We start from the raw sequence: 60,948 nt of genomic DNA on the forward strand, positions 1-60,948 counted from the left end.
GAAATAAGACTATTATGGTTGTTGTTAGGAGAAAAATGTTCTTTAAAATGGTGAATACGAATATCAACTATTTTCATTACTGAATTGGAAAAAAAATGGATTATTTGTCAGGTTTTTCTTATTTTATCCATTGTATGCAGTAAATACGGAATGAGTGATGGATGATTTTACGATACTCATTCCGCTTAATGATTTACCAGGAACGATATTTAGGTCGTTTTCTGAGAAATGATATTTATATTGGGAATAAAATATAATAGCTATGTTATATTTTGATCCAACATTTCAGAAACTTTTAGTCTCTAATATGAATATGAATACCAAATTTGCAGAAATAACCTGGTTTATTGTCTGCTCATAAGTTATCGTTCTTGTGCTGTTTGTAAAAAAATCAAGTTAAGACAGAGGTGCATAACATGTTCCATTTGAGAAAATATTCACATAGACTGGCACAGGGTCAGCCAAAAGTAATAATTCCTTATGTTTTAACGTGAAGGCATATTTGCTTACACCAACCACAAATGAAAGATAGGATATCTTTACTTTCAATTTGATAAGTTACGGATCAATATAAAATGTAATAACTCATTCGATTTTGTGCAAGTCGAAACAAAGAGCAGTTAAAAGATTTTGTAAATTGACGGTTTCAACGTAGGAATTTTATAATATCCCTCAAAAAGATCCAAATAAACACGATTAAACAAATCTAAAGAGGTTTCGATTTAAATTAGATCTTACTTTGTTTATTCCCATAAATCCTACCCTCATGACTTTTTCCAACTGATTTACTGTTTTATGGAGGTTATTAAACTTCTCTAGAACGTTTTTGATCCTCATAGAATTATGATCTGTTTCATCTGCTACCAGTTTTGTATATTTAGATAAAACCTGTGTTTGTTGACGAATATCATTGACTAATTCAAGACCAATAGTTTTACCACTCAAAAAGTAAATAAAAACGAGCTTGGTAATTGATTAAATATTATGATATACTTACGACTGAAAGACTACATAAACGTCAAACATGTTTCATCAGTTCCCAATTTAATTCAGTTCATCATATTAAATACAATTTTCATTTACTATACCACAATTTGTTGACCTCAACAAAAAGAGAGTAAACGAGCCATCATAACTTTAAAGCATTTGAATGGTATAGGAAACTATGCAGCTAATAGCTAGTGCTTGTGTATTGGACTAAGAAGTATCCGGGTTATAAAGTTTGTCTATCAAATCTATAGGTTTTCAATTGTCATAAAACATGTTCAAATGTTATTTTTATCAGTTGATCCTAAGTGTACCATTTATATAATACAGCTCTCCATTTTTACATTTTTTTCACTTAACAAATGATAAATATATTGATTGATTGCTTGCTATTGGCTATACGCTGCCTCAACACAAAATGTCTATATCGCAAATATAATAGATTTATGACGATATCATTTGAGTGAAGTTTCAGAGAGTGCTATTTCTTACAAGTATGTAACATTCAGCAAACTAAATTCTTTTTCCATCAAAAACTAATAAATATTTTTCATTACCATTTATTTCCCATTTTTTATTTCCCCTTTGATTTGAAGTTCTTCAGTTGAACTCAGACAGAGGTCATTAACTAGCTTCTCCATCAGCTGGAATGAATCGGAATACTTTACTGCGTCCTACTCAGTTCAATTACAATGAGCCCATGGATTCCTTATAATTTGTCGTACCTGACATGATAGAAAGTTCAAACTACATGTATTAATGGTATTCAAATACTTAAACAAGGAGGAAGTTGTTTACAAGTAAAAGAGCAATGCAACAATTTGTTTCACAGTGACCAATCACTACCCATCCCCTTCCCCCATGAACAAATGTGACAGCGACTTTCTCAAACACATCTTGAAAAACATAGTCTATCTTTTTTTAAATACTGACTGATCATTGAGAGTTAAAAGGTTTGACAGCATAACCAGGTAACAATTAGATTCAAAGTAAATGATTGTTTTAAAACTGAAGTGCCTGTTCACATTATGCAATGAATCCGCTGTCTGGTTTTTTGTTTTTAATTTTCTATAGTCGTTTTTAAAAGTAATGAACAAATGTTTCGCATATCTTTGGTAACGTAGGTTCTCTCGTAATAGAAAATAGATATTGATAGTCATTTGAACATCTGAACCAGTGTTTCACATTACTTTGTAAATGTAGGTTCTCTCGTTATAACAAATAGAGATTTATAGTCATTTGAGCAAAGCAACTACTGTTTGACTTAACTTTGAAGTTAAGCAGGTCCTCTAGACTACTAATGTGAAAAATAGTGATTCAGAATTTAGAACATTATTTTTACAAAGGAGTATCATTACCATGAATCACAGGTTGCTTTGTTGTTGTTAACAGCTTCATAATTCAGGTAGGCGTTTGTTGGAAGATATTGCTTTAAATGTGTTGAAAATGTTTGCGTATCAATCTTCTGTTTTAAAATTAATTCATTATAAAGTGCTGTTAAGATTGGAATGACATATCTCCTCAGTGCTGGTAATATTACGCTGTGCAGACATATTCCAACAACCAGCCATCTTTTCTGATTATCGTCTAAATCTGCTGGGTTTGCTATAAAAAAGGATTAAAATAGTAATGTTTTAAATAACCGTCAATTGCAGAAAGCATATGCTTATGAAGTGTTATCAACGATTTTCAACAGTTATCATAAATATCAGTTAATGAATTGTTTATGATTGTTTCAATCATCACCAGTACATCAATTCAGTTTATCTTAAACGTATCATATAAATACCACTGCCATTTAGCATATATCTAGAAATCACAGATACGACACAAAAAATATTAACTGTACCAATTTTTCTGCACTAGATGCGCATTTAGACAATAATTGTCTCATCAGTGACGCTCGTCGCCAAAATATTTGAAAATCCAAAGCTTAATAAAACGATGAAGAGCTATAATTCAAAAAAGTATAGCCAAAGCCGGGAAAGGAATCAGAGCTTTGCATGAGATTGATACATTCCTTGATCTAAAATAATCTCTAACATTTTGTAACACCAACTTTAATTACAAAAAATCCGTATTTTCATGCCAATACCGAAGTACTTGCTTCTGAGCTGGTGATACCCTCGGGAACTAACAGTCCACCATCTTAGGCATCGACCCAGTAGTAGTAATAACATTAACTGTACTAATTGTCTGCACCAGATGCGCAAATCGACAATACATGTCTCTTCAGTGATGCCTGAGGCCAAAATATTTGAAAATCCAAAGCTTATTAAAAAAATGAAGAGCTATAATCCAAAATGGTACAAAAAGTATAGCTAAAGCCGGGCAAGGATCTAGAGCTATGCATGATGGAGATACATTCCTGAATTTAAAATAATTTCTAACATTTTGTAACAGCAAATTTTAATAACAAAACATAACATGCGTATTGCATACCTTTCCGATTGAATCATACATTTATTTCTTAAACAATGGGTTACAGATAGATTAAAACTCTACATGGTGTGTGATGGTGAACATTGAAGGAATTAAATCGTTCAATCAAATGAAATCAAGTTTATTTAAATGGACAATCCTTCTTTTTTAAATGGAATGTAATTTAGGTGTATGTTCGGTCAGAAGGATTAATTGAATCGAAAAATGTCTGTTTGATTTGCTCACCCTATCTAGTTTATAGAAGGGAACTATGCACAACTGTCATAAAAGGCCAAGCTTATTATATACAACACAAGAGTTTACCCACCAATTATTTCTGGAAATGCCCGAACCAAGTCAAGAATATGACTATTATGTTTCACTCGTTCCGTTGGTTTATTTTTTCAGTTTTTATGGACTTCCTCCGTTTAGAATTAACCATGTAGTCCGGTATTTTCGTTATTCTTTTTTCGTTGCATTCTGTCAATATTTATTTTTTGTTTATTGGTGTTTTATGTTACATTTCGTTGGTTTTTCTTTTTTAACAGTTTCGCGTTTTGGCTTGCCTGGCTCTTTAAAGATTTCTAAACGGTATGCGTTTGCTCATTTTTTAAGTCCGTACGGTGACCTGTAGTTGTTTATATCAACGTTATTTTGGTCTCTGTTGGCTAAATGTCTCATTAGTAAACGCCATCTCCGTATTTAATTCAATCTGTATAATATACCAGAAACATTAACCTTCCTTTAAACATGAATTAAAAAAAGCAATGTATTATGGCTTGAACTGAGATATAATGCCTACACCTTCGTGAACTGAATGTTTTCAACTAACCCTGATTGTCAAGTAATAAATGGAAATCAAGATATGACGCAGACGTCTCTGTGTCTGTAGTGTATGTGTACCACTCAGAAACGTGCCCATTCCCCCAAATGATCCAATCCCCAAACGTTTCCATATGACGTTGCTGGTTTTTTTTTTTATTGTAAAGAGGAAGCAGTTGAACAGAAACTTTTCAAAGGATCAGGGTTCCTCGATTTTAAAGCAAAAAGCGCACAGAATAAAAAGTACGTGCGCTGCAAAATCTAAAATCGTCAAAACTAAACACTTAACAGATAGTTCACACGAATGTTTTTTTATCTCATCTCCGTTATACCATGTACGTTTCCAACAGCTCGTCTTTCACTTTATTATTTTGTTTTGTTTATCAGATTTTTAAAAGTTGCATATTTAAAAAAAAATCAATATATATTTTGCACCGCTGACCATCTCTTCACAGTTTACAAAGTTGCTTTCTGTTGACTCAGTATCTATGATGAGTTTATTTTCAATCTTTGGGAACTGTGCCAAACATACATCTGCATTTAACTAGGCTAGTATTATTTCCCCCTTTTGAACTCTAGCAAATCAATAGTATCCATGGTTTGAATTTGACACAGACATACCTGACGTCACAGAGGAAATGTAAACGATACGAGTTTTGAGAAGTTATGGCGTCTTAAAGTGGATAAGTTTGGGCGAATAGCAATTGTCGGACACGTTTGAGTGAAGTAATTTATTGAACACATTTTGAGGAAAAGAAGTCGGACATGATTAGGCGAGATGCAAGTTTATGCACTCGATTAGTCGAAATGGACACGTTTGAGGGTTTGTGCACGTGTTAGGGGATGGACTCATTAGAGTCATTTAAGAAGATGCTATCAATATAGTAACCAGTCTTTGAAATATTCAGCAAAAGGACACTATTTACTTAGTGTATCGTGAAGTTAAAAGCTAAAACCGGCTTCTTTTCATTTTTTTTAAAGCTTCTGTATTATTTTGCAATATAAAAATCCAGGAACACATCGACAATCAAAGGAACACAACTGATTTCCATTGGCATGCATATGGTAATTGTCTACTTAAAAAGGATTCTTCAAACTTAAAAATTCTGTTGTCGATGAAAAAAAATAGATCGTGATAATGTCAGTGAATTGTGCTTATTGAATGAGCTACATATACCTGTTACTTGTGGTAAATTTGCAGCTATCTCATCAATTTCCTGTTGTAATTCTTGGTGTATTGAACATTTCAGGCCTCCTGATGTTGAAGGTTGTTCTTCCATGTTGTGGGAGTAGTTACACTGCTGTTAAGTATGTCACAGCATGAGAATCTTTCATATCGTCTTCCATTTCTCCTTTTGTGTTATTACAGCTATATTTATATTTTCAATGTCATTTCCGTATGGAGTAAAAAAAGAACAGAATACATTTCGTCATTTAACATATAGAAGGCTCTGATGTTTTACAATAGTAAACCTTATCTTAATGTACACAATTAATGTTATTATTGATAAAAATAGTCGCAGGGAGTAACTAAACGATTTCTGAATTTGAAATAGTAAACTGATGTAAAAACTATAGATTCTTACACATTGTGGACAATGAGATGTTTCTAAAGATATGTTATTTTTTTACTGCAAAATTTACATATGGAATAGATTTTGAATAGCATAAATGTACATCAATTTGTGTGGCAAGCCTAACAAGGAAAGATGTTTTTTTCAAAATTTTTGATTTTTCAACCAATTTTGACAGCCACGGTTCAACCAAAAATTCTTTTCAAATGCAGAAAATGACTTTTGATACTGAGATCTATTTCAAATAGGTATTGTACTTACATGTCAATGTTCGGTGAAATCCTAGTACAAATTGACGTTTCGTTTGAATTACTGGTGTTTTTACACAATGTCAGTTTTTACTGCTAATTTTACATTGATGTCAGTTTTGGATAACTCACTATGTTTATTTTTCAATTTATGTTTAAATCCTAGCAGAAAAAAACTGTTTCTCAAATTTTGCGACGAAAAACAAATTATTAAAAGAGCTTTTGTCTCATTTACAATTATATTACATCTCCTGTTTTATATTTTACCACATATTGTTTCCTTATTTCAGAAAAAAAGAAATATTTGCCACTGAGAATTTATGCAATATAGGTACGAGTACAATACATGTAATATATACATCGAGATCAACTTAAAATAATGTACATAATACATTTCAATTTTAGTTGAAATCCTCGAACAAAATTTTTTTTTTCTCAAAATAGTGATTTTTTTACCAAAACTTCTTTTTCATAAATCATTATTGATCAAATTAATAATAATTTGCCTTCTACCCATAATAGCATTCTTTTTCATTGACAAAAAGTGTCTCTCAATCTTTATATATTTATCATGTTTATATAAAACTGTTTTTTTTTCCAAAATTAATTTTCACAAAATATAATGAGCTTATATACATTATATGCATACCAACTGTACAAACGTAAATTGGCCTATCAATGTTATTTGGAGTTTTTGCGTTTACAACTAATGTTAACGGACAAGTGACCGTCAAAAGTAAAAACTATAGAACTTCCGGATCTTCGATACAAGGCCTCAAAGTATATGTTATGCACACAAATTTGTCCAGAGGGATTATATTTAAATCTCTTTATGGACCACGAATAAATCCTTGAAATCTAAAAGTTCTTTTAATAGTAATCACAGTTTTGTTGACTGAGCAAGAAGCCTTTCATTAAGTCAGTTTTAGTCAGTTGGTGTTACCTTTCGTAAATCTCTTTAAAAAAAAGATGCAGCAAAAACAGTGTAATGACATCTTAATTTTGACGATGATGTTGTTTATAAAGCCCTATATTTAGATACGATCCATATAATTTAATCTATTCTTTTAATAGAATCCTTCAAAAAAGTTATCAATTTTACACTTTAATACGATCTTTGAATATTGTTATCGGTACAAACATTGATTTTGTTATCAGTAAAGTTAATAAATAATGTATGTAATATGTTTACGTTGTCTTTACACTAAATCCATGGGATATGTAATAAATCATTTATTTGTCCTGGGTACAGGAATTGTTAAGTAATTGTTTAGCAAGTTTAAGATAACTCTCAGATCGGTATTGTTATTTAAATGAATAAACAACCAAAATATATGATAGATATAATCACTCATGATAACGTCATTATACCATGTATACCGTGAACATGGTGAAAAGTTGGTTCAATTCTTTGCGTTTTTGGATTACACCATTTTGTTTTGCTTAACGACATTTTAAAGATCAATCCAGAAAATCGCCTTGGACGCACTAAATTTATAAAGTGTTAAAATAATTGGCATGACCCTCAAATACTGAAAAAAATTACCACTATTGCATATAACTTAATATTGATGAAAACGTGATGTCATTGCTATGTCATGGCCTAGATCACGTTCGAGATGGTTAAGTCGTGCAACTCAAATAGCATACAATTAAGATACATTTAGAATGAAAATGAAGAAACTTGATACCATTATTCATACAATTTTAAGTTAATAGCGTTATTGTTCGTTAATGTATAAGACAACTACATAGATATTATTTAATGTAGATTGTTTAATAACATTGTTTTTTAAGTATTATTTGACTTAGAACAGGTGAAAGGTCTTATGGAATGTATACGGGGGTTTAAAACATTTTTATCTACGAATTGAATGCTTATCTTATTGAGGAGTAATAGAAATGACCGAATAACAGGAATAAATGTACACACAATTATCGCTTTAACAATCATTTAACATAATGTATAGGTATGCTACAACCATGAAATTCCAAAGTGAAAGCACGGTCTTTGTCTGTTTTTCTGTTCAGTGCATAACGTCGTCACGGATTACACGTGAAATGTTAGATGCTGCATTTTATATGGAAATGAAATATAACTTTTGGAATGCATCATCCACTAAAAATTACGGAATCGTCTGAACATTCTATATTATCTAATCATTTCAGAAAAGATTTCTGTTGTCGATATTGTGAACTGAAAAAATTTAGATTTATTTTCAAGTCTGCGACACATTCATGGAGATCAGTTTTATTCTTTCGACTAAACACATAGAAATAAAGATGACAATATGAAAAAAATTTGGTACGATTGCCAAAAAAGCATATATTCACCTGATACTAGATGACGTGAAAATAAGCATTTGTAGGACACCAAACGGCTTTATCAATAGTCAAACCTAATACAGTAAGGTAGTTGGAAAAAATAATGGTTAGTAATAAGAAGCAAGCGTCTCAGCTTTGCGTTATACATGTTATATTTACTGACGTTAACTATTTTGGAAAATAGTATTCCGGTGTTTACGTACAGAAGAAAACAAAATTTCTAGAATTTAACTCTTCCTCAGTTAATTAATTGAAAGCCAATGCCAGAAAGCACCGAACCAGTTTTTAATGAAACAAAAATGCATATGGTAAAACATGGTCTTTGTGTGACCTCAACCTTTGACATCACGGTAAAAAGATATTTATTTATATGTTAGTGTTTGAAACACACCCTGCTTACACTTTGGGATAAGCTTTTTATATTTGACACATGGGTGGAGCACCTCAGGAATGTGTTTCGTTCCACGCTCCACTGAAAGACTATCTACTGTAGATTGGAGAATTATTGTGGTTTACAATTACGATTGTAGGACAATCCACACACTACAAGCGTGTGGTATTATAATAAAAAACCATACAAAACCTGCATGTGTGCATAGCATTAAATAAAAGAAACAACATTTGATTTAAATGAGAGAGAGAAAACACCCGAACCGTAAGGATAGGCTTGGGCATTTTGTAACAATTTATTCAAAGCATTTGATCCAAGAAAAATTTGGGACATTAACCTGTCAAAACCTCTACTTGTTTTACCGAATACTTCCCGAAATGTACAATGACAAAAGCAAAACTTGACCTGTGTCTTGGGGAAACAAAAACAAAACTGCAGAAGCTTTGAAACACAATTTCTATTTTTTAAAGGTTTTCAAGGATTGCTATGGAAGTTCTATAATATTAAATTCTTGGTGATACAAAACAAGGTTATCATTTTTTAAATTAATTAAGTTGCTTTATATACAAAAAGGGTTAACTGTGTTATAAACTAAACTGGACTGACACCATAAATACAAAAATTTACAGACACAAAATCATAGGACAAAAGGTCACAATTCTGTTCGAAATTATTTTTCTTTAGATAAGAAAACGCTAATTTTTAAAAACATTTTTGCGTTTATCTTGAACTATAATATATACAGCAATTTTGTCAACAAAACTGTATTCTAAAAAATATAATAATGATCAAATAATTGTTAAGAAAACAATTAGTCAAAGTTGTTTGGTACTTTGAATATGGCTTCGTGGTGCCAAGAAATATATTATTAGCGTGATTTTAATTTGATAAATCTTCATTTATCAAAGCTTATGAACAATTTCTTTAACTGTAACATTAATAAATGTAATAAAAAGTAATTATTTCAAGGACTTTCTCTTGTGAATAAAAACAATTATAAACAAATTATTTGTGACTTTTGTCCTGTTACTTTTTTTCCTATCAAATTTGTGACTTTCTCTCCGTTTACCTAAATATTTACCATTCTCTAGTTAGTGTTAAAAATTTTCCAGTTACCATAGATTATATCTGAAACATTCAGAACGTTTTGAATAACATTTAAGATATTTGAATAATGGTAGGAATTTCTAGTATTTTTGATGTTATATTAAACAGGTTAAATACATTTTGGATTTCAAATTGTTGTTCAAATTTCTAAGCCATGGGAAATAACTAAAAAATAGTTCCTAAATTGATGAAATACAATACATATATACATTTATATGTCTAGTTTGGTTAAGACTTGGTCGAGTATGGTTCAGACTAGTTCGAGTATGTTTCAGACTTGGTCGAGCATGGTTCAGACACTTATAAAATGGTTAAGTACTCGTCGAGTAAAGGTCGAGATCAAGTTCAGTCTGTTAAGTATGGTTCAGACTAGAATCGAGTATAATCAAGTAATTTTCAGACCAATTCAGACTGATCGAGTAAAAATCAATACAGTCGAGTACAGATATAGACCATTTCCAATTTAGCTGGTTTGTTGTGATATGGTTTTTGATTGGATGTGCTGTTTACTATTATTTATACAAGTAAGCCTTTTTAATTGAATGCAGTTTCGGTATGACTGTAGAGGTTAAATGGTATTGTCCTTTCTACATTTTGTATCAAAAGATCAATTAAAATAATTATTTACCATTTCTGGATTTTTGCACTTTTTGTTAATTTATAAGGTCCCATCAAAACAGTTATCTTATAAGATAGGATGATAAGACCTTCATCTGTTTAATTTGATAAAAGTAAAGAGTGTTAAATGACGTTCTCTCTTATTACAGAGGGATATTGAGGGTTTATATATATATATTTAGGATTTATATATGTTACTGTATTTAGAATGCAATATTTTACGATTTACATCTTTCTTTATTACTAGAATGTAATGTCCAGTTATTTTGAGAGGACTGTAACATGCACTTTTCAAATAATTAATCTCTTTCAGTTGTAATTATTTTCTAAAAGAAGTGTATAACCTTAAGGAAACCCTGATGAAATTGAAGTGAATCAACCGGTTTACAAAAGATCATGTTTTTTAAATGTTGATTCATTCATCCGTGTATTTAATGTAAAATAGTTTGTACGATGGGACATTTTAGACTTTTCTCATCTTTTTTAAAGGGTTTATAGAAGTTACCAAGTTACAGACGTTGTTGGTATTTAAAAACCATATTTAAGCTGTTATTTTGTTATTCAACCTATATAATTTTTTTTTTAACTACTCGTCTCGAATTGCCTACCAGCTACTGGTCCTCAAGAATCACATTTTAAATGTTTTTCCCTATTACCTGTGTACTGCGTATTATGTGAATCATTATTCATATCTTTACTAATTGTAAATATTACAATCTGAGTGGAGTCAGCCACGAAGATAAGAGACGACTACATCTGATATACAAGAAAGTAATGAATAAGTATTTTATCTTGACTTGCTCTTCAAAGAGCAAGTAATTTTGATAAAAAAAAAGAATAGTGTTATTATCTCAAATTTCCAAGATGCCGAGTGACTTTCCGAATAGTAATAATGGATTTGTATGGATCAACTTAACTGTCTTACAGTGTAAATATTTAAATTGTTTTGTCGCTTTGTTTTAACTTTCTGTCGTTTCTTCTTTGTGTTATGTGTAAGTGTCTTTATTCCTGACACTGTATACCTGTGCTATGTTAAACGAATTATTTGTTTAGTCAAACAACTGTATGATATGTCATTGCTATTCTTTGTTATGTGCAATATGCATTACATTATGTTGTATGTACTGTGTATTCTGTGAATACCTCTATACTATAGGTTGCAATTCTGTAAATATAGACAATGCAATTTCTCATAGGAACTCCCTTTGCGGCTAAGACTGTGACACTTTTACTATGAAGTTTCGTGAAAAATAATATCCTAGAACGGAAAGTTTATATGCACTACTATTTTATTCAAAGGTCAAAATATAGGGCTGTGCGGCATATTTTCAACATTTATATGCCCGGAACTTCTAAGAGTTTAAACTTATACTAAAATTCTATACTACCCTTACCTCCATTTTTGGACCTCCTAAGAATTAAAATTTAGGCGCTACCATGTTTTTCTATACTGGTTACATTCCCAAGTGATGTCTCTATGAAATGAAACACAGAGATCATAAATGGGAACCAGTACGTTAACAAATTAACATATCTATGAATATTATATATCTCCCCAAAAGAGGCGTGGTTTGAGAAAAAGCTGTATTTACAAAGTGCAACCTATACAAACATTTATTCAAATAGAAAACTCTCTAAAAACACTTTTTCTCACAACAATACTTATTTATCAGAATTATAGCCTTAAAGAAATCACTGCATATACTCTAAGTTTCCTTTTACAGTACATTTTATACCCCTACCCCTGTTTCAATTTTTTTAAGAATTTGAAAACAAGACTTTAATTATTGCCAGCTTACCCTATGTGCATGTTTTCTGACATGAACTGTCTAAAACCTGTTTGAAACTATTCTGAATACAAATTGAAAGCATTTTGAAATACTATAAATGTAATGTTTAGTAGTTAATCATTCCAACATTCAAGATTATACAAAGTATCCAATCCTGCCTGTGTCTCCAGTCCACATCTTACTGTATGCCTATTTGTCAATGAAAGTTCACAATTTCTGCCTCAAATGGTCAGTTTATAATTCATGTTACAACAGTATCATCCTTAACCATATATCTAACATAAGTTAGTTAATACATGAACTAGAAGTGTTTAAACAAAGCCATATTTGCAAAAGTTGTATTTATGAAGATATCAGTCTGGTGCATAAATTCACTAAAAGTTTGATAGAAATGACTGCTCACATCTGATTTTGCATAACTTCCTAGCACAGTTATTGTTTTCTTTACAAAAGACCTTTAAAATAATAAAATCATAGCATTTAGAAGTTAAATTATCTGTTTTATGACCCAGGGGGAGGCATTTTTCTCTGTTTTTTGCCCCTGGGGCCTCACATTTCCTAAATTGTTTCCCTGTTTCTAGCAATGTGGAATATTTGGTACATATTTAGGATAGAACACACTATTGTAAGTTTTATAAAGGTCTTTTTGTAATTCTAGCTTGTACTTTTTATGCCGCAGTCACAAAAAAGCACATTTAAGTGTTACGGCTTACTTTTGGGTTATCGACAGGACAAAAACACCCCATCTAAAATATTTAAGAAGGATCAATGAGTTGCAATGACTGCGAAGAGTAAATATAAGCACTTCTAAACAATTTAAATTACAAATAGGCATATATTATGAATTTATTTTTAATTCAGGGCTTTAAGTAAACAATGCATACTGTAAACTGTGAATTTATGCTGACTCATCATAGTTTAGGCCCAGGATTTTCTCAATCTTCATGAAATATTTATAAAACTTCACATTTGAGTTAAATTCTTCAAAATCTCTGAGATAAACAAGATTTTGTGAAATTCAGTATGTTCTAATTTTTAACCCTATATAGGTTGCAATTCTGTAAATATAGACAATGCAATTTCTTCTAGGAACTCCCTTTGCGGCTAAGACTGTGACACTTTTACTATGAAGTTTCGTGAAAAATAATATCCTAGAACGGAAAGTTTATATGCACTACTATTTTATTCAAAGGTCAAAATATAGGGCTGTGCGGCATATTTTCAACATTTATATGCCCGGAACTTCTAAGAGTTTAAACTTATACTAAAATTCTATACTACCCTTACCTCCATTTTTGGACCTCCTAAGAATTAAAATTTAGGCGCTACCATGTTTTTCCATTCTGGTTACATTCCCAAGTGATGTCTCTATGAAATGAAACACAGAGATCATAAATGGGAACCAGTACGTTAACAAATTAACATATCTATGAATATTATATATCTCCCCAAAAGAGGCGTGGTTTGAGAAACAGCTGTATTTACAAAGTGCAACCTTTATGATCTATCACATTTAAGTTCTTTCACATAAACTCTATATTGTGTCTATTCTTCATTTACGTATGTCAACTAATAATTGCATCCTGTCTCGAATTGGATTGTTTTGTTAAATGTTCTAAACGTAATGTTTTGATACATATTTGTTCTATGAAAACCTCATGATATTATATTGTAACGGCTTTATTTTGTGTATATACATATGCATCCTTTGTGTAAAAATATAATATATCATGATATAGCTAATATGCGTTTTGCCAAACAATTGATACTCTCTGTTAACATTCAAAATGTTATGTGAATTGCCTGGTACGTTATGTGCAAATTCGTGTTAAAATCAGGTTCAACTCACCATTTCTTCTTAAATGACCTATGCCAAGTCAGGAATATGTCAGTTGTTATCAAATAGTCCGTTTCTATGTATGTTAGCGTTTAGTTTTGAAGCAGTTCAGTGTTTCTGTTGTTCCTTTGTTTTCCTCTTATAGTCGGATTTATTTTCGCTTAATCGATATCTGAATTGAACAGCGGTATACTACTGTTGCCTTTATTTACATAATGTGCAAATACCTATGACACAGTCGACCTGTCCTTCATAGTTCATATAATTACTCGCCAAAATGTTTACTTGAGAGTCTCTTCTTATATGAAAGTATATACACATGTGACGCTGGAATGGGGCACTTTTTTATACGTCAAACATATCAATGGGTTGTGATTTTACCAACATGACCAAGGTAATATGTAAATGGGTCAGTCATTTTTGTCTCTCTATTAGATTTTTGTATAAATCTTGATATTTCGTCTAAAATCAAGTTAAAATCTAAAAAAAATAATATGTAATATCTAAGGAATATATGGGTAATGATTTTGCCATGAAATATGTGTTTGGGTCGTGATTTCACAAGAATTCAATATATGAATGGGAGGATTGTTACCCCGCTGCACACATGCACCCAAAAACTCATGTTGAGACCCACCTGTGAAAATGTTTCTTAGTTATACTAAAACCATATTGAGGAATAAAGATATATTGGCTTCACATTATATGTATACACACGCATATGTACATGTTATTATTTAAGGCGTTAACATTATATATTTATATATATATAAGTAAGCCGCCTTCCAACACCATTCGTATTTAGTATGTATGCAAACTAATGCGACATATATAATGACCCGGCTGGCGGTACTCAGCGATGTTAAGGCAATTTCGATAAGATTTTGTCAGGGGCAGATAACCCCGTAAGGACCTTATTATGTATTCATATATTCATTAATGTCGGAGAGTCCGTAGGCTGCGTCTATCGATGAAACTGTATGAAATCAAATTACATACATGCCTGTTAACTCACAACGGGTATTCATATGATGTAATTTGTTTATCGAAACACGAATATTTTATGTGTGTGCCTTAATTATATTTTATGTGTGGCAAACAGTTGCAATAGTTGTTTTTCTTCACGAGATTGTCGGCTTGTGGACCCCGCCTCCTTTTGCAAATTAACCAATCAGTAGACGATCGCCGTCAAATAGATGTCTGTAGTTTGCAGAATGGAGAAAACCTTGCGGCGAAAATTATTTTCACTTCTACGTGAAATCCAACCAGAAAAGTAAGTGTTAGTCACCAAATATGTATTAATAATGAAAGATACTTACTTGTTTTGTCAATCATTCGCTTCAGAAGGCGAAAAATTGTATACTATTAGATAAAAACGAGTTCAGTGTTGACAAGCATGATATATACGTGGTCTAAACGAAACTAGACTGCAACAAATATCTGAAATTTGAATAATAAATGAACAGAATATCGAATGAAACAAGTTCCCTGCATTATGCCAAGAGCCCAATCTCAACATTCACCCTGAATTCGTTTCTAATTTTCGTTTCACAGGTATCCTGCCATATCTTTATAAATCAGTGTGAAGTCCATATTATATTATTTTCTGCTAAGTGCTGTTGGTATTTGTCAATATTGAATTGTATAGGGTGGTAAAGGGTTAATTATATGCAACTTTTTTTATTTCACTTGTTTTCGTGTTTTGACGTTCTACCTCTCAATGTCTCGTGTTTGGTTCGATGTGAATGCTTCTTGTTTCCGCTTTATATTTATTTTCCATGTTTCCTGTCGTACTATTTATTTCTCGTGCTTGTCAAAAAAGTTTTGCAATTCTATTGAATATTTATTGCTCATGTATGTAATAAAGACCTTCAAATTACTATAAATAATAATTTTTGAAATAGGATGCAACTCAAGGACGTTTAAAGGTGACAGCAACGTCTTTATGTCTATTATAGGGACTGCAGACGGCTGAGTATGCTGAGTAACAATGTATAGTACTTTTCCATAATATTTGAGATGTTGTTTCTCATGTTTTGTTTTTCCTTATTTTTATTTTCCTTGCAATATTTTTGCCATTTTTTTTTCTAGTATTTCTGTGGTCCCCCCTCCTCATCCTTTTCCATTCTCCTTAAAGTTTATGGCCTTAAAGCAAAAATTAAAATCTGGGTTATTATTCGGACATATCCTGGACCATGCGTCTTTCCCTGGAAAATGCCTGCACCTTGAATAAATTATCTTGGGACCAGAATTTTTTAAATCATTACCAAGTCAGAAATATGACCAATTGCAAGGTTATATACTATGACCGTCTTTATTGGAAAGGAATCGCAGCAAAAAATTAAAGAAGCCTTTCATGACGCAAATTTAAAAATTAGACTAATTAATATGTAGTTTGCTCATCACGACTGCCCACTTTGACATATTCTTTGTATATACATAATAATTATCAGTATTTAAGTAGATAGAACACTGCATGCACTTTCGTTCTAAAAATAGAATATTTCATCAAATATCTGAACTGTTGGCAGGAATAAAATCCATTACTCAAAGCTATATCCCCAGTAAACAGAAGGGACCCATTTATAAAATTTTCTTTGGGAGACCACTAGTCCAAGAGGCAGGAAAAAGCACTGCTTGTAATAAAGCGTTTATTCTGCGACTGGTTTTTGAGTATAGGGACTTTATTCATAATAAAGGGTTGAAATTGTCACGTTTTTCGGAAATGACTCAAAAATGCTTAAACAAATTTTCATGAAACTTTGCTAGAAATGTAACGTAAGCCCCCTTACGATTTTTTATATATTTTATTCGAGTAATGGGATTTTATTCATAAAAAATATTCATGAATTGTGGCACTGTGTGCAAGTTTTATTTTTTTATTTTTAGCTCACCGTTCCGAAGGAACTGTGAGCTTTTGCCATCACTTGGCGTCCGTTGTCGTCTGTCGTCGTCCGTCGTTCATCCGTCATCGTCCGTCTGGTGTAAACTATTTCAAACATCTTCTAATCTGAAACTACTGAACCAATTCCAACCAAACTTAAGCTGAATGAGTTTCAGAGTATCTTGTATAAATTTTGTATTTTACTTTCTTGTACGGCAAGAAACATAGCCACTATGGCTAAAATGAAACATAGGGATAAAATGCATTTCTTTGATTTTGAAGAAAATATGACAGATACAAAGAATATTTCAATGGAAGTTTTAAGCCATTCATTAATATATATATTGAAAAGCAAAAATAATCATTGATGAAAGATTTAAGCAAAAAATTACAGGTGAGCGAATCAGGCTCTTGAGAGCCTCTTGTTAAGAAAGTGGGGATATACTGTTTTACTTCTGTCTATACATCCCTAAGACAGTCCGTCCGTCTGTCCTGTGAATATTTTTCGTGGCATCTTTCTCAGAACCATTACAAGGATTTCTGAAATTTGGTTGAATGGTTTATATGAGTAAGTTATACCGTGTGATGCTTTTTCAGATTCATCACTCAACAACTTCCTGTTTACTTTATACTTTAAGGGTATGGAGGAATCATTAGTGAGCAGTAGCTCACAGTTTGTTTTTGTTTTTGTTTTTTAAGTTTTTTGTTTTTTTTTTGGGGGGGGGGGGGGGGGGGGGGCTTGCTATTTTGAGCAGTGCTCTAAGCATTTCTAGTTAATCTTAAAAATTAATTTAAGAAACAAAGACGAGCTAAAATGACAACACGCATATCATGTGTTCATGTCACAGCTCTTTGTTTTGCATAGGATGAAGCAATTCTAGAAATCCAAGAAAAAAGAGACATTACATCTATGAAGGAAATCCTGATATCAAATTAGAGTTGTGTGGCAGACGTAATTTCTCTATTTTAAAAATTATATGAATCATTATACACATGTTTATACTCCTTATTTCAAATAAAAAATCTATTTGTAATTAAATAATTACTTTCTCTTATTTTTAGCCCACCTGTCAATTACAAGATACAGTATGCCATTCGAGCTTTGATGAAATATAAAGTAATGGTTTAAATTTAAAGAGTTTTATTATTATAGACATGTAAATTGTTTTATCCTGCAATCAGCTAACTATTTTACAATGAGACAACTCTCCTCAATAGTCCAAATGACACAGAAATTAACATCTATAGGTCACCGTATGGCGGCATTGGTCTTCAACAATGAGCACGGCTCATTCCGCATAGACCACTATTAAAGGCCCCAAAATCACAAATGTTAAACAATTCAAAGGATAAAACTAACTGTTTAATTTATGTAAAAAGAAAAATGAATGAAAAAACAAATATGTAACGTTAACACAGCAACAAACGACAACCACTGAATTACAGGCACATACATACAGAATGTGGCGGGTTAAACATGTTAGCAAGCCTGGCTTTTCTTCCTGTTTTATAATTTGTGCAAACAAATTTCTGTTTTCTTACATCATTTGTACATTGTAAGAATATTGTATGATGTAAATTCAGAAATTATTGAAATGTTTTTATAAGACAACTTTGAATATCGCAATAATAGAAACTCACATTCTGATATCTATACATATATAACTGTACAAGTACATGTATGCAGATTTTTCTGAAATCGCAATTATAAATCTCACATTCTTGTCCATTCTTAAAAAAATGCAATAACATGAATAATAAATGTACCCAATAATCATGAAAATTTCTTATTTAATGAAGTATCTGTACCAGCAATAACATTAATTTACACAGACATGACAGATATTAATACAATAATATACCGAACTTGCTTGCTAAAATTTCTTAGCTGTGGATTACTGATATTGAAATTGAAGTATTCCTGTCATAGTTTACATTTGTACTTAAACATAATACATAAGTTTAAATATTAATAACATAATACATCTTATAGGCACATCTGGGTTTTTCATTTAATTTTAAAGTTTTATAAAAGTAGTGCACCTTATTAAAATGTGTGTGGGAAATATCAAAATCAATCGGGTCCAGGACCAATCCAGTATATCTTATTATAATCCTTCGTAATTAATTCCATTTTCTATGTGCATTTAAGGTGGCACGGTAGTATTTCCTGGCCCATAAGGGATAATTTTAGCCTTTTTAGAATTTTCACCACTTTCTAACACTGCTAAAAGTTCTACATTCACAGTTAACTGAAGTACTTTCATTTTACTATTCAGAAATGAATTTGAATATGTATCATGACCGTTTACTTTTTTTGCTATCTTTAAGAACCTAAGGCCACTAGTGCTTTTAGGTCTTTTATCGTGCAGTGAATACAAAATTTAAAAAAATTCTCAAAAATTCATTTTCATCTGTATGTAAAATGATTTCATTTTTTTCTACACCTGATTCATCCCTCAGTTTGGGAAAGTATATTCAGTTGATACTGTATTTGATCAGATACATTGACTTAAGTAGGGTACACAAAAGAGCAACCTAAATTCTGGAATGCAAATACTACCGTGCTACCTTAACCAAGACATTTCAAACTTGAAATCAGTCATGACACCTATGATGCATAGCCTTCTTACTATGTAACATATTACAATAAAGAATACTAGTCTGCACTTATTTCTTACCAAAAAAAAAGAAAGATTACACCCCTACCCCAGCTGGCAGATTTTCATTTTTTTATCATCTTACCATTTTTACTTAAGGAGTGAACAAAATCCAAATATATTATGTTTCAAATCAACACAGAAGTCAAACATGGTGATTTAGGAGGAATTATTGGATTGCCAACTCTAGTTATAGTTATCTGACTGAAAGAAACAGTTTTAGCACCAAATCATGAAAAATGATATTAAAGTCCATTCCACATTTTACAGCATGCTTTACATTTAAGCATTTCCAGATTATGAAGGCAACACAACAAGATTCTTTAGATGGCAGTTAACTATCATTCTAAAATCTTTTTCACAATATATGTACTAGAATATATCTCTAAGTTGACTGTTTGTCTATTTCTCATGTATGCATTAAGTTAAATTATGTCCCCTTACATAATCATTTTACCTTTATTGTGCTTTTCATTGTCAGAAAATCAAAACAATTAATGACATTTGCATGGAAAATGAATAAACTATTTAATCTTGCTGATAAACAGTCATAATTACATTCTTTATCAAAAAAATGTCTTGTCAGTGTAAAGAAACCCCTATTGCTATCTCTATTTCAGCCAAATATGAGGGCTAAATGAATAAGTAAGGACCCCTTAACAACTTGCTGGTTCCAAAAAAGCTCATACTTGTGTCATGTTACCACAGAACTACAAATTAAACCTAAGGAAAACTAGTAAAGCTGTACTTGTTTGGAAAAAAATAAGAAATTATGCAATTTATTTATTTCGGTGAAAATAATAGGATGTACAGGCAAATAAAATATGTCGCGTCTCAAATTCCAGTGGTTGCACATGTGTCAGACACTGCGAAAAGTTAAAGCGAGCATTTATAATTAAAAATGTATTGCAAGTTACATAAAAATTATGAAGTTCTACTTTCTAGGTAAATTTTTACTTTATTACCCACAGATCAGTCAAAATTTGCTGAATCAGCAATTTTCACTCTCAGGGTGGAATTTAAGTGCTGTTTTTATCATAGTTGCCCTTAATCAACTTTTTATTGATAAGCTTACAAATTGCATAGGTAAAAAAAATCCTTCATTGATTTAGTGTAAACATGTATATCCCCCTTAAGGTGGCACGGTAGTATTTCCTGGCCCATAAGGGATAATGATAGCCTTTTTAGAATTTTCACCACTTTCTTACACTGCTAAAAATTCTACATTCACAGTTAACTGAAGTACTTTCATTTTACTATTCAGAAATGAATTTGAATATGTATCATGACCGTTTACTTTTTTTGCTATCTTTAAGAACCTAAGGCCACTAGTGCTTTTTCTACACCTGATTCATCCCTCAGTTTGGGAAAGTATGTTCAGTTGATACTGTATTTTTTGTCCAATCATAATGTTCAGATACATCGACTTAAGTAGGGTACACAAAAGAGCAACCTAAATTCTGGAATGCAAGTACTACCGTGCTACCTAGAGTAATTTAGAGCTGGTAAACTCAGTGTATGATAAATATTTCTGGTTATGGAATACATTATCTTGCATTTATTTTCATATTTTTCTAGAAATTCACACTTGTTTGTTTGTAGTATAATTATTGTGTGTGTATTTTTAGAATAGGAAACCAGATCAGATCTGGGGTTCTAATACTAAAAAAGGTGTTTCGGTTATGGTCATGTAGACCTAGGCCTATCCTCATCAGGTATCCCTAGCCTATATGTTTCCTTTCTTGTAATATGAAGAATAGTTTCAATTTGATTTCTCTTATGGGGATGACTGATAAAATACACATACTTATCTATCACACAGTGCAGGATCTATTTTAACGCTATAACATAGGAAGTAAAGACTGTTTTGTCTTGTTTTTGTAAAGAAACAGTAATAATCATCTCTCAAATAGAGATTGATAATACAAGTTATTCTCAAATAGAATAACAACATATAATAATCTCTCAAATAGAGACTGCTATTAATAGAATAGCAAAAATAAAGTAATCTCTCAAATAGAGACTGCTATAATAGAATAGCAAAAATAAAGTAATCTCTAAAATAGAGACTACTTTAATAGAATAGCAAAAATAAAGTAATCTCTCAAATAGAGACTGCTTTAATAACTAATTTGTTCTCACATAGAATAGCAAAAAAAGATATTTAATTTCTCAAACAGAGTATTAAAAGCAATGAACAAACGTTTTACATACAAAAGACATAAAAAATATTAAATAAAGACAGGGGAAATATTTTGTTAGCATTTTAACAGTAACTTCTTGAAGAAATATGTTTGCACTAACTTTTGATTACTTTTCGCATGTTGAAAATTTCATTTAATATATATTATATTTGCATTTTCATATTTTAGAGATGGTGACCTGCAGTGAGACAGCAGTAGACAGTTACTTATAACACATCATGGCCATTACGGAAGACCTGATTAAATTTGTTTAGAAAGCCACCAAATATGTCCATGAAAAGTAGAAAAAGCCAGCAATTCTATATAATGTACTAAGCAAAAGAATTGACTATTTCAAGACCAAATGAATTGGCATTTAGTGTTTTGGTGCTGACAGACAGAGGAATATTAACTGGACAATTTAGCTTCTTTTTCATCATCATGTATCATTGAAGTTGATGTTTACAATCTTAAAGAGCTTTTACCTCATGATCAGTTAAAATGAATTTTAAATACAGGCAGTTAAGAGATTTATGAGTTTTCATACAATTGGAGTTTCAAAAAAGGATTTCATTTTAAAAAAATGTATTTCACGGATGTAATTTGTTGTCTCTTTCATGAAATATTTAAAAAATCTGCAAAAAATAACTAAGAGAGAGAGATCTACATATAGACATATGATATTGAACTGTAAGGAAGGAAATATTCATTTATAAGACTTATATGAGTAAAATTGAGAATGGAAATGGGGAATTTGTCAAAGAGACAACAACCCGACCATAGAGCAGACAACAGCCGAAGGCCACTAATGGGTCTTCAATGCAGCGAGAAACTCCCGCACCCGGAGGCGTCCTTCAGCTGGCCCCTAAACAAATATGTATACTAGTTCAGTGATAATGGACGTCATACTAAACTCCAAATTATACACAAGAAACTAAAATTAAAAATGATACATGACTAACAAAGGCAAGAGGCTCCTGACTTGGGACAGGCGCAAAAATGCAGCGGGGTTAAACATGTTTTTTGAGATCTCAACCCTCCCCCTATACCTCTAGCCAATGTAGAAAAAACAAACGTACAACAGTACGCACAGTAAAACTCAGTTTAAGAGATGTCCGAGTCCGATGTCAGAATAGGAAACAAAAGAAAATAAACAAAATGACAATAATGCATAAATAACAACAGACTACTAGCAGTTACTGACATGCCAGCTCCAGACCTCAATTAAACTGATTGAAAGATTATGTCTTCATCATATGAATATCAGGCACAATCCCTCCTGTTAGGGGTTTAGTATTATACCGTCATAAAATATATGAGAAGAACAAAACCCGTGTCATGCCAACAACTGGTTTTAGAATAAATATGTTTAATTCCGATGCAAAGACCCTATAAGTGAATCCATATTAAAGCCAAAATATGCAATTTTTAATGACCTGACAACAGTATCGTAACTATATCCCTTCTTAATAAGTCTGTTTAAAGGTTTTGTTTTGTTATTTTATGGCAATTACAGGGAAAAGATAAGTAATTTGATTTAAACATTCATGACATTAATCCTACCCACAGATATACATGAGATACACATGTACATGTAGGCATACAATTCACTAATGCACCACTAACGGAGTTACATGTAATTAAAAAACTAAGAATATGACATATGATTGCCAATGATACTACTATCAATCAGAGAACAAATAGTCATATACATGTATATATTGTCCACCAGAGAACAAGAAAATCATATTTTATCATGATTTATATTTCAAATTCATTTCATAACACAGAATACAGGTATACAAAAAGTTCAGAAGCATAAAAAAGTGTTTTAATTGCAGATTTTGTTCATCTTAAAGTCCTATTGATGTTGGCCTTCAATACTGAGCAAGACTTCTGTAACAGCCACAGAATGTTTCAACAAAAAAAATATGGGTATTTTTTGTGCTTGTATTTATATCATCGATCATGTAACTGTCATTTTTTACATATGTACATGTACATATGTATCTAGTTTGTCTGTATCAGAAAATTCTGCAATGTTTTCATTTCTTGTCTAAATTAAAATTGGTTATACGTTTGGCAAAAAAAAAAATATAAATATATATAAATGATGGTATTATTTGTATCCAGCATTTTCTTTAACTGCAATAATTAATCTTACATTTTTTGTCCTGGCATTGTTCAATAATTATAATTATCTTAGGAATAAATTTACTCAAAACAAGGATTTGTATAGTAAGACTATACAAATCCTTGCTAAATTTTTTTTGATTTTACAACATTGTACAATAGTTATATCTTTTTGAAGAATATATAAACTTGGAATCTTTTGATGGAATATTTTCACAGTATAAGAGATTCTTATAAATAGCATGCTTAGCAAAAGATGTTAGATATACATGTATGGCAATGAGACAGCATCCCCAACACAGACAGAAATTGCTTTCTTCTTATTTTGAAATTGCATAAATGTACATATTTTTGTAATACAGCTAGAATTTGATATAAAAATAAGAGGATGTGGTTTAATTGCCAATGAAGATTTGATTAACAATTAAGTCATTTTACTGTGATTGGGTCAGGTAAATTTTAACCACTGATTGTACCCTTGTCAACGATATTTGGTAGGAAGTACTAGTATGTAGTTTTATAAGCATTTACCCATCATTTTTAATTTCCATGCTGACTGTTTTGCCCTGTCCCTTATGACACGATTCATTTACCTGAAACTTTTGGATTGTTTAATGTGTAAAAATTGTGATTAAGTTAGTCTTTTCTGTATATATATATATATACTGGTACATGGAATTTCTTTTATTCTGACAGAAAAGAAATACCATTCAGTTGCCTCCAATTTCAGCAGATGATGGGAAATACGTTTTCTGATTTTAACATGTTTAAGATAAACCTAAAAAATATTATGGCACTTAATAATGAAAAAAACAATTGATTGATTGTGCTGAATGTCACGTAAGCACTTATGGCTATTTCATGGCTCTCCATTTTTATAGGTGGGCAGAAAATACTAGGTCACTATTTCCAACTTCATGGTACAATTGTATACTATAAGGTTGAGAAATAAAGATAATTATATATATGACACTTAGGTTGCTGATTGAATCAAAGGTAAATGTATCTGAAACTAATCGGATGTAGATTTTGTCACAGATGCGATTAAAATTAGTGGTATATGCATCAGATATTTGTCGAATTGGTTTTCGCTTTATTATATAGTATAAGCATCAATCGTGAGAGCTCAAGGTTCATTTTTTTTAAGTATGGGGTACTCAATGCCACAGCTTCTAATCCTTTCCCCAAAAAGGTAGTTTGTGCAAATATTAAAACTTACTCATTCTAGGAAACGGGAATTTCATCCCCCATGTTAATGCTGGTGTGTGTTTTTGAATATTCCAAACAAAATTAAATAAGTAAAAAGAGGGCAGAATAATTTTACCAAGTAATTGTAAGAATGTTGGAATAAATAAAATATTGCTCCAGATGGGATGAAAAGGAATATTCTTTCCAACAAAATGCAGGAAATCACTAGGAACACAATTAAAAAAAAGCAAGCCATACAAAATACTAAGCTGGCAACTGGTGAAAATTCATATTCATTTAGAGGCAAAAAATCATCCTGCCCTCACCAGAATAAATTCAAAAAGACCTCCCAATCATGATTTACAAACTTATACCAGTCGCACTTGAGAAACAGGAGATATTCAACTGGTAAAATCTGAATATTTATATGCAGGTAGGAGTTAAACATTATCAATGACACACTGAGCAAACAAAAAATCATTAATTTTGGTATAAACTAAAGTTCTTTGTGAAAATGCTACTTGTTTCATTAAAATGTTAATGGTTCACAATATACAAGCACTAGAAGAGACCAAGTATGCTATTAATTTATATAATGAACTTGCACTTACAAGATGAGAACTATACTAGGACACCAGATGCGGATTCCGAATTTGGACAAAAAAAGGGGGGGGGACTGCGTGTAACAACACTAATCGACGTTTAGAGTGTGACATATAAACATATAATAATAACCATATAATGGTTGATACACAAGGGGTCAGAGCCCACCTGAATCCGCCTCTGCCATTTGCGAAATACACAAGAGGTGGAATGCAAATTAATGACAGAAGATGTAAATATTCTATTCTATGAAAATCCGGCCTGTCAAAAAACAATTCTGAATTGGAACCTTCAATAAATTAAGCAAGCAATAAGAGAATGTTTGTTGTCATTATTATATGAAACGCTTCACGGTGAGTACAAAATATACACTTAGTTTTTCCGTCAGCCGATCTAACTACTACAGGGTCTTTCAAACGTTTTTATCTCGCCATTTCAAGGCGACAATTCTACTACATGTAAAATTACCTGAAAAGGGCAGATGCAAGAGCTATACCAACCCACTTCATTCTGGTATTGGTAGAAAGGCCACATTTCAAATTTTTCAAAAAGTGCTGTGACTAGTTATATATATAGCGTTCGTGTAAATGAAATTTCACAACCCGAAGTGCCAAAAATCAATAAATCGATAAAATTCTCCAGGTTTTATTGTTTTTTATTTACAAAACCTCTAATAAAAAACTAGTGGCAGCACTTTTCCAGTAAAATAAGTTATCCTGATTACAAGGGTACCAAAACCAGGGCGATCCGATTTCATCTTGTACCTGCCCTTTTGATTTTTGAGGAAATGTCCTTACTTTCAGTTTGAAGTCACGTGACACTAGTGTATTTATATTTTTCTATAGATAAAAGTTTGGAATGTAAATCAGAATAGACCGTTTTCCCTCTGTTTACTCTTATGACGTGCATTTTGGCCTTCGGGCAGAGAACACTAACTTTGAGTTCAATATGATCATGATGATTTTTCCTGTGTATAAAAAAGGGAAATTTCTTGAAACGCCCTTAACGTCCCTGCGTAGTGTAAAAGAGATCATAAATTCATTCTCCGTTTATACTCTCCGTAAAAAATTGCGGTTGTATTTTGTTTTTAATATATTACATTCTTTTGATTGTCTTAGTTTTCGATAACTGTAAATATATCATTGATGCATTATCAATAAGCAGAGAACGTGTGTGTGTGTGGGTAAGGGGGAGTTGTATGATTGGTCACTCCATTTCAGAGTTCTTGTCAAATGTTATAGTCGTCCCGCGAATCTAACAGATAATATAAAACTTTCCATGTATATATGTATATGAACATGTACAAAATTGCGAGTATTTGTTGAGGATGTTGATCTTATCGGACGTTGCTTTTATATGTCGTCCGATCTGCAATAATTTTGTGCCCTAGTGAATTTAGCTTATTGTCAGTAACGCAATCCAACAATTGAATATTGTTTTTTTTTATCTACAAAACTATGAGCTAAGGCTCCCAAACCCATATTTTGGAGTTATTCTATTATTTGCTTTTTTTAACGTTGCTAATATTTCTATGTCACGACAGCTTTTTTTTTAATCTGTGTTAAAAAGGCGTTTACCATAATGTAATAGGTCTTTGCACATAGCGTAATAGGCGTTTGCCATTATCATAATATGTGTTTGCACGTAACGTAATAAGTGTTCACTTATAATGTTATAGGTGTTACACATAACTTAATAGGTGTTTGCACATAATGTAAAAGGTATTTTCACATAACGTTATAGCTGTTTGGTCGATGCCACTGCTGGTGGACGTTTCGTCTCCGATGTTATCAACAGCTCAGTATTTAGCACTTCGGTGTTGACATGAATATCAATTATATGGTCATTTTTATAAATTAACTATTTGCAAAAGTATGAGTCATTCGAAATACTGAGGATTTTCTTATCCCAGGCATATATTAACTAAGCTGTATTTGGCACAATTTTTTGGATTTTTGGGTCCTCAATGCTCTCTAATTTTATACTTGTTTGGCTTTTCTAACTATTTCGATCTGAGCGTCACTGATGAGTCTTATGTAGACGAAAAGCGCGTCTGGCATATCAAATCATAAGCTTGGTACCTTTGATAAATATTTACAAATAACGTAATAGGTGTTTGCACATAACGTAATAGGTGTTTGCAAATAATTTCATAGGTTTTTGCACATAAAGCAATAGGTGTTTACACATACTGTCATGGGTATTTGCACATAAGTAAAAGGTATTTGTACAACAAACAAAGCATAAAAATGACATATTATACCATTGCTTGACAAAAAAAAATCATTTGACATAACAAAGAAATAAGAAGTGTCAGGAAATAAAGCAATAAACAACTCATCGTTTCATGTTAGGTGACGCATGTGACAGTAGCAAAAACATGTCTACGCAGTGGTCATTCTTGTATAAAATTATCGTGATCAGATTAATACCAAGTATATTGCCCTCTAAATGTCATTTAGGAGTACATGTGTGTTTGAGTAACTAAAACATAAGGGTATACCCAACTCCTTTCCCTTTATAGTTAGTTTAGGTGGGATGACTTTTCAACCATCAAAATGTTGATTTCAAGTATAGGAGAGACTATATTCTGTTTCTTATTTTATTTATTTTACATAAAGTTGATATCCTAAACAGTAATAATGTTAATTAAATCATTAATAGATTTATAATATGAGAGAGTAATGTTTAAACATATATTTTTTCAAGAACGGTTTGCTTTAATTCCCTTTTATCTTAACAGGTAACACATTTATTATGCGACTAGAGAAAAACAATACACCTTATAGGTATTTGTGCTTCCGTGACACTTTACCCAATATTTTACGATACCTGACCTGGCGCCAAACGCAATCATTATGGCATTGTATTTATTCCCTCAAGACTATAAATTTTACCGGATTGTATAAGCGGACAAATAACGAGGTGCATATAATTTGTATAACAAATTTTCTGTGATATATATCCAGTCATCAAAGTCAAAAATATTGCATCTAAGTGTCTTTACATTTTACTTTGAAAAAAACTCGTTAAAATTCATGACAAACAATTTGGCAAGTATTTGTTTAAAAACCTAGTAGACGGACAAAAGGTCAACTCATGGTTTGTATTGTGTTATTCTTCAGAAGTAGCCCAAACCGACGAAAAACGATATATAGTTCCTGCATGATTATCAACGAAAACTGTTTTTCATTATTCATCAGCTATTTTTCTTCTATCATAGATGCATCATTCGTGTAAACAAAAATTCATTTTAAATGTATAAAAATAAAGATGATAATATACTTGACTATTGTTTACTTCTTTGGGATCATCGTACAGAATATCCGAATATCAAGAATATGTTTAGTCCAGATTTAGCATACTTTACAAAAACTTGTTTTCTTCCTTATTTTTATTTCGCGAAAGACGCCTTCGAAAATTCTATATTTTTTTTATAATTGATACACTAACATCCTATTTAAACATCGAATTTGATATATTTGTCATTTTTGAGGTATAACATAAATCGTTATGATTTCTACCCAGGTAAAGTAACAACCGATATGTATATATTTCCACTCGATTCATGTCGCCATGTCGGCCAGTCATATCTCAGATTGGTACTGTCGCAGTATTTATTGGACGCTATATCGATTATTTTTTAGTACCTATAGTACAAAAACAACACACTTATATAAAGGATACGTCTGATCTTATATACAAGTTGGAAAGGATTAAGCCTAATGCAGGTTGCTGGCTGTGTAGCTTTGATGTAGTATCAATGTACACTAATTGCCCAATTAATGAATTATTATCGGCAGTTAGAGTTTCGTATGATCAATTTGATAAATCAGATTACAAAATCAAATGCCCACCTACGGATGATTTAATCTATCTCCTCAGATCAATTTTAGAGAACAACAGTTTTGATTTTAATGGACAGCTTTTAAGCAAAAAATAGGGGCCGCGATAGGAGCAGTGCCAAGCCCGCAAATCTGTGATATACTCATGTATAAAATTATGAAAGAAATTCTTTCTAAGTTTGAACATAGAAAAAATATATTTTTCTATGGAAGGTATCGTGATGATATTATATTAATATATCACGGCAACTGGAAAGAAATAAAGGATTTGTTAGAGTTAGGAAATAATCATCATCCGTTCCTGAAATTCACTATAGAATTTTCATCTAAAGAAATTATATTTCTTGATGTAAATATTTTCAAAGGAACTAGGTTTTCTAATGAAAATGTCCTGGATATGAAAACACAATTTAAACCGACAAATGCCTTCTTTTATCTAGATCGTAAAAGCTGTCACAGTCGACCGGTGTTTGCAGGGATTATCAAGGGCGAAGTTATCAGATACATTAGAACAACAAATAATGATGTTGATTTACAATATATTTTGTTACAGTTCAGATTGAACTTAATAAAGATAGGATACAAGGAGATTGAAATCGAAAAGTACACAAATGAGGCATTATCATGTAATAGATCTCATTTAATCAGAAAAAAAGCCAAAAAACACACAACGAAATATTTTCAAGCAAACCAATAATAGCTTATAAAAAGCATAAATATATAGCAGATCTATTGACAACGACAACATTAAAATAAATTGATAGGTAAATCCCTGATGATGGCGGGTCTACAATGCTTAAACCCATTCATTAGCATATAATACAAAAACCGCCGAAGCACTAAATTAGTGTCGGATTGATGTAAAGCAATTGCAAGTCTAGTAATACTAGCATCATATGATCACTATTTTGTAATATAATTACAATAAAATACTAATAGTATGTATACGGAGTCTTCTGAATAAGAATTTTTGCTACTGGAATTCAGATTGATGTTGGAATGCGTGGATGTTAGGTGTCACTTTTATACAAAGTTTGCATTTGGGATTGTGTCCCACTGGCACCTTCCCTTGTATCATCATTTAGTTGGTGATCCGTGTTTCTAATCTTTCTGGAATTCGATACTAATTAACCTTGTTCCTATAAATAATTTTGGCGATGCCATTACGACGGAAAAGCTTGTCAAACATTAACATAGGTTAAATGTCACTGAAACAATTCACTTACTTAGTTCAAAAAGTTATTTATTGTTTTGGGAAAGGAAGTACGGCACCGTTGGTCATTCCTTTCTAATTCACATAATTGGCGTTACTGTCACATTAGTAATTCAAACATATTGTTGTTGAAAACAGATTCTGAAGAAAATGCATATATTATCAGTGATAATTTATCACGTTAAAAGAGAAACACTGAGGATATTCCTCAGGTGAAATCTTTGGAAATCCAAAGCACACATGAAGCTTTTTCCAACGAAACATTTGATGATAAGGACATATAAATCGAAAGAAATTATTGCATTTTCTCGTGATCAGAATTAGGAATAAAAAATAAATATTTTATTGGTTTATTTGAAATAACTAGTGCTTGGCACTTGATACCTAGTGAAGAAAAACAATAATATTTATTGTTTTTATTTATAATGTAATTTTGGAATTAATTTTTTCCATTAAAGTGGTATGTATTGAAGTATTTATTACTCTTAACATAATTACAGAAGTAACTGGGCCAATGAAAATCAGTTTAGGCAAATACACCACGCCTCCTACCATTAATATTTATTGTTTTTATTTATAATGTAATTTTGGAATTAATTTTTCCATTAAAGTGGTATGTATTGAAGTATTTATTACTCTTAACATAATTACAGAAGTAACTGAGCCAATGAAAATCAGTTTAGGCAAATACACCACGCCTCCTACCATTTCGTTTTGTTGATTTTGCATTGATAATAGTCTTTCAGATACTAGTCTATGTGATCACAGATATGGCTAGACATTATAAGAAATATGCTAAAAGAAATAAACATAAACTAAGGCTGAAAAATAAAGCTGCAATGCAGCAAAGTAAGCTGAAATTTATGCTATCACAAGTTAGAATACAGGTTGTTAATCTTTCGCATAGAAAATTAACTGATGACGAGTATTTGGTATTATCCAGAGGTTTGAAATTCATTCCTTCACCGTCAGTCAAAAGGGCAAAGCAGGACTTATTACATGATTTCGATGAATTAGCCAGAAAAATGAGATGTCGTTACTTATATCATGGTAACTTGGATCATATTCATCCCTTCAGAGTTAAATCTGGACACACGCCACCTTTAACCTGCAACACCCTTGAAAAGTACCTGTTTAATACAAAGCACGGACTATCTTCAATTCAAATTCGAAAATTTCGAAATAATCTAAGTGTTTCACAGAGGCCAATTAAATACACAACATTACACCAAATTGGAAAACTTTGACCTAAAAGCACTTAGATGTAATATCAATACATATGTCAAAGGCATGTACACCAAAGGTGTTATAGATTACTCCACATTTAATTACCTTAATAATGGTAATTAAATTGATTATGGGCCTGGGTATATGCATATCTTGCCTAAAATACACCGATTAAAAAAATCGGAATTAGTAAAAATCAATAAATATGGGTTTAACATTGATAACATAATGCCGCCATGTCAGCCAATCATATCTCAGATTGGTACTGTCACAGTATTTATTGGACGCTATATCGATTATTTTTTAGTACCTATGGTACAAAAACAACACACTTATAAAGGATAAGTTTGATCTAATATACAAGTTGGAAAGGATTAAGCCTAATGCAGATCGCTGGTTGTGTAGCTTTGATGTAGTATCAATGTACACTAATTGCCCGATTAATGAATTATTATCGGCAGTTAGAATTTCGTATGATCAGTTTGATAAATCAGATTACAAAATCAAATGCCCACCTACGGATGATTTAATCTATCTCCTCAGATCAATTTCAGAAAACAACATTTTTGATTTTAATGGACAGCTTTTTAAGCAAAAAATAGGGGCCGCGATAGGAGCAGTGCCAAGCCCGCAAATCTGTGATATACTCATGTATAAAATTATGAAAGAAATTCTTTCTAAGTTTGAACATAGAAAAAATATCTTTTTCTATGGAAGGTATCGTGATGATATTATATTAATATATCACGGCAACTGGAAAGAAATAAAGGATTTGTTAGAGTTAGCAAATAATCATCATCCGTTCCTGAAATTCACACTAGAATTTTCATCTAAAGAAATAATATTTCTTGATGTAAATATTTTCAAAGGAACTAGGTTTTCTAATAAAAATATCTTGGATATGAAAACACAATTTAAACCGACAAATGCCTCCCTTTATCTAGATCGTAAAAGCTGTCACAGTCGACCGGTGTTTGCAGGGTTTATCAAGGGCGAAGTTATCAGATACATTAGAACAACGAATAATGATGTTGATTTACAATATATTTTGTTACAGTTCAGATTGAACTTAATAAAGAGAGGATACAAGGAGATTGAAGTCGAAAAGTACACAAATGAGGCATTATCATGTAATAGATCTCATTTAATCAGAAAAAAGGCCAAAAAACACACAAAGGAAATTCCTTTAGTATTGGCAACGAAATTCAATCCATGCATTCATAAATTAAAACAATGCATTAGTAAACATTGGGATCTACTAAAACAGGATGCAGTGTGCAACGAAATATTTTCAAGCAAACCAATAAAAGCTTATGAAAAGCATAAAAATATAGCAGATCTAATGACAACGACAAAATTAAAATAAATTGATAGGTAAATCCCTGATGATGGCGGGCCTACAATGCTTAAACCCATTCATAAATGTTATACGTTTATCATTAAATTATAATACAAAAACCGCCGAAACACTAAATTAGTGTCGGATTGATGTAAAGCAATTGCAAGTCTAGTAATACTAGCAACATATGATCATTATTTTGTAATATAATTACAATAAAATACTAATAGTATGTATATGGAGTCTTCTGAATAAGATTTTTTGCTATTGGAATTCAGATTGATGTTGTAATGCGTGGTTGTTAAGTGTCACTTTTATACAATGTTAGGTGTCACTTTTATACAAAGAATGCATGATAATCGACAAGAAATGGTATTCTTTACCCATGACTTCCGAGTTTCGTTTTCTTTTCCAGATGCAACAATATGTATTAGGTTATCTATGTTTATCATTATTTGTGCGTTGATTATTTCTTTTCTGTTTCCGCTTAATGAATTTCACATGGTGTAGTAGTAACTTCTATTGTAAATAATGGTCCGAATTTAATATTTTGTTGCTATGCAAATGGTATCGTAATTTTTCCTCACGAAAAGAAATTTTGTTCTCTTTTTCCCTCAATCATGTCGATAATTTTACTGTGTCTTTCTCATTTTCATCAATTTTAAGCCACATATTTCATTTGAATACCTGTCAATTCTCAAAACAGGTCAACTTCTAGAATATCCATGTGTTCGGTTCCAAATAACTGATTACGTATATAAACGACTTTAATTTTCGCTTATAATCTGAAGTCTGCTTGCCGATGGGTTTGTTCAAATCATACGAGGTTTGAGTTAAATGTTTCATCTCGAATAAAATATCAGTAAAAAGTGAAAACAACACGGTATTAATTAAATGCGTCCGAAGCGCTTTTCTGGATTTACCTTCAACAGGAACGCTCAAAGCTGAATTTTTGAAAGCCAAGGATTTATAATTAATGCATATCGCGTTTAATCTTTGAACACAAGTTCAGAAGAAAAAAAATTTTGGCAGAATTTATGATAGCTAGAAACAGACATTCCAGAGTTTAAAGCTTCGTGATGGATACAGTTGTTCCTCTTGGAATTTTTTTGTTAATGCATTCGTGTATGTTCTTTTGTTTTATTTATTTCGGAACAGCGATTTTGTAAAATACATGTATGTACAATGCCCTTTGGCATTTATGTTGTTAAAACTCACATATACCGTTATTGATTTGCCGACCGGAAAACAATAGATCGTTTACAAAACCCTTTAGCTATTAGAAAGTACCTAACGTATGCATAAATTTACCCGGAATTTATTTTTCGCGATTTTCGTTTATCCGCCAAAATAAGGGAAAATAAACACATTGCGAAAATAACCCGCTTTACGGTATGTCAGTCTTTTGTAGTCGTAGCAACATTGGTCATTACAGTAAGTGCACTACTTTATTGTGGCTATATTCTTTCTTTCTAAATAGCACAATTGTATTGATATCATTTAAGAATGTTTTCAGTAACATTTTTGATTTTGCATCAAGAGAGCACTAATTTCTTCCAAAACTGCCACAACCAGGCATCGACGTCGATACCCATAGCACACTGAGTAACCTCTTACGGAGTACTCCATTGTTAGTAGGGTGACTTACAGGTCTTTTACTATAGTACAGCCCGTGGATGGTGTAAACTTCCCAAAAAAACGTGTATGGTGTAATGGTGTATGGCATATGGTGCAATGGCAGAAGGTGTATGGTGATATGGTGTATGGTGTAAGGGGAAAGGGAAATGGTGTAATGGTGTAACGTGCGATCGGGAATGGTGTGAACGTATGATGTACGACATTTAAAACTATGCAAAATATTGATAAGAACTGATTTTCAATTTTTTTCATTAATTTACAATATTGTGATCAAAATTCGTTTTTTAAAATAAATAAATAATTTTGTAGTCGCACGCTTTCTTTGAAATCAAAATGCATTATGGTGTAATGTGTAAGGTGTATGGTGCAAAGGTGCAACGTGTATGGTGTAATGGCACAGGGTGTTATGGTGTAATGGTGTATGGTGAATGGTGTAATGGTGTATGGTGTTAGTGGGAAGTTTACACCATCCAAGGACTGTACTAGCTCACTGTACAGAGGTATTTTTAGAAGTTATCTCATACTCTGGTAAATGTCAACAAACTATAGCTGCTGAGAAATATAATATTAGGGGAAATGATAGTTTGGATATGATATATTTTCGAGTAAAGTAAGTTTTATATTTCGCTTTGTATTTCGTATTTAAAAGTTGTTTTTGGGATGTCATCATAGTTTGGTTGACCACCATATAATATCTGTTTTACAGATGAAAAGTTATTTTTTGTTTGCGAATTTACGGAATGCGACTTATAACCAAATGTGGCTAATGGCCTCATTTGTACTGGGAAAAAGCTGCGCGGCGGTTGTAGCCAAACTAAGTGTACACGAACTGGTTAGTATTGCGATAAACCTGAGTCCATCTCGAACTTATCACGTTTTGTTTTAAAAAGTTTTGGATTATATGTATTTTGTTTTGTAAACAGATGTGCATATGTTTGTTTGTTTTTCGCATGTTCATTATTTTCTCTTCTTGATATGAATACTAGAACGATTCGGCAACAGTTTAAATAAGAGAGATAAAAACAGTATTGATTTCAATAGATGTATACCAGTCTAAAAGAAAATGCAGGAATTATACGCATTTGCATGAAGCGAGAATATCTTAGTACAATGCTTTCCATATGAGATCAATTGATGGGCTTGAGCATCACTGCAAAGACTGTAAATTTCGAAATGTGCATCAACTTTGACATGGATAGTGTGCATCATCATGTGTGTCGATGCAGTCAAACATAAAGATAAAGATATTTTATTGGTTTAAAATCCAAAATTAAAGGATTGTTACAATATTTGACAATAAAAATTAGCAAAACATAAACATACAGAAACAGATCTATCAACAGTCATATACAATGAATATATATATATTTATATATATCTTCCATTACTAAAACGAAAATATTGTTACATTAATATATATATATATATATATATATATATAATTTAATCTCTGTTTAAGAGGGGTACTACAAGGTATTTCTCAATCAAGCTAGAATTGTACATGTCACTAATGAATTTTACAATAATTCTAGTTATATCATTCTCACCACAAGCATACAAATATTTAAAAATTTTGCTTCATTAGTCATTTTCAAAAAAAGAGGTAACTATTTTACTAATTTTAGAAAACAGTTGATCTCTAATTGTATTTAGTTTTGTATATTTTATGGTAAATAAGATTCGTCTTCTACTTCTAAAAGACACAACGGACACATTCTTTCTTCTAAAGGAGTTTTATGTACGTCAATCTTATTTAAATTGAGAACACTATTACTTATGCGAATTTGAGCAAAATTTCCAAAAATTACAATATACAATATGGGATATGTCAACATTCAGCTAGAGTAAGTTCCTTCGGTTTTTGAGTTGTTCTTTATACTAAATTTGAAAAAAAGATTGCTGATATTCTGTGCCAGATAAAAAAAAAAAAACAATAAGGGAAAGAAAACCTCGATTACTTTGAAATTGGAACATCTCTCCTGTCAAGGTTAACCTTTTTCATATTCTGTCATCTTGATGGAAAGATAAACGTAATATCTGTCGAGGAGGTCGCGCTTGAAAACAGTGAACCTTGACAGCGCAAGTATTCAGTGGATTGGACGAATTAGTGCCGAATGTTCACTTTAAATGTCCGTCGGTGATTTTGCTTTAATACAAAAAGACCCTTTCTTTGACACAAAAAGGAAAACACACTTAAAGATAAACATATAAAAATTAGGTTTTTTTTCATAACAACATGAAACTGGAAAACATTATAAATAATAGCAAAAATATAATAAATAGAAATATAACTTGAGTATTAATTAAAATCAATGACTGCCAGAGGAGTTCTTAAGTTCCGTTTGAAAATTGCAGTTTTATAATGTTAATCATTATTATCTGGTCTACTTAACTTTTACCAGGAATAACTATAAGGATGTTTAAGAAGTTTATTACACTACCAATATAAGTGACAAATGTGTACGTATATGGACAGGAACATAAAGTTCATGTCTATATTTTATATGAAGATATTTTTTTAACAATATGAACATGTTGAATTGCATGATTTTATGGACAAGGGATCAATGAAATAGAAGCTAAAAATAATGAAAGATGGTTATTCCAAAAATGATATTCTCTTGAAAACAATGAAACATAAAAATTCAAACAAACCTTTACAATAGGTTGCCATGATTGACACAATTACAAAAAAATCTTTTATAAAATGTGTATATTTGATTTAAGAGATATTCTAGTCGTGTGTTATTTTGGGCGATTAAATTGAACATATAAACGACATTTTTCCTATTTTTCTCCGCACTGTACCGCCTTTCAACATAATTAGGTAGAACTTATAGTTAGCTTCATGTTTAATAAGTCATTTCAGCAGAAGAGATACCATATAAACACTGCTACTTGTGTAGGATAAGATTGTGCTTGTATAAGCTTGAACGAGTTATGTATACAACAGAAAAAAAGTATAACAAAAGTGTCGAACTCCAAAACAAATTAAAAAAGGGGAAGTCTAAAATCTGACAAAACCAAACGTTATCAATCAACAGAACAAGTGATCAACTGACATAATAAAAATGTTAACAAATCATTATACGCAATATCACAAAATTCCTTGAACAATACCTGTTGCCTGTAAAGCCAGATTTTTTATCTGGATAAAAAGGAAATCATTATAGTAAAGGTTTTAATAAGAAAAAGAAGTATTGTGTTTTGATACATTATATAAACCCCATCATTTTTTAAAAGCAAATGAAAAGCGATTGTGTAGCTGGTCTTCATATCAAGTCGCAGTAATTAAGGCTTACACATTTGCCATATTTATTAAATTTTTGAGTAAAAATTAGAAAGATATGATTATACAATATAATACAAAAAAACAAATACATGTAATAAAAAATCAAAAACATAGGATAATACGTGTATATTCAAAATAACAAACAATAGATTAATATTTCATGCAGTATGGTTATGGATGTGATTATATAACATATATCGGAGTATTGGACAATACTAATAAATATTAATTTCATTAGAGCTTAATACACGCAGGTGAATACACGCAAATATCACACGAAAAACTGAAACAACAACAAAAATCTCAGAAAAATAAAATCTTAATATATTTTTCTTTTTCTTTCAAGATTTTTATATATAAGAGGGGCGAAATATACCAGAGGGACATTAAAACTCATAGATCGAAAATAAACTGACAACGTCATGACTAAAAAATAAAAGACAAACAGACAAATAATAGTACACACGAAACAACAGAGAAAACTAAAGACTAGGCAACACGAACCCCACCCAAAACTGTGGGTGATCTCAGGTGCTTCGGAAGAGTAAGCAGATCCTGCTCCACATGTGGCACCCGTCGTGTTGCTCATGTTATTACAAACCTGGTAAATAGTCTAATTCAGTAGGTCACATTCGTGAAAAGGGAACGGGATTGTAGTTACGACATCAGGAACATATCAGATACCATCTGCCAAACGGATATTTAATAACGGTCATATATAAAAGACTTAAACAGTGTGTGTTTGTATACTTAGAACAGGGATGACAGTAAACATGCATAGATATAGGTTTTCTCTTATTTCTATTATTATCATGTCTTTCAACCATCTTCACCATACATAACCCATAATGAACGGTAATTCAAGTACCAAAGATATTTTTTATATATTCTTTTATAAAAATCCATTTTTTTTACACGAAATCAATGCCGCAAAGCATACTTCTAAAATCAGAAAAAAACAGAACTTAAATATGTGGTATCTGTGTAATTTTGTGTAAACTAAAGCATACATATTCAGCTACACCTATAAAAGCAATATCTGTCATGTCAATGACATCACATCACTATTTACAATAATTATTATGTCCACATGCTTAAAAAACATTAGATAGTAAAAAATTAAATCTGAAATGAATACGTTTTAATTTCAGGTTTTTGTTAATGAATTTGATATATTACATCGACTGCTTCGTGAGAATAGCTTTATAACATACAACAAATATATACTTTTATACTGCAACTAGTATACAGTAACACAGCTATATTCTGTGCAATGTCAATTACATCATGCAACACTTTTTCCATAGTCAGGGGTTTATTAAGGGATGAAAATAAGTTTGAAATTTGTGTTCCAATTTAAAAAGCCATCAATGTATTAATTTAAGTTGCAGTATAAAAGCAATATTAGGTCAATGTCATAAAAATATAAACTTTTTTGTACTCGGCACAAAACTGGGGAATGGCTCGGTAGAACCTCGCCCTTCCCTAGTTTCTCAGCCTCATACAAAAATCTAATATTGTATATTTATCAATAGTTATACTTTGTTAAGCAGCGATAACTTATCAAAATCAAAATTAATGCAAAAATGCTCAGTACAAAAAAAAATCAACTATTGACTAACGACCTTTTCTGTCCAGCTATCAATACTTAAACGGAAATGTAGTCAAAACTAGATTGGAAAAGAGAGGGAAGACACCAGGGGTCATATAATGATTTATTTTTTATATTTTTTAACATTCAATTTTAAAAAATAAAATCAAACCCAGTATTGCAACACTATAAACAATACCGGTATTGCTAAATAATATTTCGTTTACAATTAGAATAAGAACATACAGAAAGACAATTTATAATCATTTATTAAAATGAAATTTGTCCAACACTATCTAGTTTGAAATGATATTGTTTAAAAGGTTCCTGTTTCAATTAAGGAACACAATTTGTTCAAATATGAAAACGACAAAAGGACATAAAACAGTCAGAATGTAGCAATCGAAAATGTTTACCATTTTTTAACACATGATTTCATACTAACTGTGTTAATGTCTTTAACCTTCTCTAACGTTAACTGTCAAAAATGATCACCAGCCTCGTCAACAGTATATCTTTAAGTCAATCTACTATATATCATCTCATTTCTTCGTGTACGAGTAATGTCAGGGTGTTCTACACCATCTGCCTGATCAACCTCTCTTGACTTGTCTAAAAGTAACTGTAATATTTTCTTATTTCCCCTCTCACGAGAAATTGTCAGAGGTGTCGCTCCTATATCACTAGCAATGTTAACATCACTTCCTTTTTCTATAAGAAACTGTACTATCTTCTCATATCCTCCACTACAAGCAACTAACAGAGGTGTCTGTCGCATATCATCAACCTGGTTAACCTTACTTCCTTTGTCTACTAGTATCTGTACCATCTTCATATTTCCTACAAAACAAGCAATTATAAGAGGTGTCAGTTTCGTATCATCAACCTGATTAACATCACTTCCGTTGTCTACAAGTAGCTGTACTATCTTCTCATTTCCTCTATTACAAGCATATGTCAGAGGTGTATGTCCCGTACCATCAACCTGGTTAACATCACTTCCTTTGTCTATAAGTAACTGTACTATCTTCTCATATCCTCTACTACAAGCAACTAACAGAGGTGTCTGTCCCATATAATTAACCTGGTTAACATCACTTCCTTTGTCTATAAGTAACTGTACTATCTTCTCATATCCTCCATTACAAGCAACTAACAGAGGTGTCTGTCGCATATCATCAACCTGGTTAACCTTACTTCCTTTGTCTACTAGTATCTGTACCATCTTCATATTGCCTATAGAACAAGCAATTATAAGAGGTGTCAGTTTCGTATCATCAACCTGATTAACATCACTTCCTTTGTCAGTAAGTAACTTTACTATCTTCTCACTATTGCTAATACAAGCAGCTGTCAGAGCTGATTTCCTTTCGCCGTCAATCTTGTTAACCTCACTTCCATTGTTTAAAAGTAATTGTACTATTTTCTTATGTCTTCGACTACAAGCAGTTGACAGAGGTGTCTGCCTCATACCATCAACCTGGTTGACATTACTTCCGCTGTCTATAAGTAACTGTACTATCTTCTCATGTCCTTCATTACACGCAGCCGTCAGAGGTATTTGATTCATACCATCTACCTGGTTAACATCACTCCCTCTGTCTATAAGTAACTTTACTATCTTCTCATTTCCTCCACTACAAGCAGCTATCAGAGTCTGTTCGAAAATCTTACTTCCTTTGTCTATAAGTAACTTTACTATCTCCAAATATCCTTCCCTACAAGCAGCTGTCAGAGGTGTCACCAACATATAATCAAACTGATTGATACCACATTTTTGGTCTATAAGTAAGTGTACTATCTTCTCATTTCCACTTCTACAAGCAGCTGTCAGAGGTGTTTGCCCCTTACCATTAATTTGGTTAACATCAATTCCTCTGTCTATTAATAAATCTATTACATTCGTATTTCCTCCTAAACATGCAGCTACCAGAGGTGTCTGTTCCATATCATTAACCTGGTCAACATGACTTCCTTTGTCCATAAGTAACTTTACTATCGTCTCATGTCCTGCACTACAAGCAGCTGTCAGAGGTGTCTCTCTCTCACCGTCAACCTTATTAACCTCGCTGCCATTTTTTATGAGTAACTGTACTATCTGCTCATTTCCTCTACTACAAGCAGCTGTCAGAGGTGTCTGCCTCATACCATCAACCTGGTTAACATTACTTCCATTGTCTATAAGTAACTGTACTATCTTCTCATGTCCTCCACAACATGCAGCTACCAGAGATGTTTGGCCCAAATCAACAACCTGGTTAACGTCACTTCCATTTTCTATAAGTAATTGTACTATTTTTTTATGTCCTACACTAGAAGCAGCTGTTAGAGGTGTCTGCCAAATACCATTTGCCTGACCAACATCACTTCCTTTGTCTATAAGTAACTGTACTATCTCCAAATGCCCTCCTCTACAAGCAGCTGTCAGAGGTGGCTGCCCAATGCCCTTAACATGACTAACCTCACTTCCTTTGTCTATAAGTAACTGTACTATCGCCAAATGCCCTCCTCTACAAGCAGCTGTCAGAGGTGTTGGTAAAATATAACCATGCTGGGTAATATCACTTCCTTTCTCTATAAGTAATCGTACTATCTTTGCATTTCCTTCTTTACAAGCAACTGTCAGAGGTGTTTCCCAAATACCACTTACCTGGTTAATATTGCTTCCTTTTTTTATAAGAACCTGTATTATCTTCTCATTTCCTCCCTTACAGGCAGCAGTCAGAGGTGTATGAATCGAATCACAATTCTTAATATCAACACTTCTAGAAATAAAGTATTGAAATATGTCATAATATCCTCGTAAGCATGATAATATGAATGGTCTTTCTGTAAAATACGTTTTATTTTTAACATCATCATCATCATCATCATCATCGTCGTCGTCATCATTTTCTGAACAATCTTCACATTCCATTTGTGGTATGAGTATCGTGTCTTCTACTGACTTTAATATTTTGAGGAATAAAGTTCTATATACTTCATATTTCATTTGTGTATTATAGAAACATTGAGTCATCTTTCCAAGTAGTAAATCGCTTTTAATTCTCTCAAAATATTCATGTTCATGCTTCCTTGATATCATTATAGTGAATTGGTCAGATTGGTCCTTAACAGATTCCAGCTTTGTTCGTTGATTGAATACTTGGATGTCTGAATAACGCAATATACTTCTCACAAAATAATCCTTGTTACCGAAATAACAACACATAAAGTCAAACATTTGGTCATGTATCACCCTATACTCAGTTCTTGATTTCCTTATATAAGTGCCAATCAAGTTGTTCAAATATGTTTTAATCTTACCTCTAGATGTACTAACATTGATACTGCAGATTTCAAAAATGTGTTCAAAAACTGATTTGTTTTTGGTATAATTTTTATTATTCACATCAAATAATGATTCCTTCATAATGCCATTATAAATAACACATACAAATAACGAGCAATATTTGTCTGGATTTAATGCCTTTAACTTGTCCCATTCCTTTTTGTATGTTTCGAAAGGACATTGCAAAAACTCAGTCAGATTAAACTTTTCGTTTTTGGAATAAAGATAACACATCAGCGGCGTAAAATCTACATTTTGATCTTCCAACAGTTGGATATCAGCTTCAGATAAATAACTTCTACAAATCTTTATTTTGTCCTCCCTTGTATATTTTTCAGACAAATTAAAGATATTGGATTTGAAAACAGTGCATGATTCTTTGAATTTTTCATCATTGTAAATATCTAATCGACACGTTGCTGCAATTTTTGTCTTCCCATTTTTCAGAATTCTTTTTAACTGGTCTTCGTTATTCATCCAATGCTCGATATCAGACATGCTAACTGTGAATCGTCCACAAATGTCATCCAGAACAAAAATCTGGCTATCGTCTTTTTTATAATGTTGCAGTATATCCTGAATACCAGTACATGGAATTATATTATAATCAATATTCTTCTGTACTTTTAAAGCAACACTATGCATTAACATGCTCTTACCAATACCTGGTTCTCCTACTATTAAGACGCTGTGTTCTGATTTCATGATCTCTGAAATCACGTTTACCACAGGCGTATCAACAAAAGTAACTCCTTGTTCTTTCCAAAATTCAATTTCGACTTTCTGAGAATCTACAAAAAAAGTAAACTTGCACTTTTTTTTATTATTTAAAATAAATTTAAATTTCTACTTGTGATTTACATTTTTATTCCATCTCAAACTATGCTTTGTATTCAAAACTAGTGATGGTGTTAAAAAATGTGTCATTTCATAATACAAAATGTATCATAAAAGCACTGTTTAAAAGCCTGTAAAACTACAATGTGCAGTGTAAAACTATATTCGGTCCGGGAACACAGTTATCGTCCTTTGATTTTTGTTGTCCACGAATAAAGTCCCTAATGTGGACAGTTGGTTACTTGCAATTTTTTTAATACCCCTTCCAAATTTGTTTCTCAATGTTTAATGCCTCAAATAGCAAGTAGGGGAGGGGGGGGGGGTAAAGGGGGGGGGGGGGACCGGGGGGGGGGGGGTGAAATTTCACTGCAAAATAATTTGGGTCGCGAATTCTAAAGTAAAGAAGTGATTTGGTCCAGCTGAAAAGGTTAAAAATAAGCATTTCGGAAGCTGTCAAAAGATTTCAAGACCCCCCTAACTTACAAATGTCCATATGTTGCGTTAGAGCTGCTGAATTTTTCTATAGTTTTGATATAATTTGTCCCAACAGTAGTACAACACTGTAAAATATTATTTAGAAAGCGTAGGTGGTATATTTTTTTATTTTCAGTTATTGTCTTAAAGAAATGCACTACGAAATAACTGTTCTGTGGTCATTTGTGTGTTCTTGAACAAATGGGGAATCAGAAAGACATTCCTGAATAAGACCTCACAAATCAAAGGAAAATAGCAAATATTTTCCGTTTGAATGCAAAGAAATTCATACATTATCAATACTGAGTTTACTTTGTGATTTCTGTTAATTGTTGCTTCGAATGAACTGGCAAAAATTCATAGGTATAATGAAAGATATCATGTTCATCCCTCATTATATATGTATATAGTATTCTAATGTATCCAACTTTATTTCATAAGATTTTTTTTGACAGCTCATCTATGTCAGCAAAGTATACATGATGGGTCTATACTAAATTGTGTTATTGTCAGTTGTTTACTTTGTAATTAATAACGTTACGCAGATTTTGTGAAAGCTAAACAAATTGATTGATCAGCATTTATATATCGAAAATAAAATCAATCATTAACTTTAATCAGAAAAAGTAGGGTCAGCTAAAAGGATGAACAAATTTGGATAAGTATCCCAGCAAAGGACTTAAATAAAAATATCGAGTTGAAACCTCAGTTTCAGTCAAAATTGCAAAAGCATGTTTATATGAGAATTTATAACAAGAGGCTCCAAGGACCCCTAATCGCTCAGTTGGATGAACATGAAAATGCATTATGGACAGTGACAATCATCTTTCACTCTTAAATGTATTGTGACCAATTCGGTAAAAATCCACTAACAAAGGTTCACCTAGTTGCAGATCTGCTGATCATTTAAGAAGATAACAGTAATTTATATCATTATCAGTTTTCAGGAAAGTAGCTAAATTCGAAAAAAATGGATTAAACATCCACTGAACGACGCAAGTTCTCTATGAAGTTGATGACAATTTCAGTTCTGTTTTTGTTGACTTATTTCAAGATCTTATCTTTTAAAGGTTATAATGAAGTGTTCAGTTTTTCACTAATAAGATACTATAACTTATTGTGTTATTAAATTACGAAAATTGAGGCAATAAGATGTCATAACAAAACAGATTGTTGAAAAAATCCATTAAGTATGTGATTGCAAAAAAGATTGTCTATATGTGATGCGACATCTGTTAACATTTTCCCCTATCTATGTATTTGCATGACTTTGAGGGATGCAACATTACCAATTAAAATCCGTATTTATGGTTATACAACACATTATTTCAAAACAAATTGACAGAAATAATAATGTCAAAATAGGAAAGTGTCAAATGACAGAGAAAAGAACTGTTTCAAATTATGATTTAAGAAAGTAATACAATTATCCATTGTATTGCATCAAAAGCTCAAACACATCAAACTAATGGAAAACAACTGTCATATTCCTCATGTAGAAAATGATGGATTAAACCTGGTTTTAAAGCTAGTTATACCTCTCTCTTGTAATACAGTCGCATAACATTCCATTATATTGACAACAATGTGTGAACAAAACAAACAGACTTAATAAGTAAAAATATCAAAAATAGGAGTAAAGCAGTCAATATTGTTTGTTATAATCTCAATCACTATAAAAACAAATAAATCTATCAACAAAGAAAAACAAAATGGCAAAATGACAACAGCACAACAACACAATGCCGATTAGATTAAATAATCATATATTATACAGATCCAATTATCATTGACATAAGCTTATATTTAAATTTCAACTGATAACTGATTCAGAAGAATGTTACTAATTTTCTAGGTACATTTTTGGAAAAAAAATTTCATTTACTCGTTTAAAATGCACTCTACAACTGTGACATACATTAATAGAATTTAATTGCATTGTTTCCTGAAATCCTACATAACAACAAATGCTAGTTATATCACCTACCTAATAGTGTGTCTTGATTTTCCTCTATAGCCAACAACCTCTGCAAAGAAAGAATGATATAATATGTGATTCCTATAATAAACGATTAAACTTAAGGCACTAATAACCTATTTCGCTCATCTAAACATAAAAGCATTTACATTTTTCTCTCCAAAATTAATTACTAAAATAACTCATCAGACTACCGTTTGTCCATCTTGCATTGCTGAAAAAGTTGCCTGTTTTTATTTTCTAACTTAAAGTGTATGCATAATATGCACAAAAAGGGTAAAACTTATTATATAAGGATACAAACTCCTATGAGGATATTTCAGTTTAAAAAAAATCTTAATCTTCTGTAGTATTGACCAAATATCCAACAAAACTAGAGGTTCTCAAGAGCCTGTGTTGCGCACCTATAGTTTTGGAAATCATGTTAAATAAAGTCAAAATCTTATAGACATGATAGATACCCTAATAATAATTTAGGCCAAAAAAAATCTGGGCAAGGTTTTTTTTTACCCCGACTAACCAACCAGGTCTGGGGGCATTCACCCAATATAAGTATGCTCAAAAATATATATATAATAGTATATAGAAAAAGTAACACTGGATAAATCTGAAAATAGAAAAAATCAAGGAGAAATTATAAGCACCTCCCCTGAATCAAATTGCACCCCATGGAAAAAAAAACAAGTCATCCCATTGCAGTCTTATCAATATTTAAATTAGTTTTCAAGTTGTGACCATTTGAAAATGTTTTTTTACATTTTCCCCATAGAATTCTATAGTAAACCATTATGTTTTATTTTTACCCAATGTGGACCATGTTGGTTGTAGGGCAGGGTCATCGAATACATTTTCAATCGATATACTCTAATTATAATTATGCTTATGTTTAATTCTTTTGGCCAAGTAGTTTAGGAGGAGTAGATTTTTGTAAAAGATTTTTTGAAAAATCTACGAAAAACAGTGAAAATTGACTTTAAAGAGCATACCTCCTAAAGGGGTCAATTTTATTCATGTTGACCTGCTAAACATTTTAACCCCGTAAGATTTGCTCGAAATGCTTTAGTTTCAGAGATATAAGCCAAAAACTGCATTTTACCTCTTTGTACAATTTCTAGCCATGGCAGCCATAATGGTAGCTGGGTGAAGTCATCTGATACATTTTTTCAAACTAGACACCCTGCGGATGATTTCGGCCAAGTATTGTTTAACTGAACCCAGTAATTTCAGGAGAAGATTTTTGTAAAGGAAAACAAAAATTTACAAAAAATTGTGAAAAATTGATTTTAGAGGACAATAACTCCTTTAGGGTTCAATTGACTATTTTGGTTATTTGACTTATTTGTAGAACATTGTACTTTGCTGAAAATTTTTGCTGTTTACAGTTTATATCTATGTTTTATTATATTCAAGATAATGACCAAAAACTGCCAAATGTCCTTAAAATTATCAATTCAGGGGAAGCAACCCAACAACGGTTTGTCTGATGTGTCTGGAATTTACAGGGCAGATAGATCTTGACCTGGTGAACATTTTTATTTTTGTCAGATTTGCTCTTTATGCTTTAGTTTGAGATATATAAGCCAAAAAATGTATTTTATCCCAATTTCTTTTTTTAGCCATTGTGTCCATCTTGGTTGGTGGGCAGGGTAATCGGATACATATTTTCACTATATACCCTAAGGATGATTTAGGCAAAGTTTGGTTTAACTTTGCACAGTAATTTCAGAGTAGAAAATTTTTGTAAAAGATTACAAAAAATTACCAAAAAATGTGAAAATGTTACTTTAAAAGGACAATTACTCCTTAAGGGGTCAATTTACAATTTTGGTCATGTTAACTGTTAACTTATTTGTAGATATTAGTTTTTGCTGTTTTAAGTTTATTCCTATCTATTTTAATATTCAATATAATAGCCTGAAATTGCAATTTTTTTCTTAAATTTACCAATTCAGGGGCAGCAACCTTAAAACGGGTTGTCTGATTCGCCTGAAAATTTCACGGCAGATAGATATTGACCTGATACACATTTTTCCGCTACGTCAGATTTGCCCTTAATGCTTTACTTTCAGTGATATAAGAAAAAAGAACTGTATTTTTCCCCTATGTTCTACTTTTAGCCTTGATGTCATCTTGATCCGTGGGCGGGGTCATCGGATTCATGTTCTTATGGATAAATGCATTTCAACATAATCTTTTTACTTTGAATTAATCAGTGCAGTAAGAGGATGTCATCAATATAGCAGACCATGAAGTCAAACGATATTGACATATAGCTTTTCTTAATTTCACATTGAAAGCTTCTGTATGAAGTCTGCTGCCTCGGATGAATAACAGAACAAGCCAGCTATAAATTGAGCACAATTGGTTTTCATGGACCAACCTATTGTTTGTAAAAAAACCAGCATATCTTCCTAAATGTAACAAATACCGGTATGTTGACAATTAAGCATCTTGATCATGTCAGTTTTAGAGAAGTATATGCTTGAATCAGAGTTGTTTTGTACAAATAATGAGTCACCCCTCCTTAAACAAGATATTTGAATCTATATAAATTTATATGTTGCAGCCTTGGTGAATAGTTGTCTCTTTGACAATCATTCCACATACCCTTAATTTAACATTGGAAGAAGATTCCATAGCTAAGTAATATGTTGGGTTCAGTATTACAGAAACTTTAAGCAAAAAATACCAAATTGCTTAGAACTAAACATGTATGTTGTCCGCACAAAAGTCATTGTACAGGTGTTGATTGTCATAAATAAAAATTGAGGAAAGACTAAGCATATCAAAAATACTGAACTCCAAGGTAAATTCAACTTAAAGCTCTAAAAACCATGTGTCGCTCACCTACATCTTCAACTTATTTTGAAAAACATCTTTAAAGAAAAGATTAAGAGTTAACTGACGACAATATTGACGTTTTTATAGATTTCATCCTCCTGAACATTTTTCTATTTTAAAGATTATATTTATGTACTTTAGTATTCATGATAATAGGGAAAAACGCCCAAACATGGTAACATTTATCGTTAAAGGGCAATAACAATAATCAAGAGTCAAATGAATATTTCAACTATGATGGCTTATTTGTAAATTTTCTCTTGCTGTTCATTTATACTTTTAACGTTTCTATGTTTCTGTTATATTTTCAACGATAATAGGCAACAATGAAAAGTTGGGGAAAGTGCAATAACTTAAGGAAGGAGTCGATCAACGACTTAAGTCGAACAGACTTATTGCATATCTTGTCTTGCTGATCTCTTTTGTTATTTAAAATGTATATCTGTCTATTTAAATTTACAAGATAATAAGCAAAAACGCAACAAAAAAAAATGGTACAAATCGTCATTAAAGGGCAATACGGTGTCGATTTCAATCATGTTAACTTATTTAAAGATCTTGTCTTGCTGATAATTTTCATAATTTACAGTTTCTTTCTATCTATTACAACTCTTTTAAGATAATGGGTAATTTTTGTTTCAAATGGCAAATTCTTCATTTAAGGGCAGTGTCAACAGACATTAGGTAGATCCCATTATTCTGAATATTTTTGCCCCTGTCAGATTTACTCTTTCTTTTAGGTTTTCAAGATAATAGCCAAACATTGCATTTTACCCCTTTGGTATATTTTTAGTCATGTCAGCTATGATGGTTAGTAGGCAGGGTCATATTACACATTTTTACACTAGATACCCAATTATGATTTTGGTAAAGTTTGTTTCATGTTGGTACAGTAGTTTCTGATGAGAAGATATTTGTAAAAGTTAATCGACTCCGATGGATGACAACGACGACGGACAACGATGATGACGACGGACGACAAGTGCCGAGAAAAGCTCACTTGATCTTTAGGCCGGGTGTGGTAAAAAGGGAAAGTTAATAAAAACTGACAAAATCAAATGTTATCAACCAATAGAACGAGTGGAAAACGACGGTCATATCATGTGGGGCAGGTGCATTACATTTTCCATTTTTCGAAAAAATCTTTATAAATATTCAAAAGCGGTGTCACTTAAAGTAAAAGGTTATTGTCAATAACTTTTCATATTTAACCAAAAAGGAATGATAGCAAACACCATCCACAAAAATAACATATCGATATTCACTGTGAAGGGACTTTCCCTTTTGATTTTCCTTGAAGTTCGGTGTTTTTGTTGTTTTATTTTATATCAACTTAATCAGATGAGTCTCCTGTTTTGTTTAAGTCAGAAACAATTAACAGCTGACAGATTTTGTAAGTTGATTGTTTCAACGTAGACATTTCATAAACTCACTCAAATAGATCCAAAGGTATAACAAATCTCAAAAGGTTCAAATAAATTTACTTAATTCCTACTTACTTTGTTAATCTCAAAAAATCTTGTCTCCGTGTCGTTCTTCAACTGAGTCAATGTACTTCTAATGGTGGCCCAGTATTCTTGTGCCTTCTTGGTCTCCAAAGAATTAGTGTCTGTTTCGTTTGCTACAAGTTTTAAATTCTCCACTAAAACTTGCAGTAGTCGACAAATCTCATCAGTACCATTCAAAGAACTTGGACCTAAAATAAAAAAGCGTAACAGCTAATATCAACATTAAGTTTAATTAACGACCGAAATATTCATAAAGTGTCAAACATGTTTAAGTTGATCCTAAATGAAAAGAGTAAAATTTATGAAATACCATCGTCAATTGTTATCTTTCTGTCTGACTTATGACATTTATAAATATTTTTCAGCCACGTAGTAGATTGGTAAGAGAATATTTTCAAATCTGCTATAGTTGTGTAGAGGTGCAAGGGGTATATGTGGAAACTGTAGTATTATTGTTATGCACCAAATGTTAACCTCAAACAACAACAGGGGCCAATCTATTTTGTTCATACTGAGGGCTTGTTCATTTTTGCTCTCGCTCTAAATACGGTAATAAGATAAAACGAAGTTCTAATCCATCAATACATTCCGTACTACTAGACCACAAAGTCAGCTTCATTATATCTGGTTATAACAATTTAACTGCAACATAACTTATTGCCACCGTAATTACTACAGCGGATTCATATGATAAAAAGTATTATGATTGTGCACCATTATTATGATACTATCTTACTTGCGAGAATTGGTCAGGTAATGCCAATCAACTTGATTTTTGTGCGTAATGAATCATATCATACCTTTTGTTATCATTGTTTTACGATATTAAAGCTGGTAAGTTAAAATTCCTAAGGGTATTTAGACGGCTAGTAGACAGAGCTTGTGTTTTGGATTAAAGGGTATCAGAATTATAAAAGAATTTCTATTATAGTTATATATTTTCCATTGTTAATTAAAAATAAATTGATTTGCATGTTCTTTTCATCCATTCATCTTTATTATACCCATACAAATCTTCATTTTTGTATTATGCTACCATTACGGTAATCGATTTATAACGATATCATTCAGTGGGGTGTCAAACATATCAAGTTGTGTCTTCCAAGTAATTAATAGTTCCCATAAGACATTTAGCAGAATTAACTTAAATTATTTGTTCAATCAAGAACTCATAGTTATTAATTTATTACCAATGATTTCCCATTTTTTCAACTCCAGTAAGGTTTGATTTTCTTCGTTGGAACTCAGACAGAGGTTCTTTACAAGGTTCGTCATCAGCTGGAATGAATCGGAATACTTTACAGCGTCCCAGTTAGTGAAATCACAATGAGCCCATTGATTCCTTACTTTGTCTCGTACCTGATATAGAAAATTCATACTTCATGTATAACTTGTATTTAAAGTCTTAAATAAGGCAGTCCTTTGCAATCCCCATAACAGGACATCATATTTATCTACATTTTTCGTGTTATCCTTTAATAAAAGCAATACTGACTGATCATTGATAGTTTCGACAGCTTTACCAGGTAACAATTAAATAGGAGTAAATCTTTATCATGACGTACACCTTTTTTAATATTTTGTCATCCATATTACCATGATTACAGCATTTCAAACACTTGATTTTTTTTTTACTTAATGGATTATTTCTCAGGTTCACAAATAATGTTTGCTACAGAAATAAAGTGACTGGTTCAAATTATGCATTGAATCTGTTGTGTGTTTTGAAATTATCTATAGTTATCTGCGCATCTGAACCAATGTTCACCATAACTTTGCAAAGTAAGATTCTTTCGTAATAATACATAGAGATGTATAGTCATTTTAATATATAAACTTTTGATTTACATAACTTTGTAAATGTAGGTTCTCTGGTAATAACAAATAGTGATTTATAGTCCCTTGACCATATCAACTTATGTTGAACTGAACTTTGTAAATGAAAGTTTTCTTTTTCTTTTTCATTGAATTAACAAATAGGTTGAATGGTAATTTCCGAATATCAACTTATGTTTAACTTATCTTTGTAAATTAATGTTCTCTCGACAATATGGGATAAATAGTGATTTAGAATTGAAGAAAATTGGTTTTAAAAGGAATATCAATACCATAAATCACTGGAAAAGAATACATCTAAACGATAAAAATATCGAATTATTTTTTTTTTGGGGGGGGGGGGGGGGACAAAAATGGTAAGATATCAGTAAAATATCAGTTTACATAGATACTACACGTACATCTTTAGCATTTGACTTTACCACTGCAGGGAACTTGTCAATGTTGATGATTAATCCAAACAACGCGGAAAAATCGCATGTTTCGTCAAACCCTGTATATTGTGCCATGTGTGTCTGTAGAAAAAGCTTGGATAAATCAACAACACTCTTGATTGTGTAGTCGTACTGTGCACTTTGGTAACCATACAATGCTTTGTTGTTGTTGACAGCGTCATAATTCAGAAAGGTTTTTGTTGGTTGATATTGCTTTAAACGTGTTGAATATGTTTGAGTATCAATTTTCTGTTTGAGGGTTAATTCTTCATAAAGTGGAGTTAAAATTGGAATAACATATTTCCTCAGTGCTGGTGATATTACGCTGTGAAGACATACTCCCACAATCAGGTGTCTTTTCTGATTATCATTTAAAACTGCTGGTGTTGCTGTAAAAAAGGATTAAAATATTATTTTTTTCATCATATGTCAAATGCAGAAAGCATATTATTTTCGGACTTTGATTAAGTGTAATCATCTAAATGTCTATTGGTATAAGTGTTTCAACAGTTATATTATAAATTATCAGGTAAGGAATTGTGTAAAATTGTTCCTTTTATTACCATAATGTCAATTCAGTCTGTGGTATACATTTCATACACATATAAAGCACAAAAATTAACATATGTTTAGAATCACAGAAACGACAATCACATGCAAATTTAAATGTTGAACAACGGGTTGCTTGCTGATGAAAGGACTTAAAATTGATGTGGAGTGCAAAGGAGGCAAGAAAATGAATCATTCAATAAAAGTATACTTAAAAGAGACGCGGAAGTAACAGTTTGAAAGTGATATTCAAACTTACGATAGTTGATGTGGTTCTTTAGTGTTTCTCGTTTCTCGTTTTTTTAATATAGATTAGAACGTTGATTTTCCTGTTTGAATTATTTTACACTAGTCATTTTAGAGCCCTTTATAGCTTGCTGTTCGATGTGAGCCAAGGCTCTGTGTTGTAGACCGTACTTAGGCCTATAATTGTTTACTTTTTTTTGTCTCATTGACACTCATACCACATCTTATTTCTATTTACAAGTTATGTTGATTTATATTCCCATATATAGTAAATCACAACATACATCTTAAAACGTATCAACGTATTAATTCCTTAATGTAGAACTATCAAAATGAATATCAAATGTATGATATAGGACAGCAAATAACTCATCATGTCTGACAGTAAAGAATTAAATGCAGAAAAACTGATTATATACAAATGTAGCCCATGACTGGGTTGCTAAAAACTATGGCTTAACTAATCCATTGGTTAGCTTATCCGATGGATATTTCTCTTTTCCAGGGCATGCCATCCGTTGGCTATTTATCCATTATTGCTCAAACAACAAAATTGAAGTATGGTAAGTTAGCCACTCGTGAAGTCACATAACCAGTGGTTACTTATTAAGTTACTTAACCAATGTTTAACTGCTACTTACTATTCATATGAGTAACCATAATTCATTGTCTACCCAAAATCAGTAATACACGTTCTCTAAATCTGTGGTAATTTAACCTTTTCCGGACCCATTGTAAAAATAAATTTTAATCAACGTGTGGTTGCCGATGATCCCAGAAGATGATTGGATGAGTTTAGCTTTATCAGCTCACTGAATGAATCAAAACGTTCTAAAAGGTTTTAATGAAATTGACAACCTTGTGGAATGTGGAAGGCACTCGAAGGGATTTTCGTTATCAAAAATGATAATTTATTTGATAATCATTAGAGAAACAGATTCTTACATAGTTACTCTTGGATTATCGGATTTATCCAATCTCGATAGTTAAATTATCAATTTTAACTATCTCGATTGGATAAATCCGATAATTGAAATCAAACAAAGTTTAATTTTGGACCCTTTGAAAAGCAATGTGGGCCAATTTGAAAACAGGCCCCAAAATAAAGAATCTCAATACACGGTTAGATTCAGCATATCAAAGAAACCCAATAATTCAGTTTTTGACGAAATCAAACAAATTTTGATTTTGGACCATTTGGACCTCAATGTAGACCAATTTAAAAACGGGTTCCAAAATCCAAAGAACTAAATACATGGTTAGATTTAGCATATTAAAGAACTGAAAATATTCAAGACTTTGAAGTAAACCCGATTGAAATTGGTCAAGAAATAAGTAATGTAATCAAAGTATTGGTAAACCATAGTTTTTGGCCTCATTTACCTAAACGATTAGGGCCATTACCCCGAAAATCAATCCCAACCTTTATTTTGAGGTATGAAACCTAGTGGTACAATTTCATAGAAATCCATACACTTTTACATCCTGAAACCAGAAAAATGCTTGTTTTGGCCCTTTTTGGTCCCTTATTCCTAAACAGTTAGGAGAATAAGTTCAATAACCCTGAAAATCAATCATAACCTTTCTTTTAAAGAGGTACTAAAACACTCATGACAAGTATTTCTTATCTTAAAGTTCGAAACAATTGATAAAAAATGCAAAAAACCCGATGCAATTCGGTCCACTAATTACAGAGATAATAGCGTGTAAAGGTCAACTATTTTTACCTAAGGAAAATCCATTCAGCGCTACTTCCGGAAACAGCACTAAAACAAAATCTACCAGAAGTGACGCACTGTGGATCACTTCTTCGGCTTATCTTAACGTTGTTTGATAATGAACTTTCTCCTGGTCGTTGATTAAAAGCACTGCCAATGAATTTCGCTACCCCTTCAAGACTCATTCTTTATTATGACCAATTTGTCATAAAGAACAAAATTTTTTCAGAAGGGAAATGTATTTATAATGTGTTTCAATAGAAACAGGGGAGATGGCAGGGTTTCCCCTGGTCAACCATTTTTTTCGCCACTTTCAATTTTTTTTTCGCAAAGTAACATAGATATATTTTTCGTTTAAAATTTCTTTCTAACCAAAAAAAAAATGAGTTTGCCCCTTTGTTGTCTATGATTATTCTCTTAATCTTATCTATTAGTCTACATTGTCATGAATAAACACTAAACATTTACTTTTTAAAAGATACTCGTCTGTAAATATTGCAATGTACAATGTAGATCATGAAATCATCATTTTGACTTCTGGGAACAAGAGATTATCTTCAATAGGTTTATCGGATATATATTTCCCTTCTAGTTGAAGAATAAAGACTAAAGGCATAGATTTTTCTTACTTTTGAATATATTTCTTTATAACGATAGTTTTCCTTTCCGGACCATCGTAAATGAAATAGTAGAAACGTAAAACTATGTTTGAAGTTAAAACACGTGCGTCGCCAAAACGACTTAAAGTACCATCTCCGAATCAATTATCTATATCAAAGTTAAAGGATAATGTTTTAAGTCGGAGATTTTTCTTGCTTTTGAACATTTTTCGTCATAATAACAGTTTTCATTTCCGGATCATCGTAAAAGAAGAAAAGGAAACGAATACTATGCTTTAAACACGTGCGTCGCAAAGTTGTTGATAAAAACTTTATGTGACATTTGATGGACGCCATTTAACCACAACATTTAGTCAAACAATACAATCAACACCTTTATAAGTTAGTCCATTGTTGCCTACAGCTATAAAATGTAATCAGCTGATTATTGATTTTCTGTCAAAATCGTAACGGGTTCAAGGTGAATTCCCAGAATTGTCTGATCAGGTAAAGCCAGAGAAACCCGAAAACAATTAAATAAACAGGATGGATGAATTTATGTCGTTACAAATTTTTTCGCCAATAATGAATTTTAATCGCCAAAATTTTTATTTTTTCGCAAAATGTGATATTATTATACATATAAAATAGGCCTGTGATTTAGGACACAGACATAGATTGCAATTGTAAAATATGTCTCTATGGTGAACGTACTGAAAGTTACAGAACAGAAAGTAACAAATTATATAGTACAAAAGTCGGACATACTATTTGTTTAGTTTTGATTGAAAACATATTTCTTAATTTTTTTTTAATTTTTTTTTGCATATATTTATTTTACAATTTAAGAAATAGTTCATAAACCTTGAGTAATGAAGAGATGTAAAATTTTATGCATGAAAAAGATATATTTATTATTGGCACTATGTCATAATGAAACCATTTAAGAGCCAAGCCACTTTGACAAATTGTTATCTTAACAATTATTTTTTCATTATTGACTTTTTCAGAATAAATTTTGTTTACAAAGTTGCCAAATATATATAGGTTCTAGAAAAAATACAAAAATGATTTTGACAAATGTTTTCTTATTAAATAAAAAGGATAAACTCAAAACTGAATTGTGATTTTTTTTGTACTGTGACTTTCTATCCTACATTCGTCCGTAGATAGGACTATGCTCATGATGCTGGGATCTGATATAACATTGGTATAACAATATTTTTACATAAGGTCCAAGGACTATGACAATCATATATACTTATAATGATTTTCCTTTTAAAATTTTGTTTGATTTCTAAATCTTCGTATAGACTAATTACAAGTCTATCCAGTATTTCATTTTTAAGGAAATAGCTTGATCAATACATATTCAGGTTTTTGCTAAACCAGTCAAGCAGATTACTGTGACTGACAGTACTCAATTCTTCACATTATCTAAACAATAAACTTATATAATGTTGAAAAAAAGAGGGGCAAAAGATATACTGCTGTAACTAAAGTCCTTCAGTAAGTAATTAAAATATTTTTTGTTTTGCTCAGAAAAACCAACATAATTTAATTTAACAAATCAACAATTTACGTTCTCCGTCGTCTTTTGAGAGCACGTGTTGGGAGTGTCCTATTTTGAATGCCGTTTCTCCGCCATGGAACTTAACATTCACGGATCTATTCTGCTTCTACCGTTACACGGTAACCATCAATGAACTGATTAATAATTATTTTGACACTTTAGGATGCATATGTAAATATTTTATAGAAACAAAAGGTTGATTTGTGCCTTTGGTTTTCCAATACTTTTCTAATTATAAACATTTGATTAAAATATTTATGCGATTATCAAGCCTCGATAAATGTTTATCAATATTCTCAATGTAATAATTGTCACCTATATATATCAAAACTGTTGTTTTACTAAGCGAGCTGTGATCTGTTTACATATAACACACGTATTTGATCAGGGTGACCCACTTTGCGTCACTTCCACTAGGTAGAATTAGAGGGTGTTAGTGGCGTGTTTTACTAAATCGTTCAGGTGTGCAAATGGCAAACAGACAGTTTTAAAGTTTGGAACCTTGTGGTACAATTTCATAGAAATTCATACACGTATACCTAGGGGGACCCACTTCAATACTTACATGTAATTGATATGGGTTGCCGTTGGGGTTCTGTTACCTCAATCTTTTCACATAATTTAGATTTCAAAAATGTATAACTTTTGATATATTGCGTAAGTAGACAATCATGTAACCCTTTCCCGTGTTGGTTGGGTGTCGTGTGATGTGTTGGAACAGTGGAAAACCAAAGTGTGAAAAGAGGCATACATAGACAACCAGGAACACCAAGAATGATAATCGAGTAAATATCACCTTTGCTGGGAGCTCAGTTCTGAGACTAAGTTTTCTTATGTAATGTCGAAGAATACGTCATACCATTATACGATCGAAACATTTTGCAGTCGTAAGAAAAATCCAACATCGTGATAATGCCAGTTTATGATTATTGAATACGCTACAGATACCTGTTACTCGCGGTAGTTTTGCAGCTGTCTCGTCCATTTTATCTTGGAATTCCTGTGGTATTGCGCGCTTTATGCCTCCTGATGTTGAAGGTGGTTCTTCCATGTTGTTAGAAGTAACAATGCATTAATATATGTCACAGGATAGTTATTTTATATATTGTTTTCCATTTCTCCATCTGTGTATTTATACACCTTTAACAGCTATATTGTTATTGACATCTCATTCTGGAATGATAAAAATAAAATACAGCTAGTCATTTATCAGTACGAATGCTCTGTTCTGTAACAATAGTATACTTATAGAAAATCGCAGGAGGTAACTAAAAGTGTTTCCGAAATTTTAATGGTAAACTGATGTTAAATTGTGTGGATTCTTTCACATTGTGAACATAAAGACTTTTCCTAAGATGTGTTACTTTAAACCATGGAAGTTATATTGAAAGGAATAACAACAACGGCAGTTCAAAGGTTTCATTTGCGTTACCGCCTATCTTTCGATTACTCGTTAATCAGTTTACGATATGGAATGGTAGTTGATTCTCCGCATGTGATCGATCAAATCACTGACACTTGTCGGTCGTTTTCGTGTTCACGGAATATTACGAACAGACAAGTTGTTGTCTGATATACGTGCGAAGTAACCCGAATAGTCCACTCGTTAAATTCCGCTGATATACGCTGTCGAATAGAGTAATTCGTTCAATGTTGATTTTAGTCTAATTTTCCTATTTCTGTTTATTTCGATCTTTTAAAATAGTTTAAGCCGACAGCTAGCACGTATGAAATTGGAGAACATGGTTGGATCGTTTTCAATTTTAATATTTACAGACAGTTAAGACGCCATTTCTTAAAAATTTAAGAATATGAGTGTACAAAAAATATGTTTGGACCCCAATTTATTAAATATGAATAATCCAAGTCATGCGTGTATACCAGTCAATTAAAATATTCACAAACATTTCTAGTCTTTAAACTAATTCGTATAAATAAATTTGCGGTTAGGCAGATATGGTCCAGCTCATTTTGTCTGTTTCTTTTTATTTTTGCTGTAGCGTGTTATATTAACTGTATAAAAACACTTTTTTAAAATAGATATTTACGAACTTATTATCCCGATTTTGGTTGTCCAGTTTCAATAATGTAATCAATGACATTTATTACATATACATGAATTTAAAATACTTGAAGGTAAATATCCTTTTTTAAATCTCGATAAACTTTGCACATTTCAACAGTAAAAAAATCTATGTTTTCATTTGTCTTCATTATTTTGTTATACATCATGTGAAACCTGATCGCATCATCAAAACCAAGTGTTTTACTCGGGATCCGCTTTCAATCGGAAAATACTTTTAGATCAGTTTAAGACGAAAGGTAAAAAGCAAAAATATGCAAAAATAAATACAATTTTCCATGTTTAACTGCTGTAGTGTAAACAATTCTCGTCCTTTTTTCAAGTTTTTTACATCATTCGATTTCTGTTTGAAGGTAGAAGTTTTATATGATACAGCGCCACCTTGTTAATTAATAAACTAGGATTTCCCACAGGTGCTTTATAATTACCGTACTCGATAAAATCACGTGACTGATAAGAAATTCCAGATGCCATTTTACAACCGCGGTATCACATATAGTAACCAAAGGGGTCTTGCCGCTGAGACTATAATTGGATAAAATCATATGCCTTTAGTGCAGAGCTCTGCATGCCGTTAATACATGCTAATTAGTCGTTGTTATTCCTTTTAAATATTACTTCCATGTTTGAACAAAGCCAAGATTTTACTGCAAAATTAACAGATGTAACAGATTTTGAATAGCATATAATATTTTTGCCTCAATTTGAGTTGCAATTATAACACAGAGAATTACTTTTTTTTTTAATTTGTGATTTTTAACCAATTTCAAAAACTAAGTTTTAACCACACACTCTTTTCAGGAAACGAATTTTGATACGTGGTTCAATTTCAAATAGGTATTATTTATACATGTCAGTTTTCGTTGGACAAGAAGATATTTCTCAAAACTTGTGATGTTTCATCCCTAACATAGTTGTTACTGAAAATTTGACATTAGGGTCAATTTTGAATAACATATTAAACCTACACTTAAATTTTTAATTCAATCCTTACAGAGAATGATTCTCAATTTTTGTGATTTTTA

General features: G+C 31.7%; 2 protein-coding genes across 2 annotated transcripts; both read right to left on the reverse strand.

Moving 5' to 3' along the window:
- Positions 1 to 36,470: 36,470 nt before the first annotated feature.
- Positions 36,471 to 42,833, reverse strand: LOC127712019 (ankyrin repeat and KH domain-containing protein 1-like). The gene has a single exon (XM_052218177.1). It carries the CDS (start codon positions 42,831 to 42,833, stop codon positions 40,434 to 40,436), a length of 2,400 nt encoding a protein of 799 aa, XP_052074137.1. The 3' UTR covers positions 36,471 to 40,433.
- A 9,213-nt stretch (positions 42,834 to 52,046) lies between these two features.
- Positions 52,047 to 59,006, reverse strand: LOC127712020 (uncharacterized). Its single transcript, XM_052218178.1, has 3 exons — positions 58,789 to 59,006; positions 53,123 to 53,544; positions 52,047 to 52,244 (listed from the first exon to the last, which is right to left on the reverse strand). Exons 1-3 carry the CDS (start codon positions 58,889 to 58,891, stop codon positions 52,047 to 52,049), a joined length of 723 nt encoding a protein of 240 aa, XP_052074138.1. The 5' UTR covers positions 58,892 to 59,006.
- Between the last annotated feature and the right edge of the window lie 1,942 nt (positions 59,007 to 60,948).

This window comes from Mytilus californianus, unplaced genomic scaffold (genome assembly GCF_021869535.1).
Source record: "Mytilus californianus isolate M0D057914Y unplaced genomic scaffold, xbMytCali1.0.p SCAF_8, whole genome shotgun sequence".
Classification (NCBI taxonomy): domain Eukaryota; kingdom Metazoa; phylum Mollusca; class Bivalvia; order Mytilida; family Mytilidae; genus Mytilus; species Mytilus californianus.

What these genes read in the sequence shown, in the direction of transcription:
- LOC127712019 (XM_052218177.1), bottom strand. Translation starts at nt 42,833, where the DNA reads ATGGAATGTGAAGATTGTTCAGAAAATGATGACGACGACGATGATGAT.
- LOC127712020 (XM_052218178.1), bottom strand. Translation starts at nt 58,891, where the DNA reads ATGGAAGAACCACCTTCAACATCAGGAGGCATAAAGCGCGCAATACCA. An exon ending in AAAACTACCGCGAGTAACAG is followed by an intron (nt 53,545 to 58,788) that starts GTATCTGTAGCG and finishes CCTTTTTTACAG; the next exon opens with CAACACCAGCAGTTTTAAAT. An exon ending in TAAAGTCAAATGCTAAAGAT is followed by an intron (nt 52,245 to 53,122) that starts GTACGTGTAGTA and finishes TTTCTATATCAG; the next exon opens with GTACGAGACAAAGTAAGGAA.